This window comes from Aegilops tauschii, chromosome 5 (assembly GCF_002575655.3).
Source record: "Aegilops tauschii subsp. strangulata cultivar AL8/78 chromosome 5, Aet v6.0, whole genome shotgun sequence".
In the NCBI taxonomy this organism is placed as follows: Eukaryota; Viridiplantae; Streptophyta; class Magnoliopsida; order Poales; family Poaceae; genus Aegilops; species Aegilops tauschii.
Window position 1 is genome coordinate 369,442,380 of NC_053039.3, and position 72,089 is coordinate 369,514,468.

General features: G+C 45.5%; 4 protein-coding genes across 13 annotated transcripts; 3 read left to right on the forward strand and 1 right to left on the reverse strand.

The window, feature by feature from the left end:
* Nucleotides 1-22,131: 22,131 nt before the first annotated feature.
* Nucleotides 22,132-23,960, forward strand: LOC109778704 (probable carboxylesterase 2). The gene has a single exon (XM_020337265.4). It carries the CDS (start codon nt 22,533-22,535, stop codon nt 23,676-23,678), a length of 1,146 nt encoding a protein of 381 aa, XP_020192854.1. The 5' UTR covers nt 22,132-22,532; the 3' UTR covers nt 23,679-23,960.
* A 3,362-nt stretch (nt 23,961-27,322) lies between these two features.
* LOC109778703 (tuliposide A-converting enzyme 1, chloroplastic) lies at nt 27,323-28,751 on the reverse strand. Its single transcript, XM_020337264.4, has one exon. It carries the CDS (start codon nt 28,429-28,431, stop codon nt 27,457-27,459), a length of 975 nt encoding a protein of 324 aa, XP_020192853.1. The 5' UTR covers nt 28,432-28,751; the 3' UTR covers nt 27,323-27,456.
* A 2,126-nt stretch (nt 28,752-30,877) lies between these two features.
* LOC141020501 (2-hydroxyisoflavanone dehydratase-like) lies at nt 30,878-34,783 on the forward strand. Of its 10 annotated transcripts, none has more exons than XR_012184868.1 (4): nt 30,878-32,113; nt 32,745-33,099; nt 33,218-33,371; nt 34,390-34,783. XR_012184868.1 is itself a non-coding variant. In XM_045228951.2 (3 exons), the coding sequence occupies exons 1-2, from the start codon at nt 31,175-31,177 to the stop codon at nt 32,871-32,873; spliced, it is 1,068 nt and encodes a 355-aa protein (XP_045084886.1). In that variant the 5' UTR covers nt 30,878-31,174; the 3' UTR covers nt 32,874-32,875; nt 33,218-33,347. The 10 variants fall into 10 exon arrangements, 2 of the variants coding, with proteins under 2 accessions (XP_045084886.1, XP_020192852.1); XR_006664265.2 differs by lacking the exon at nt 34,390-34,783 and having other exon boundaries at nt 32,745-32,875; nt 33,019-33,099; XR_012184869.1 differs by having other exon boundaries at nt 30,880-32,183.
* Nucleotides 34,784-35,510: 727 nt separating this feature from the next.
* Nucleotides 35,511-38,278, forward strand: LOC109778701 (patatin-like protein 2). Its single transcript, XM_045228950.2, has 7 exons — nt 35,511-35,706; nt 36,315-36,496; nt 36,578-36,764; nt 37,054-37,221; nt 37,339-37,641; nt 37,733-37,914; nt 37,994-38,278. The coding sequence occupies exons 1-7, from the start codon at nt 35,569-35,571 to the stop codon at nt 38,049-38,051; spliced, it is 1,218 nt and encodes a 405-aa protein (XP_045084885.1). The 5' UTR covers nt 35,511-35,568; the 3' UTR covers nt 38,052-38,278.
* The last annotated feature ends 33,811 nt before the right edge of the window (nt 38,279-72,089 follow it).

The window sequence follows — 72,089 nt, forward strand, 5'->3', positions numbered from 1 at the left end:
CCGAGGGTGAACTACTCCCTCCTCGTCATGGAGAGCGCCGGGATGATGAAGATGGCCACCTGTGAGGGATCCCCCCTCTGGCAGGGTGCCGGAACGGGGTCCCGATTGGTTTTTGGTGGCTACAGAGGCTTGCGGCGGCGGAACTCCCGATCTATTATGTTCCCCGATGGTTTTAGGGTATATGGATATATATAGGCGAAAGAAGTCGGTAAGGGGAGCCACGAGGGGCCCACGAGGGTGGGGGCGCGCCCAAGGGGGCAGGCGCGCCTCCCTGCCTCGTGGCCACCTTGAAGCTTCCCTGACTTCAACTCCAAGTCTCCTGGATCACGTTCGTTCCAAAAATCACGCTCCCGAAGGTTTCATTCCGTTTGGACTCCGTTTGATATTCCTTTTCTGCGAAACACTGAAACAAGGGAAAAAAACAGAAACTGGCACTGGGCTCTGGGTTAATAGGTTAGTCCCAAAAATAATATAAAAGTGCATAGTAAAGCCCCTTAAACATCCAAGATGGATAATATAATAGCATGAATACTTCATAAATTATAGATACGTTGGAGACGTATCAAATGCCTCCTTTGAAAAGCCGGGGTCGCGAAGAGCGGCCCGCCGGCGCCGATGATTCATGGCGCTTTCCACTTCAGAGTTTGTGATGGATACATCATCCAATTGCTCTGCCGAAGGACAATCCAGCGTCACTCCCGTATCAGCCCTCGCCTTTAAAGCAGGGTCGAGAACCTGACTTGTGGAAGCACGGCCGGCAAGATCCCTGGACATAGTCCGGCGAATGTTTTTCCTGATAAGACACATCGGATAATGTCATAGTTTGATGTGACTGCCAGAGGGCATGATCAAAAACCATACCTCTTTGTTGAAGGCTCTGCCGTGTTGTCGTTCGCTTTCCTCTTTGAAGATTTGCTTGGTGCGGGCGCTGTTCTCTTAGGAGATGCCTCTGGCGCACGTTGAGGCATCGGACGCCTCCCCTTTGGAGCACAAAATAGTGCGGTGAGTGAGGCGTGGTGAGGAAGCTCTCTCGAAGAAAGTGTCTCTTGATCACTCACATGCGAGGCAGGGAGGAGACCGGGATAGTCAGTGGTGATGGCCACTTCCGTGCCATCATAGCTTGCCTGGTAGAACACCCCATCCTCGAGCTCCACGAATATGTCCGGATCCTCTTCGAATCCGGGGTCAAGGCCCCGGTTGTGATCATCGGGCTATGGGGCGGGGCTATGGATCCCCTTGGTAAACTTCCGCCATTCCTGTTACCAATGGATAAGTTAATGTCCATTAAAAATGACTCAGGGAGAGGATTGAGTGAAGAGGTGGGATTAGAACTCACCCAGCTAGGAGGATTGTACATGGAAAATCCAACTCGATGTTTAATACGAGTGAACTCCTCTTCCTCCCCTTTGTACAGTTCGGTCAATATTTTGGCCAAAGCGGCGGGGGTGTCCGGACCCTTCCGACCGCAGCGGGTAGCGTCATCTTCCCCATTGTAGTGCCACATGGGAAGCCCTCTGTATTGGAGCGGCTGAACCCCCCGCACTATGGAAGTCGCCATTACCTCGACTATTGATAGTCCGGACTGGGCGAGCGTCTTTATCTTGCCCATCAATTGACGGACTTCCGCGCTATCTTCCTCCTCAAGGCTCCGAGGGCGCCAGCTATGGCGTTTCTTCAATGGAGCGCTTGAAAATTCGGGAAGACCCATTCAGACTGGGTCGGGAAGGCGACGTCCTTAATATAGAACCACTCGGAAGGCCACTCTTCGAACGCCTTCTTTGGCGTGCCGGACATGTATCCGGTCCCGGCGATGCGCCATACCTTGGCTCCACCCACTTCGAATATTGATCCCTCTTGGTTACGAGGGACGAGGTAGAATAGTTTCCTCCATAATTCAAAATGGGCCTCACAGCCCAGGAATAGCTCACAAAGAGCAATGAAACCCGCAATGTGCAGGATGGAGGCAGGGGTGAAATTGTGCAGTTGGAGGCCATAATACTCCAGAAGTCCTCGGAGGAACGGGTGGATTGGAAATCCGGCACCTCTCAGTAAGTAGGGGACGAAGCACACTCGTTCCCCCCTGGATGGGTTGGGAAAATTCTCAGCCTGAGCCCCGCCGTTGAAGGAAGTCAATCCTGCTCGAACAGGGACTAGATCCGCGGGGGGAAGAAATCCATGTGTTTGCAGCTTCACCAGCTGACCGTTGGATACGGAACATCTCTCCCAATCGCCTTTTTCGGAGTCGTGGGGACGGGATAAGGAACTGGGAGCGCTAGCCATGTTGGAGTGGTTCCTCCTAGCAAGCTCTGAGGATTTTCCGCGTGGTGTGGAACGGATATGAGATCCAATCTCTTTAAATAGACGCTTTTCTTACATGCCCGGGGTGTTATGTGCAAAAAATACCCTGACCTCTCGTATTTGCTCGACACGTGGAAGCTGAAGCCATGGATGCATGGTGGCCGATGGGTACGACATTAAATGGAAGGCTGAATACAGCTCTTTGAAGTCATCAGAGGAGGAACCCGCCTTGCAATGCCGAAGACAATCTGCGCGCCGGACACATCGTCATTGAAAGCCTAGTTCGGGGGCTAATGAGGGAGTCCTGGATTAAGGGGTCCTCGGGCGTCCGCCTGTTGGACATGGGCCGGACTGATGGGCTGTGAAGATACAAGACCGAAGACTCTCACCCATGTCCGGATGGGACTCTCCTTGGCGTGGAAGGCAAGCTTGGCATTCGGATATGATGATTCCTTTCTCTGTAACCGACTTTGTACAACCCTAGTCCCCTCCGGTGTCAATATAAACCGGAGGGTTTAGTCCATAGGGATAATCATAATCATACAGGCTAGACTTCTAGGGTTTTAGCCATTACGATCACGTGGTAGATCAACTCCTGTAATACTCATATTCATCAAGATCAATCAAGCAGGAAGAAGGGTATTACCTCCATAGAGAGGGCCCGAACCTGGGTAAACATCGTGTCCCCTGTCTCCTGTTACCATAGACCTCAGACGCACAGTTCTGGACCCCCTACCCGAGATCCGCCGGTTTTGACACCGACAACTACCTCTTGAGCATGCGTTGGTTTTCCCTTGAAGAGGAAAGGGTGATGCAGCAAAGTAGCATAAGTATTTCCCTCAGTTTTTGAGAACCAAGGTATCAATCCAGTAGCAGATAATACGCAAGTCGCCTCCTACCTGCACAAACAATAAAGAACCTTGCAACCAACGAGATAAAGGGGTTGTCAATCCCTTCACGGTCACTCACAAAGGTGAGCTCTAATAAAGATAATAAGATAAATATTTTTGGTATTTTTGTTGTATAGATTGGAAAGTAAAGATTGCAAAATAGTAAAACGAGATGCGATGTAAATAAAAGAGATGCAATATGATAAGAAAAGACCTGGGGGCCATATGTTTCACTAGTGGCTTCTCTCAATATAGCATATATTACGGTGGGTGGACAAATTACTGCCGAGCAATTGATAGAAGAGCGCATAATTATGAGAATATCTAGGCAATGATCATGAATATAGGCATCACGTCCGTATCAAGTAGACCGAAACGATTCTGCATCTACTACTATTCCTCCACACATCGACCGCTATCCAGCATGCATCTAGAGTATTAATTTCATAAGAACAGAGTAATGCATTAAGCAAGATGACATGATGTAGAGGGATAAACTCAAACAATATGATATAAACCCCATCTTTTTATCCTCGATGGCAACAATACAATACATGCCTTGCTGCCCCTACTGTCACTCGGAAAGGACACCGCAAGATTGAACCCAAAGCTAAGCACTTCTCCCATTGCAAGAAAGATCAATCTAGTAGGCCAAACTAAACCGATAATTCGAAGAGACTTGAAAAGATATCAAATCATGCATATAAGAATTCAGAGAAGAACCAAATATTATTCATAGATAAACTTGATCATAAATCCACAATTCATCGGATCTCGGCAAACACACCGCAAAAGAGTATTACATCGAATAGATCTCCAAGAACATCGAGGAGAACTTTGTATTGAGAACCAAAAAGAGAGAAGAAGCCATCTAGCTAATAACTATGGACCCGAAGGTCTGTGGTAAACTACTCACACATCATCGGAGAGGCCATGGTGTTGATGTAGAAGCCCTCCATGATCGATCCCCCCCTCCGGCAGATCGCCGGAAAAGGCCCCAAGATGGGATCTCACGGGTACAGAAGGTTGCAGCAGTGGAAAAGTGGTTTCGTGGCTCCCCCTGATGTTTTTAGGGTATAAGAGTATATATAGGCGAAAGAAGTACGTCGGTGGAGCTCCGTGGGGCCCACAAGGGTGGGGGGCGCGCCTACCCCCCTGGGCGCACCCTCCTGCCTCGTGGCCGCCTCGCGAAGTTCCAGACTTCAACTCCAAGTATTCTGGATTCCTTTCGTTCCAAGAAAGATCATCGCGAAGGTTTCATTCCGTTTGGATTCCCTTTGGTATTCCTTTTCTGCAAAACACTGAAATAGGCAAAAAAAATTAGAAACTGGCACTGGGCCTTCAGTTAATAGGTTAGTCTCAAAAATAATATAAAAGAGCATATTAAAGCCCATTAAACATCCAAAACAGATAATATAATAGCATGGAACAATAAAAAATTATAGATACGTTGGAGACGTATTAAGCATCCCCAAGCTTAATTCCTGCTCGTCCTCGAGTAGGTAAATGATAAAAACAGAATTTTTGATGTGGAATGCTACCTAACATATTTTTCAATGTAATTTTCTTTATTGTGGCATGAATGTTCAGATCCGAAAGATTCAAGACAAAAGTTTAATATTGACATAATAATAATAATACTTCAAGCATACTAACCAAGCAATTATGTCTTCTCAAAATAACATAGCCAAAGAAAGCTCATCCCTACAAAATCATATAGTTTGGCCATGCTTCATTTCCGTCACACAAAATGCTCCAATCATGCACAACCCCGATGACAAGCCAAGCAATTGTTTCATACTTTAGTATTCTCAAACTTTTTCAACTTTCACGCAATATATGAGCGCGAGCCATGGACATAGCACTATAGGTGGAATAGAATGGTGGTTGTGGAGAAGACAAAAAAAGAGGAACATAGTTTCACATCAACTAGGCATATCAATGGGCTAGGGAGATGCCCATCAATAGATATCAATGTGAGTGAGTAGGGATTGCCATGCAACGGATGCACTAGAGCTATAAGTGTATGAAAGCTCAACATAGGAAACTAAGTGGGTGTGCATCCAACTTGCTTGCTCACGAAGACCTAGGGCAATTTGAGGAAGCCCATTATTGGAATATACAAGCCAAGTTCTATAATGAAAAATTCCCACTAGTATATGAAAGTAACAACATAAGAGACTCTCTATCATGAAGATCATGGTGCTACTTTGAATCACAAGTGTGGAAAAAGGATAGTAACATTGTCCCTTTTCTCTTTTTCTCTCATCATTTTTTTTGGGCCTTCTCCTTTTTTATGGTCTCTTTTTTTCTCTTTTTTTAATTTTTCGTCCGGAGTCTCATCCCGACTTGTGGGGGAATCATAGTCTCAATCATCCTTTCCTCACATGGGACAATGCTCTAATAATTAAGATCATCACAATTTTATTTACTTACAACTCAGGAATTACAACTCGATACTTAGAACAAAATATGACTCTATGTGAATGCCTCCGGCGGTGTACCGGGATGTGCAATGAATCAAGAGTGACATGTATGAAAAATTATGAATGGTGGCCATGCCACAAATATGATGTCAACTACATGATCATGCAAAGCAATATGACTATGATGAAGCGTGTCATAATAAACGGAACGGTGGAAAGTTGCATGGCAATATATCTCGGAATGGCTATGGAAATGCCATAATAGGTAGGTATGGTGGCTGTTTTGAGAAAGGTAAATGATGGGTTTATGGTATCGGCGAAAGTTGCGCGGCACAAGAGAGGCTAGCAATGGTGGAAGGGTGAGAGTGCATATATTCCATGGAGTCAACATTAGTCATAAAGAACTCACATACTTATTGCAAAAATCTACAAGTCATCAAAACCAAGCACTGCGTGCATGCTCCTAGGGGGATAGATTGGTAGGAAAAGACCATCGCTTGTCCCCAACCGCCACTCATAAGGAAGGCAATCAAAGAAACACCTCATGCTTCAAATTTGTCACACAACGGTTACCATACGTGCATGCTACGGGACTTGCAAACCTCAACACAAGTATTTCTCAATTTCAAAATTACTCAACTAGCACGACTCTAATATCACCATCTTCATATCTCAAAACAATTATCAAGTATCAAACTTCTCATAGTATTTAATGCACTCTATATGAATGTTTTTATTATACCCATCCTGAATGCCCATCATATTAAGACTAATTTTATAACCAAAGCAAATTACCATGCTGTTCTAAAAGACTCTCAAAATAATATAAGTGAAGCATGAGATATCAATAATTTCTATAAAATAAAACCACCACCGTGCTCTAAAAAGATATAAGTGAAGCACTAGAACAAAATTATCTAGCTCAAAAGATATAAGTGAAGCACATAGAGTATTCTAATAAATTCTGATTCATGTGTGTCTCTCCCAAAAGGTGTGTACAGAAAGGATGCTTTTGGTAAACCAAAAAGCAAAGACTCAAATCATACAAGACGCTCCAAGCAAAACACATATCATGTGGTGAATAAAAATATAGCCTCAAGTAAAGTTACTGATAGATGAAGACGAAAGAGGGGATGCCTTCCGGGGCATACCCAAGCTTAGGCTTTTGGTTGTCCTTGAATTTTACCCTGGGGTGCCTTGGGCATCCCCAAGCTTAGGCTCTTGCCACTCCTTATTCCAAAATCCATCAAATCTTTACCCAAAAACTTGAAAACTTCACAACACAAAACTTAACAGAAAATCTCATGAGCTCCGTTAGTATAAGAAAACAAACCACCACTTTAAGGTACTGTAATGAACACATTCTTTATTTATATTGGTATTAAACCTACTATATTCCAACTTCTCTATGGTTCATACCCCCCGATACTACCCATAGATTCATTAAAATAAGCAAACAACACACGAAAAACAGAATCTGTCAAAACAGAACAGTCTGTAGCAATCTAATTCATACGCATACTTCTGTAACTCCAAAAATTCTGAAATAAATTGGTGGACGTGAGGAATTCATCTATTAATCATCTTCAAAACGAATCAACCTAAAAGCACTCTCCAGTAAAAGATGGCATCTAATCTCGTGAGCGCAAAAGTTTATGTTTTTTACAGCAAGATTGCAAAGACTTCACCCATGTCTTCCGGAAGGTTCTACTTGGCACAAACACTAATTAAAACATAAAACCACATCTAAACAGAGTCTATATGAATTATTTATTACTAAACAGGAACAAAAAGCAAAAAACAAAAATAAAATTGGGTTGCCTCCCAACAAGCGCTATCGTTTAACGCCCCTAGCTAGGCATAAAGCAAGAATAGATCTAGGTATTGCCATCTTTGGTATGCAATCCATATGTGGCTCTCATAATAGATTCATAAGGTATTTAATTTTATTTCTAGGAAAGTGTTCCATGCCTTTCCTTAACGGAAATTGGAATCTAATATTTTCTTCTTTCATGTCAATAATTGCACCAATCGTTCTAAGGAAAGGTCTACCAAGAATAATAGGACATGTAGGATTGCAATCTATATCAAGAACGATGAAATCTACGGGCACATAGTTCCTACTTGAAACAATAAGAACATCATTAATCCTTCCCATAGGTTTCTTAATGGTGGAATCCGCAAGGTACAAATTTAAAGAACAATCATCAAATTCACGGAAACCTAACACGTCATACAAAGTTTTTGGAATCATGGAAACATTAGCAACCAAATCACACAAAGCATAGCATTCATAATCTTTAATCTTAATTTTAATAGTAGGTTCCCACTCATCATAAAGTTTTCTAGGGATAGAAACTTCTAGTTCAAGCTTTTCTTCATAAGATTGCATTAAAGCATCAACGATATGTTTAGTAAAAGCTTTATTTTGATTATAAGCATGAGGAGAATTTAACACGGATTGCAACAAAGAAATACAATCTATCAAAGAGCAATTATCATAATTAAATTCCTTGAAATCCAAAATAGTGGGTTCATTGCTATGTAAAGTTTTGACCTCTTCAATCCCACTTTTATTAATTTTAGCATCAAGATCTAAAAACTCCGAATCATTGGGACGCCTTTGAACTAAAGTTGACTCATCTCCAGTCCCATATTTATCAAGATTCATATTGGAAAACAAAGATTTAATAGGAGTCACACCAATCACTTTTAGATCTTCATCATTATTATCATGAAAACTAGAAGAACACGCTTTCACAAAGCAATCTTTTTTTCGACGCATCCCAGCGGTTCTTTCTTTGCACTCATCAATGGAAATTCTCATGGCTTTGAGAGACTCATTGATATCATGCTTAGGTGGAATAGATTGAAGTTTCAAAGAATCAACATTAAGAGAAATTCTATCCACGTTCGTATATAGCCAACTCATTAATCTTAAGCAATTTTTCTTCAACCAAAGCATTGAAATTCTTTTGCGAACTTATAAATTCTTTAACACTAGTCTCAAAATCAGAGGGCATCTTATTAAAATTTCCATAAGAGTTGTTGTAGGAATTACCATAATTATTAGAGGAATTATTAGGAAACGGCCTAGAATTAAAATTTCTCTATACGCGTTGTTACTAAAATTGTTCCTACCAACAAAATTCACATCCATAGATTCATTATTGTTCTCAATCAAAGTGGACGAAGGCATATCATTAGGATCAGAGGAAACACTCTTATTAGCAAACAATTTCATAAGTTCATCCATCTTTCCACTCAAAACATTAATCTTTTCAATCGCATGAACTTTTTTACTAGTGGATCTTTCGGTGTGCCATTGAGAATAATTAACCATAATATTATCTAGGAGTTTATTAGCTTCTCCTAAAGTGATTTCCATAAAAGTGCCTCCCGCGGCCGAATCTAAAAGATTTCTAGAAGCAAAATTCAATCCGGCATAATTGTTTTGTATAATCATCCATAAATTCAAACCATGTGTAGGGCAATTACGTATCATTAATTTCATCCTCTCCCAAGCTTGTGCAACATGCTCATGATCAAGTTGCTTAAAATTCATAATATCGTTTCTAAGAGAGATGATCTTAGTGGGAGGAAAATACTTAGAGATAAAAGCATCTTTGCACTTATTCCATGAATCAATACTATTTTTAGGCAAAGAAGAGAACCAAGTTTTAGCACGATCTCTAAGAGAAAACGGAAATAGCTTCAATTTAACAATATCATTATCCACATCTTTCTTCTTTTGCATATCACACAAATCAACAAAGTTGTTTAGATGGGTAGCAACATCTTCACTAGGAAGGCCAGAAAATTGATCTTTCATGACAAGATTCAACAAAGCTACATTAATTTCACAATATTCCGCATCGGTAGTAGGAGAAATCGGAGTGCTAATAAAATCATTGTCGTTGGTATTGGAAAAGTCACATAATTTAGTATTATCTTGAGCCATCATGACAAACAATCAATCCAACACACAAGCACACAAGAAGCAAGCGAAAAGAGGCGAACGAGAAAGAGGCGAAGAAAAGGCAAATGTTTTTGAAAATCGCTTTAGAAGTGGGGGAAAGGAAAACGAGAGGCGAATGGCAAATAATGTAATGCGAGGGAGAAGAGTTTATGATGGGTACTTGGTTTGTCTTGACTTGAGCGTAGATCTCCCCGGCAATGGCACCAGAAATCCTTCTCGCTACCCCTTGAGCATGCGTTGGTTTTCCCTTGAAGAGGAAAGGGTGATGCAGCAAAGTAGCGTAAGTATTTCCCTCAGTTTTTGAGATCCAAGGTATCAATCCAGTAGGAGATAACACGCAAGTCGCCTAGTACCTGCACAAACAATCAAGAACCTTGCAACCAACGCGATAAAGGGGTTGTCAATCCCTTCACGGTCACTCGCAAAAGTGAGATCTAATAAAGATAATAAGATAAATATTTTTGGTATTTTTGTTGTATAGATTGGAAAGTAAAGATTGCAAAATAGTAAAACGAGATGCGATATAAATAAAAGAGATGCAATATAATAAAAAAGAGACCCGGGGGCCATAGGTTTCACTAGTGGCTTCTCTCAAGATAGCATATATTACGGTGGGTGAACAAATTACTGCCGGGCAATTGATAGAAGAGCGCATAATTATGAGAATATCTAGGCAATGATCATAATATAGGCATCACGTCCGTGTCAAGTAGGCCAAAACGAGTCTACATCAACTACTCCACACATCGACCGCTATCCAGCATGCATCTAGTTCATAAGAACAGAGTAATGCATTAAGCAAGATGACATGATGTAGAGGGATAAACTCAAACAATATGATATCAACCCCATCTTTTTATCCTCGATGGCAACAATACAAAATACGTGCCTTGCTGCCCCTACTGTCACTGGGAAAGGACACCACAAGATTGAACCCAAAGCTAAGCACTTCTCCCATTGCAAGAAAGATCAATCTAGTAGGCCAAACTAAACCGATAATTCAAAGAGAGTTGCAAAGATATCAAATCATGCATATAAGAATTCAGAGAAGAACCAAATATTATTCATAGATAAACTTGATCATAAATCCACAATTCATCGGATCTCGGCAAACACACCGCAAAAGAGTATTACATCGAATAGATCTCCAAGAACATCGAGGAGAACTTTGTATTGAGAACCAAAGAGAGAGAAGAAGCCATCTAGCTAATAACTATGGACCCGAAGGTCTGTGGTAAACTACTCACACATCATCGGAGAGGCCATGGTGTTGATGTAGAAGCCCTCCATGACCCCTCCGGCAGATCGCCGGAAAAGGCCCCAAGATGGGATCTCACGGGTACAGAAGGTTGCGGCGGTGGAAAAGTGGTTTCGTGGCTCCCCCTGATGTTTTTAGGGTATAAGAGTATATATAGGTCAAAGAAGTACGTCGGTGGAGCTCCGTGGGGCCCAGAGGGTGGGGGCGTGCCTACCCCCTGGGCGCGCCCTCCTACCTCGTGGCCACCTCGTGGAGTTCCAGACTTCAACTCCAAGTCTTCTGGATTGCTTTCGTTCCAAGAAAGATCATCGCGAAGGTTTCATTCCATTTGGATTTCGTTTGGTATTCCTTTTCTGCAAAACACTGAAATAGGCAAAAAAGACAGAAACTGGCACTGGGCCTTCGGTTAATAGGTTAGTCCTAAAAATAATATAAAAGAGCATATTAAAGCCCATTAAACATCCAAAACAGATAATATGATAGCATGGAACAATAAAAAATTATAGATACGTTGGAGACGTATCAGCGGGCTATTTCAGTTTTTTTTCCTTTCTTGCAAAAAAATCATGACGCCCGGATGAAATGCGGCTGTCAATTGGGCGCACCGGCTAGATTTGCTCCGGCACGGCCGGACAACAACCCTTTATGTAACCCAAACGAACTAAATTCAGACAAAGCGAATGTTTGTTTTGGAGTTATGCGTTGGAGTTGTCCTTAGCAGCCATGGAAAATGCTCTTAATAAAGGAGATATCATTCTCAACTTCAGTTCTCAAACTCATAAGGCACAATTTCGTTTTAGGCAGTAGGCAACGCCTAGAGGAGATGGACGGTGAGTAAGAGCATCTCATAGTTGAGCAGAACTTGTCGGTTTTATTGATTTAGCCTTATCTAGCAGATTATCTAAAGCGTATAATACCTAAATATACAACTTTTCACCCACCTCGCTTTGCCCACCCGATTGTCGCTTTCATCGACCCCCACCCCCAATCCCCCCTCCCCCCGCGGAGGAATCAATTGGCGTGGCCATCGTGCAGCACCGCCAGCCTCTTCTTCACCTTCCTGTCCGTTGAGGCTGCCGGAATCATCATTTCTGCCGCCGACCAGCCTGTCGTCGCTAAGCTTTGCAAGGTTGCCACCGAAGGCAGTTTTCCTCCCTGGGTCGGACAGGCCGACCTCAAAGATGTTGTAGCAAGCTCCAGCTCTTGCCAGAGCCGGCTGATGCCGCCGGAACCAGAGAAGTAGACTGCCTATGTCGTCGCTGCTGCCGACCTATTTCCCTGCCTCCTTCCCACGGATCGTGTGGGCAGCCACCTATGTAGTTTCGATGGTCTCCTCCGTCGCCTTAGTGCCCAAGACAGAGCTCCATCGCCAGCTGTCGTTGAGGGAGTCTTGGACTAAGGGGTCCTCGGGCGTCCGGCCTGTTAGCCATGGGCCGGACTGATGGGTTGTGAAGATACGAAGACCAAAGACTCCACCCTTGTCCGGTTGGGACTCTCCTTGGCGTGGAAGGCAAGCTTGGGGACCAAATATGAAGATTCCTTTCTCTGTAACCGACCTTGTGTAACCCTAGATCCCTTAGGTGTCTATATAAACCGGAGGGCTTAGTCCGGATCAGAATACTCATTACCATAGTCATACAAGCTAGACTTCTAGGGTTTAGCCATTATGATCTCGTGGTAGATCAACTCTTGTAATACTCATATTCATCAAGACCAATCAAGCAGGAAGTAGGGTATTACCTCCATAGAGAGGGCCTGAACCTGGGTAAACATTGTGTCCCCCGTCTCCTGTTACCATCGATCCTAGACGCACAGTTTGGGACCCCCTACCCGAGATCCGCCGGTTTTGACAAGGACATTGGTGCTTTCATTGAGAGTTCCACTGTGCCGTCGTGAAGAGGTTTGATGGCTCCTTCGATCATCTACAACGGTGCTGTCCAAAGGGAAGTCTTCCTCCCCGGACAGATCTTCGTATTCGGCGGCTTCGCACTGCGGGCCAACTCGCTTGGCCATCTGGAGCAGGTCGAAAGCTACGCCCCTGGCCATCAGGTCAGATTCGGGAGCTTGAATTATGTCGCGGACATCCGCGGAGACTTGATCTTCGACGGATTCGAGACCGCGGCAGCCGCTCCCTGTCACCTCGATGAACATGACTTAAATCTGTCATCGGACCACATCCAGGAGATAGCTCCTGTAACTACTCTGGCCTTAGATCCGGAGCAAATCGCGGCATCCGAGGGCAGGAAGCTCAACCCCGCCATCGAGGCCGCAGATTCCGCGGCGTTGGAGCCGCACACAGACTTAGCCTGATGTGATGTTTGTGTCACCGGAATTCCGGACTCGTTTACGGCTATAGGTTCGAAACCATGTGCGTCCGCGGACGCCGAGCTTGATCGGTTATCGATCTTTGAATTCAGCACCGCATACATCTTCCGACACTCGCCTTTTGGCGATGTGCTAGACTCATTAAAGAATATGTCCTTGGCGGGAGACCCACAGCCGAATTATGTCCGGTTCGAACTGGAGGCTGATGATGGAGAATTTCGCTTCCCACCCACCACCCACTTCATAGCCACTGTCGATGACTTAACCGACACTCGATTATGACTCCGAAGACATCGACGGTATGGACGACGATGCCAGAGAAGAGGAGGCCCAAGCCACGCCATTCACCAGACGATGGACGTCCACTTCCTCATATGACGTATACATGGTGGATATGCCAAAAGATAATTGCGGTGATGACAAGGAAAAACCAGTGGAGGGTGACCCCCCCTAAGACAAAACCAAAGCGCCGGCGTCAGCGGCGCCGCTCTAAACCACGCTGCAGCAAGGACAGCAACACCGGCACAGGAGATGACAACACTCCGGACGGTGCCGAAGACGTAGAAGACCACGACGAACAAACTGCCGAACAGGACAATCAGGAGGATTGGCAAGTCATCCCTGATGAACAGGCCATAAATGAAGACTCGGAGGACGGTAGTTATCATCCGCTCTCCGAGGAGGCGGTGAGCCTCGGCAACGAGGACTTTATCGTGCCTGAGGAACCCCTCGAGCAGGAGCGCTTTAAGCGCCAGCTAATAGCCACTGCAAGAAGCCTGAAAAAGAAGCAGCAGCTTCAAGCTGATCAAGATCTACTCAATGATAAATGGACTGATGTCCAGGCAGCCGAAGAATATGGCCTTAAGCGCCCAGCCAAAAGTTACCCGTAGCGTAAATTGCTACCTCAGTTTGATGATGAGGCGATGGAGCCCATACCATCATCGTGCAATGCGGCTGACCGACCACCACGGGGTCAGGACAAAGCGGCAACTCAAGCCGAACACCAGCCTGCTCCACCTCACCATAAGGGTAGAGATAAAACAGCTTGGGGACAAACCTACGACCTACGGCAAAAACTGGACAATAATGCAGGACATACTAGATCGATCTATGGATCGCGAGGGCGTGCCTCGACACGCAACGACGGCTATCTATTCGGACGTGACAAACCTAGTCACGCCCGGGCCGAAAACCGCAGACGGACTCCATCGGAGCTACGTCGCGACGCGGCCCGATATAGAGGCGCCGCACACCCTCTTTGCTTCACTGACGAAGTAATGGATCACGAATTTCCAGAAGGGTTTAAACCCGTAAATATCGACTCATACGATGGAACAACTGATCCCGCTGTATGATCGAGGATTTTATTCTCCACATCCATATGGCCCGCGGAGATGACCTCCACACCATCAAATACCTCCCACTAAAACTCAAAGGGCCAACTCGGCACTGGTTAAACAGTCTGCCTGAAAATTCCATTGGCAGCTGGGAGGACTTGGAAGAAGCCTTCCTTGACAACTTCCAAGGCACATATGTCTGGCCACCAGATGCCGATGACTTAAGTCACATAGTTCAACAGCCTGGGGAGTCAGCCAGGAAATTCTGGACTAGGTTCCTAACTAAAAAGAACCAGATAGTCGATTGTCCGGATGTGCCCTAGCGGCCTTTAAACATAGCATCCGTGACGAATGGCTCGCCCGCCACCTCGGCCAGGAAAAGCCGAAATCTATGGCAGCCCTCACGAAACTCATGACTCGCTTTTGTGCGGGTGAGGATAGCTGGCTGGCCCATAGTAAAAATACGGCCAGCGATGCAAGCCCCTCCGAGGCCAAAAACAGAAACGGCAAGCTCCGACGCAGTAGAAACAAACGCCAAAGCAATGGCGACAATATCGATGACACGGCTGCCAACGCCGGATTCAGCGGCTCCAAGTCCGGTCAGCGGAAGAAGCCGTATAAAAGAAACAATCAGGGACCATCCAGCTTGGACCGCATACTTGACCGTCCGTACCAAATCCATGGCACCCCAGACAAACCAGCCAACCACACCAACAGAGGTTGCTGGGTTTTTAAACAAGCCGGCAAGTTAAATGCCGAGAACAAGGAAAAGGGATCGCAGAGCAAGGACGATGACGAGGAGCCCCTGCAGCCAAAAACGGGGGGACAGAAGAAATCCCCCCCCCCCCCAAGTTAAAACGGTGAACATGATATACGCCACCCATATCCCCAAGAAGGAGCGCAAGCGTGCACTCAGGGACGTCTACACGATGGAACCAGTCGCCCCAAAGTTCAACCCATGGTCCTCCTGTCCGATCACCTTCGATCGCAGGGATCACCCGACCAGTATCCGTCATGGAGGTTCAGCCGCACTGGTCCTCGACCCAATTATTGATGGATTCCATCTCACGCAAGTCCTCATGGATGGTGGCAGCAGCCTGAACCTGCTCTATCAGGATACAGTGCGCAAAATGGGTATCGATCCCTCAAGGGTCAAGCCCACAAAAACCACCTTTAAAGGTGTCATTCCAGGTGTAGAGGCCTGTTGCACGGGCTCAATCACACTGGAAGTGGTCTTCAGATCCCCGGATAATTTCCAAAGCGAAGAGTTAATCTTCGATATTGTCCCTTTCCGCAGTGGTTATCATGCACTGCTTGGACGAACCGCATTCGCTAAATTCAACGCGGTGCCGCACTACGCCTACCTCAAGCTCAAGATGCCGGGACCACGCGGTGTAATAACGGTCAACAGAAATACGGATCCCTCCCTCCGTACCGAGGAACACACCGCGGCCCTTGCAGTAGAAGTACAAAGTAGCCTTTTTAGGCAGAACCTCAATTCGGCAGTAAAGCCCCCAGACACCGTCAAGCGAGTCCGAACTACTCTGCGGCAGGACGGTCCAGCTCGTCAAGAGCTTGACTAGCAATCCGGCCTCCGTCCTAGTCCCGATCAAGCGGTGACATTTGTGCCCCGCGTACATAACTACGCACTCAGAATACCATGGGCACGGACGGAGGCAGAGCTAGACCATGATCCATAATGCGGCTCAACCACCCCTGGATCCGCACACCTTCACTTTTTCTTTTTCATTTCAGGTTTTTCTCTTCTCGAGGCTTTTTCTGATAACCTGATATCGGACCGATCACGGGACGGATACACCAAGGAGGCAAGGAGCTTTGACGTACAAGGGAATCCCCAGGTGGTCTCTGCTAACGATCGCTATACCTATTTTACATACCCGCACGCAGCTCGCTCTTGGTCATGGCATGTTAAATAGCCTGTTGCTTATCACACTATTTGTATCAATACGCCTTGACGAATTTACCAAATTATAATGGAAACAGTTTGCGGCCCAAAATTTGAAGGCCCCGGCTTATTACCTTTGCTCTCTTCCTGTTTTCCTTTGTTTTCTGTTGATAATCTTATCACATAGCGCCCGTACACTTTGGTACGTTTCATATTTGCCAGGGGCTTCATAGCACCCCGCACTACGGCAACAAAGTCCGAACACTTATACAGTATAGTTCGGCACCCCGAATTTAGCATTATATGCATTGGCTCCGAATCATGTCTTTGGTCAATAGTTGGGTTGCCCGGCTCCTGTGCTTACTACCTTACGTTCTGCTATATCGGCTAGGGTAGTAAAGGGAGAACTATTGCGATTGTGTCCCGGTTCATCCGGATGAGCACCTCGGTAGAGAAAGCCGAAAACTGACTGTCATGATGTGGCGAGAGCCGGTCAGCTGTTCGGAGGTTTCAAATCGATAGAGGTTTTTTCCGCATTATGCGAAGGGTCGGTACTTACCCGATCAGGTGTTTACAACACCCTAGTTTGGATGCTAGGGGCTGCACCTACATTTTTATTGTCAAACTCCTATGGCTAAGTGAGGGTGATAAAGCGTTATAGTCCGATTGCCTTGTTCGTTGCACTAAACACCTCCTTCAAGGACCAAACAATTGGATCAAGAGTGTTTAGATTTCATCCCGAACACCCCCGTACTACCTACGTGGGGGCTGAAGCCGATGACTGGCCAACCCTCAGATTTAATAAACGGCCGCACAGGAGGTAAAAATTTAACACAAAACATTATATTACACAAATTGTCTTTGTTTCATAATACAGGGTGAGACAAATATGAATGTATTCATTCAAAGATCACATCCTTCGCACATTGCTCCGCCACAAGACGGGATCCCTCCAAGACACTATCAAAATATAGCTCGGGTCGTCGGTGCTCCTTGCCCTCAGGCGGCCCCTCGGTCATCAGCTTCTTGGCATCCATCTTCGCCCAGTGCATCTTGGCACGGGAAAGGCCATCCGCGCACCTTCAATGCAGACCGACCGCTTTATGACTTCAAGCCATGGGCAGGCACTCACAAGCCGCTTCACGAGTCCGAAGTAGCTGCCGGGCATGGGCTCGGCAGGCCATAGCCGGACTATTAGGTCCTTCATGGCTAGTTCGGCCGCCTTGTGCAGCTCGACCAGCTGTTTCAGCTGGTCGCTAAAGGGCACCGGATGTTCTGGTCTAAGGTATTGAGACCAGAACAGCTTCTCCGTAGAGCTCCCTTCTTCGGCTCGATAGAACTCTGCAACATCTGATATGCTGCGTGGCAGATCCGTAAACGCCCCTCGGGAGCTCCAAATTCGGGTAAGTAAAACATTTCCTTTGCAGATTTGCTTCGCATAATGAAAGCCTTACCCGCCGCGATCTTCTTGGCCGCCTGGATTTCCTAGAGGGCGCTCTGGGCTTCGGCTCGGGCATCTTGTGTGCTCTGGCGGGCCTTGGCAAGTTCGGACTATTGAATCATTCATCCTTCCTAAATATACAAGCAGGTTACTGCATACCTTGGCTGTCCTCCAGCTGCTTCTTCACGAGGCCGAGCTCTTCCTCGGCCCGCTTCAGGTTCTGCTTCAGTCCGGAGACCTCCGCAGTATGAGCGGCAGTAGCCAGCAGCGACGCCTGCTTATTCACATAGACATCTTATGTTAGACTCTTGCGAAAATTATTTTGATCCTCTGTTCGGCTTTTTCTCTCCGAACACCGAACAGAGCATCAGGGGCTACTGTCTACACTGTGATATTCTTTTTACAATTACATTACTTACCTCAAAGCCTGTTGGAAGGCTAGTGCAGGCTTCGGTCAGTCCGCTTCTGGCGGACTGGACCTTCTCAATCACCATACCCATAAGGATACGGTGTTCATCCACAATGGAAGCGCCTCGTAGCGCTTCCAGCAGATTATCCGGTGCCTCTGGTTGGATAGAGGTCACCGGCGGAGCAGGCATCCCTCCTCCTTTCGGGGAAGGCTGCTCGCCTAACTCTGGAACCGTATGGGTCTCCGAAAAGGTATTCGGCTAGGGGCCGAATTGTATATGGCCCCCATCGCCAGTCCCCATGGGGGCTTTCTCCCCCATGTGTCCGGCGGCCGAGGAATCATCCTCTGGCGCCACCCTGACGGCCTCCTGAACCTCTCCCTGGCCTGGGAAGGTCCTTTGGGACACCACCTCGTCGTCACCCTTGGCCGGAGGAGAGTGAGCGGCCTGCGGAGACTCGCTGGCCATCGCCTTTGAATCTAGCGAACCTCCTGATGAGGATCGCAGGGGGCTGTCGTGGGCCGAACTGTAATAGCATAATTCAACATATTAGTACCATGAAGCGGAGACATGGACGTGCACGAGTTTTTTGGTACTTACGATGCGGCCCGGGGCTTGGTCCGGGGGGGTCGCTCCGGACTGCTGTCGACGTCCCACACGGAGTTATCCGGGAGGGCGCGCTTCCCCCTCTTGGGCGCCTCCGCCTCCAGATTTGTGGAGGCCGTCCTCCTTTTCCTCCCCTCATCAGGGGGAGATTTGTTCTCCTCCCCCTCGTCGTCATCTTCGGTGGCGGAGGAGTGAGACTCATCTTCGGACGTCATGTCCGAAGCACCTTTTCCGCGAGGGCCACTCTTGGCCCCCTTGGCCTTCTTCTCCGACACCTCATAAGGCGCCGGAAACAACATCTTCGTTAGAAGTGGGGTTTCTTGGTCTTCGGGTAGCGGAGCCGGACAGTTAATCCGCCCCACTGTCTCTATCCAGGCCTAAAAAAATTGATAGAAAGGCTTAGACTCCTTCCTCAAAATATGCCATTAAAGGGTATACCTTGTAAACATGAAAGAACTTACCGAATTAGCTTGGCGTTTTAAGCTAAGCCCGCGATCCTCGGTCGTGGGCGGTGGTGTCTCGCCAGCCTTGAAGAGCACTTTCCAGATGTCTTCGTGCGTCGTGCCGAAGAGCTCTAGTAGCGTCTGGTGCTTGGCCGGATCGAACTCCCACAAATAGCAAGTCCGACGTTGGCATGGAAGGACCCGGCGAATGAGCATAACCTGGATCACGTTGACGAGCTTGATTTTCTTGGTTATCATGCTCTGGGCGCACGTCTGGAGCCCAGTCAGCTCGTCCGAAGAACCCCAGGTGATGCCCTTCTCTGGCCAGGAGGTGAGCCGCATCGGAACTCCGGATCGGAATTCGGGGGCCGCCGCCCAGTTGGTGTCGCGCGGCTCGGTGATGTAGAACCACCCCGACTGCCACCCCTTCACCGTCTCCACAAAGGAGCCTTCGGGCCAGGTGACATTGGGCATCTTGCCCACCATGGCGCCTCCGCACTCTGCTTGTTGGCCGCTCACCACCTTCGGCTTCACATTAAAGGTCTTCAGCCATAGGCCGAAGTGAGGTGGGATGCGGAGAAAGGCCTCGCTCACGACAATAAATGCCGAGATGTTGAGGATAGAGTTGGGGGCTAGATCATGGAAGTCCAGCCCGTAGTAAAACATCAGTCCGCGGACAAACGGGTGGAGAGGGAATCCCAGCCCGCGGACGAAATGTGTGAGAAACACAACCCTCTCATGGGGCTCTGGGGTAGGGACGATCTGTCCCATGGCCGGGAGTCGATGAACGATCTCCTTGGCCAGGTATCCGGCCTCCCGGAGCTCCTTGATGTCCTTCTTCTTGACGGAGGAGGCCATCCACTTGCCTCTAGCTCCGGATCCGGACATGGTTGAACGCTTGCTTGAGGCGGAAAAGTTGAGAGCTTGGGCGCTGGAGCTCAAGGATGGGAGGGCAGAGAGAGAGAGAAGGCGTGGGTGAAGGAAGGGAACCCTTATCCCCTTATAAAGGCAGTAAATATCAAGCGCCTTCCCACTCGCCTTAAAACTCGCCTATTCATAAGGGTTGTGCAAACGGCACGGTTGGGTTACCCACGCCCGTATTGATGAGAATCCCGCAATAAGGGGACACGATCTCTGCTTTGACAAGACGTGCCAATGGGAACCGCATCTCGAAACGCGGAACGGCAGACGAAAACGGTTCGAAATAATGACGGGTGGATGTGATGTCACATTACGAAAAAGTTGTCAGCGGATTAGACTCGTGGAATATTATACTCTCTGCGGCTGTGTGTGGTGCTTGTGTTACAGGTCCGGATACATTCTTCGCGTCCGAAGACTATCTTGGAGTATTCGGGAAAGGGAACCCGCCTTGCAATGCCGAAGACAATCTGCGCGCCGGACACCTCGTCATTGAAGCCTGGTCAGGGGCTACTGAGGGAGTCCTGGACTAAGGGGTCCTCGGGCGTCCGGCCTGTTAGCCATGGGCCGGACTGATGGGTTGTGAAGATACGAAGACCAAAGACTCCACCCGTGTCCGGATGGGACTCTCCTGGGCGTGGAAGGCAAGCATGGCTACCAAATATGAAGATTCCTTTCTCTGTAACCGACCTTCTGTAACCCTAGATCCCTCCGGTGTCTATATAAACCGGAGGGCTTAGTCCGGATCAGAATACTCATTACCATAGTCATACTAGCTAGACTTCTAGGGTTTAGCCATTACGATCTCGTGGTACATCAACTCTTGTAATATTCATATTCATCAAGACCAATCAAGCAGGAAGTAGGGTATTACCTCCATAGAGAGGGCCCGAACCTGGGTAAACATTGTGTCCCCCGTCTCCTGTTACCATCGATCCTAGACGCACAGTTCGGGACCCCCTACCCGAGATCCGTCGATTTTGACACCGACAGTCGTCGCTTCGGCCGTCGCACACATTGGGTGTTTGTCAAATTGCATCCATGTGTTTCTTCAATGTTTCATCAAAAACATCTCAAATAAACCATTTAATTTTCTCATGCCTAGATGAAGCGGTTGTCGGCGATGATCTTCGACGATTCGTCGTCGTCGGATGAGGAAGAATACAATGATTTGAGTTGGTGGATATCATGGTTGCTATGGAGGAGGTTTGGAGGCCGCGAGGTGGTTCTCTATTAGGTCAAAGCCGTGGAAAAACATGGTTCTTGATTTGCACTAAGAAGGAATGCGACGGGAGTAGCAAGTGTAAGTCCGTTGTTGAAGATAACAGCAGCCGTGTGAGTCGCTTGCTTATGGATGCCCGCCTGATAGCACATGAAAGAATCATGAACCAGTAAGCTCATAGTCGACTTCGAGAATATCTTATTGAGTATCACTGGAGCCTCCGTGGCATTTGATTATTGTGCATGCATAATGTTTATTTGAATTCTTAATTTATTTGGACTGATGTTGTGTTTCAATTTCAGTTGTTATGTTCGAGAACATTAAATTTCTTATGTATTCCAATTGTGTTGTTTAAGTTCGTAATAAATATCTTTCACCAAAGAAAAGTTCTCAATTAATACTTCCTCCGTCTAGAATTACCTGTCGCTATGCATCTATAGGAGGGAGTATGTGTGTAAGCTTGAAAACGTGTTTAGGATTTGACAAAATAAAAAAATGCAGGGAGGATCTGCTAGCTGTGGGACAGTGATTTTCGTTTAAAAAATAGGAAAATGAAATAGGGAACAAATTTAACACTTTAGTACTACAGGAAATCTGCTGTAGTTGCTCTCAAACACGCCGGCGTCCACGAAGAAGAAACAGACTCCGCTGGAACTGAGCACGACCCGCAGGACATGCTAGTCCGTCGGTTTGGTGAGGCCGGTGAAAGGGATGTAATTAGTCGTACGCAAAGCAATTTCGCTCGCGTAAATCATTGTCAATCCTCTACCTTAAACTCGTGATATTTTCCCATTCGGGCAGCGAGCATCCAGACTCCACCGGTATACAGAACCAACGCCGGAGAAAGGTCAGCTCAGTCCTCACGTTCCTACTTCCCGAGTCCCGAAACATCATCAGTTCATCACCACATCCACTCCCGTCATCTATTCTCAAACTTCGCAATCCCGTGCTCTATCCTATCCAAAGCACCACATTGTTTATTCATTCAGCTTCGTCGACCAAGTCCCAAATCCCACTTCTTTTTCTCCTCCTCTCCGTCAGGATAGTTACGGGCGCAGCGGTCGCGACTCGCGAGGATGGTGTCCAAGATCAAGCGCCTCCCGACGCTGGCCAAGGTGGCCCTGCTGCTCCTCGTCCTGCTCCTCCTCCTCGCCGCCATCCTGCTGCTCATCTTCCTCGTCCCGCGCCGCCGCACGGCGCCGCTGCCGCCCCCCGCGGCGCCCCCGGGCCCGGCGGACAACTGCTCCTCCGACCGCGCCGTGGCGTTCGACTTCTCCCCGTTCCTCGTCCAGTACAGGGGCGGCTGCGTCCACCGGATGGACGGCACCGCGCGCGTCCCCGCCGGCGTCGACGCGGCCACCGGGGTGACGTCCAAGGACGTCGTCATCAACCACGTGACCGGCCTCGGGGCCAGGATGTACCTGCCGCCGAAGCTGGCAGCCGGTGGCAAGAAGGAGAAGGAGAAGGAGAAGGACCTGCCGGTCGTGGTGTTCTTCCACGGCGGCGCGTTCGTTATCATGACGCCGTTCGAGCCCAAGTACCACGACTACCTGAACGCGCTGGTGGCCAGGGCGCGCGTGGTGGCGGTGTCCGTGGACTACCGCCTGGCGCCGGAGCACCCGCTGCCGGCCGCCTACGACGACTCGTGGGCGGCGCTCAACTGGGCCGCCAGGAACGCGGACGCCGGGCCGGAGCCGTGGCTGCGGGACCGCGGGAACCTCTCCCGCCTCTTCCTCGCGGGCGACAGCGCGGGCGCCAACATCGCGCACAACATGGCGATGCGCGCCGGGAGCGGGAGCGGGCTGGAGGGCGGCGCGGCCATCCTGGGCGTGCTGCTCCTGGACCCCTACTTCTGGGGGAAGCGGCCCGTGGGCGCGGAGACGAGGGACCCGGCGACGCGGCGGCGGTACGAGGAGACGTGGTCGTTCGTGTGCGGTGGGCGGTACGGCATCGACGACCCGCTGATCAACCCGCTGGCGGCGCCGGCGTCGGCGCTGCGGAGGCTGGCGTGCGCCCGCGTGGCGGTGACCACGTCGGGGCTGGACAACTTCGAGGCCCGCGGGGAGGCGTACGCCGCGGCGCTCAACGGCAGCGGGTGGCGCGGCGAGGTGGTGCGGTACGAGACCGCCGGCGAGCGGCACGTCTACTTCCTGGACCAGCCCGCCAGCCCCAAGTCCGCCAGGGAGCTGGCGTTCGCGGCCGCGTACCTGAGCCGGGAGTAGGACACGGACGCATTGGTGTTGGTGGGGTGGGATGGGTCGGTTGGAATTGGATCGTCGTGCAGTGAGTGCAGCGGTGCACGTGAGATCGCGAGGATTGGTTGATGATCGCCGTACATGATTGATTAGCTACTCCGATTAACTATCACTGTAGTGGTACATACTGTTGCTTTTTGTTTGCTTGCGCTTCGATTATTGTTGGGTTCATGGCGAGTCTGGTAAAGTGTGCGTGGATACGGAAACTCCGTTGATCTTTGGTGAAAGATGTAAGTCGGAAGGTGCGTGGCATCGATGCTTTCCCCGATCCGGCTGTTGCCAGGCGCATTGGTCGACCTCGAAAAGTACCCGAATCGGCCATTTCAGCGGTTGGAGATCTAGTATGATCGGACGAGGTGAGGTGGCGTGAAACCTCGTGGTACGCACGTTGTTCACTTGTCTCTCTAGCCGAAACCTCCTGTGGTTTTCTTTTTTTTTTTGCGGGTGAAACCTCCTGTGGTTGACACAAGCCAGTGGGCGTCAAGATGGTTGGACAACTGAATCAGGTCATCCACGGTTCAAATGTTTATACAGTTGCAAGCTTCTACTCGCGTGTTCCAATAAGAAGAGATTTCGAAATTGACTGTAATACAACCTGCCGTTCCTCCTGTAGTACGTACAGTACATTTGTTGTAGCGCAGTTTTACCAAGTCGTGTGTAGGTACATCTAGGCAGGCTAGGTGTTGCTTGCCTGATTTATAGCTTTGTGCACTGACGTGTCCGTTTTTGCCTAACATGTTTGCGCCGGGCCGACTGTAGTAATGCCACGCCATATTCGTTCCTTCACGGGAAGGAGAAGCCCAGTTTATCAAGTAGGCGTAAAGCTTCTGTGACGAGCAGAGTACAAACCTACAAAGTCGACCGCAGGAAAGTACACCTGCTGCCATACAGCACGCACCGGACGAATCCACAACGCCACGTGGTACCAAGCTGTTTTCCAAGGGTGACGATGCGTCGACACCTGGAGACTTGTTATTCCATCCTCTCCAACAGAACGCTACCTCAAGTCATCTATGGCCATCACACCGTTCTAAGCAACTTTTTCACATCCGTATCTTTCAATGGCAGATGTATGCCCGCAGCGCACGGCTCTAATTTGACTACTAGCAGTTTGTGGCGGGGCAATGATTGGTTGCACAACTTTGAGCTGAGCTGCTTTATTCGTCTACGAAAAATAAAGCTTATCCGAGATTCCCCGTCGCGGGCATCTCTAAGGCCTTCCCTGCTCCGGCGTCAGATCATTTTTGACACTGGCATCAGTGTCAAAAATGATTTTCTATTGGATGTATAGTGTAAAAAATGATCATATATATTATGCAAGGAGGGAGTACATGCAAAAACTATGTACTGCACTAGTTCGGTTGTTTGTATGCTGCAGTGCAGTCTGTCTGAGAAGAAACACATGCACAACTGTTTGTTACAAGCATGTTCTCCTAGCATGGGATGGTTGTCTGGTTAGGTGCGCATGGATGCTTGATCTCACATTTCGTCCACGTCATCTTATCTCACGCCACCACATTTCAAGAACATCGTCTATGACAGTTGAAATAAAAAATGTACATCATGAGAGTTGTGTGGAACAAAAAGATGAAGCTAGTGGTCAAAGATAATCTCAAACGGCCGATCATGTGCAACAAATTTGGCAAAATTCATTTTAAAAACTCCAAGCATGAACATGAAATTAAAGATTTATATAGTCAACAGAACTACGAATCGATCGCCTGGATGGAATCACAAAGTCGACGCGCATCTTTTTCTTGTGGAGCCTATTTTGAATCAAAGCACCGTTATGTAGATTTAAAGGGGATTAAGGAAGGTGAGTAGAACAAGTGCAAACCAACATGCATACATGAACCAACTCGCACCACCAAACCCACCCACATGCGCTCGCTTGCATTGCTCGAGCCTGACTGAGTGAGTGGAAACGGTTGATTTGAGCGTTTCAGGGGGTGTTTGGTTCAGAAGTCCTAGGACTTTTTCTAGTCCCAGGGACTAATTAAAAAAGACTCTCTAATAGAGTCTTTTTCTAGTCCCTGTAGAAAAAGTCCCTCCCGTTTGGTTCCTAGGGACTTTTTAGGGACTTTTTCTAATCTCTGGGACTAAAAAGTCCCTGAACCAAACACCCCCTCACTCATCCATGTCCAGCACTATTTTAATTAACTCCATGCCATGCAGGCCCAACATTAAACAGATGCATCCAAACAGGCCAAAATTGCATCCCCATAGTCTGGCTGAGATAAATGTCACAATCAAACATGTCCTGACAATTTGTGTAAAAAAACGTACAACTCTGAAGATGGAATGGTGGCAAGTGGTTGCGGCGGCCTCATACCCGGCAGGCGTCCTCATCGAGGAGCACGCTGGACTGGTGGGTGCCCATACCCGGCAGGCGTCCTGGTTGGGACATCAGGTCTTAGATTTAGGTCTGGCTGCGATGTCTGTCTGATATTAGGCCCAGGCTATCAGCGCCCCTTCATCAATTGGATAGGTGTAGCGACAGTTGTTGCTTAGACGGTGGCTTTAGTCTTATTATTATATGACTTTATAAGGTCTTGTGAGAATAATTAATAAAGTGGCACAAAAATTTCTCGAAGAGGAATTCTAGGATTCCATTCTTTTATCGCATGCATCGCCCAGATGCAGAGGCTGGGAGTCCTCCTCCTTTACTAAAAAAACATAATTTAGGGGTGCCCGGTCATGACAAGTTAGGCATTGAACCTCCCCACTTTAGCTTCTTATTTGCTATCATGTCTGCACATAAAAACAATCATCTTTTCAAGTTCTTCATCCGTCTGAGGATGAGTTTTTGAAAAACTACTCAACATGAGAGTTCATTTGGAATGCAAGCAACGACATACAATATGAGCACACACAATCTCCACAGGGAGTTTTTTTGGGACAAACAAAAAATTTGGGTGAATAAATTTGTCAAGGTACGAAATGTAGCCAATGCGCATATGAGCGGCAGCGGCGGTTCGTGGGCGGCTTGACCGAGCTGTGGGGGCTGGTGCGGAAGCGGCAGGCGGCTCGTCGGAGGCTGCGTCGGGGCAGTGCGGGGCGATACACTAGCTGACAGTAGGTCTTCGCGGGGATGCTGTAAGGCAACAGACCAAGCACGGACCTTGCCTCAGTTGCACAAGGACATTGTTTTTTACATTGTTACCATGTTAAAGGCATTGCTCGGATATGCTCAGACTTGTTCTTCATGATGAAAACCTAGAATCTAGTCTTTGATAGTCAGATCCGCTGAAAGGCGTCACTTTCTTTCTGAAGGCGTTGTTGTTGAAGAACTTTTTCGTTCTTATAAGGTCAATATATGATTGGTGTGAACAAGGTTGTTGATGTAGTTTGTGGATCATTGTTGATCCCTTGAGGTCTTTTTCCCTTTTCCTCGCTTTAGGCATAGTTTTGGTCATATACGATTTTGTTATTTGCCGGCGTGTTTTATTCATGTGTGTTTGTTGATGTTGGCTGTGTATATTCTAACAATGTAGAGGCCGGCTGTGTGCTTGTTATGTTTGTACTGCTATATGTTTGATGCTTCATTTTTTTTTAGTCAATAAAATCCAAGAGGACAAGTAACAGGCAATGCTGTATATCATCAAATCCAATTCGGCACAACGGGCACGAACCTAGCCGTGACCGATCAATCTTCTTCCCCAAATGCATCAACAACAAAAATACAGAAGTTCAGACGCAGGTGCAACATGCGGTCTGAAAATGCCCGTGTCCGCGAGATATTGTTCTACAGATTCAGGAACCTGGCAATGGCGTCATCCTGCCTGACGGCATCGTCGCAGGTGAAGTTGCCGAGATGGAAGCAGTGGCCCTGCCCGGCCACCTCAAGCAGGTCCACCTGCCCCGCCCACCCGCTCGCCTTGAGCCCATCGCAGTACGCGCGGCCGCGGTCGCGGACCACGTCCGTCTCCGCGAGGCACATGAGCACGCGCCGGCACGCCAACCCGCGCATCGTCGGCGCGCCGGCGGCCAGCGGGTTGATCCACGGGTCGTCGACGCCCGTGGTCTGGGGGCACACCACGCGCCACATCTTCACCACGTTCTCGGCCATCACGGGGTCGCTGTCCTCGGAGGGCACCTTGCCGTGGCCCAAGAAGTAGGGGTGGACCAGCACGATGCCGCTGCTGATGGTCGCGCCGTGGGGCAGGCCCTCGGGGCCGGCGCGCATCGCCAGGTGGTGCGCGATGTTGGCGCCCGCGCTCTCGCCGCCGAGCGACAGGCGGGAGAAGTCGCCGTGGTCGGTGAGCCAGGGCTCCTCGCCGGCGCCGCCGGGGGCGTGGGACGCCACCCAGCGCAGCGCCCGCCACGAGTCATCGTAGGCGGCGGGGAGAGGGTGCTCGGGCGCGAGGCGGTAGTCGACGGAGACGACGATGGCCCGGGCGCGCGCGGCGAGGGAGGTGAGGTACGCGTGGAAGACGGCGTTGAAGGCGGTGTGGAGGACGAAACCGCCGCCGTGGAAGTAGACGAGGACGGGTAGCTTCTTTTCGTCGCCGCCCTCCGTGGCGAGGGGCGGGAGGTAGAGGCGGACGGCCACGTCGGGGGAGATTGTGCGGTCTTTCGAGGCGACGCCGGTGCCGGCGTCGGTACAGGCCGGGACGGGGTCGGACCCGAAGTAGCGCTCCACGCGGCCGCTCTTGAATACTCGGATGCAGTGTTCGATCTCCAGGGCGACCTCGTCGTCGCTGGCGCCGGAGCCGGCCATGGGTCGACGGGAGCTCTGTGTCCGCGGTGCCGCCGGTGGATTGTTTGTTGAAGCCCAAGTTGTTGGCGGACAAGTGGTTCTGCAACTTGACTTCCCATGTCTCAAAAAAACAAAAACAAAAACTTGACTTCCTATGGTTGGGCTTGGGCCACGTTAGTGTAGTAGTTGGATCCGAACAACCTTTTCTCGCCTTCTTGAATTTTTGTGGAGTTGATTTTGACTTTAGGGCTCCTTTGGCTCATAGTGAAAGTGAAGTTTCTTCTCTATGATGCTACTATTCATGTGTTTGGTTCAAAGGAAATTTTTCTTCATTTTCCTTTGAACCTACTTTCAAAGGAAAAGCAAAGGGATTCTAACATCCATTTTGAGCTCTTTTTAAATTCTTATACACGAAGAACAAGACTAAGAACCTTAATGGCATATTTTTTCATGTGGTTTGACTTTAATTTGATCATGTTTATTTGGATTCATGTGTTTTTTCAATTCCTGTGAACCAAGGCCAACTTGACATAATTCATGTGTTTACGATTCGTCTGTTTTGCACGTGCATTCATATCATATTTCAATGTTTTTCTATTCCTCAAATTTTTGAATTTTGCATACCAAATGAGCCCTTAAAGGGCTAAGACATTCGAAGGCAAATCTAGTAGGTGAATATTGGAGGAAAATGAACGACTATGATTCATAAGTGATCAATCCTTTTGTTTGCGTTAGTTGTGGCTAAACATGGATGCCATGGGACAAAATAAACCCATGTTTGCTATTTCTCAGGTATCTGAAAAATTAGCTCGGGTCACTCGATTCTGGGATGAGGCCGAAGACGGGCCTGCGTGAGGAGTGGCCCAGGCAAGGCCAAGCCAGGACCAGGCCGGAGACAGGGACGACGCAGCGGGCTGCGATGTCCCGGTCGGAGGCGAGGAAGCAGGTTGACCGGTGCGGGTCAGAGGGAGGGGGGCTGTGCCTAGGTCGTCGCCATTGAACGTCCATAAAATGCATCACTGAAGTATGTTGATAAAGTTTGAGCATAGAAAACAGACCGCCCCCTCATGTGCCTCAAGAGACAAGGAGAGAGAATAGCAAGTCTACGCCCGCAAAAAAAGAATAACAAATCTAGAAATGCAAGATCCTATAGCCCCCACTCTCTCTAATGGAGGGCATCCCACTGCGAAAGGACCAAACCTCGGCTTGGCAAAATATCTTCTAACATACATCATGCATGAATTACCCACATTTGCCTTGAGAGTTCAAGGTCCGCGTAGAAATGAAAAAAGAGGGATATGTCCATGTGGGGCGGCTTGGCCGCTCCACCAAACGGATTAAAACGAAGTACGTTTTACAAATTCAAATTTGTGCGCCTTGCCATCTTTAAAAATGTGTTTGATCTTTTGGATGTTGTTCTAGAAATTAGTTCCTTTGTGGGATAAGCTTGAAAAAAGTCTGTGGTGTTCATGTACTGTGCATGAATTATATTCATATAGGCTCTAGAGTTCTCGTTTATTTTGAGATTTTTCCTAATCCATTTTGCTCCGAAACTAATGCCCACGATATTGGAGGTGAGGATCCCAAGTCCCCTCTGTTCAACAAGTGGAATACAAAATTATCTAATTGAACATGTCTAATAGAATTAATATGCCCATCACATGCGTTGGAATGCTAGAAAACACACCATACACATGAGTTGGTGAGCACTAGCATTGTCCTCCAAGGAACAATGTTCCCCCTTCAGAAACTCCACTCTTGTCGTGACTTTGGCGCAAAGTGGTTTCAACCAAATATATCACCTTGCACATAGTTGGGAGTAGCTAATTACGAGAATGAGTTTGTCTATAGGTCCCTATACACATTGCTACCATGCACCATCACCGCCCAGCAAGTGTAGATATGTTGATTGCTGAACCATGTGAAAGGTTTAGAACACCTCGTGTGCATCTTGTTATCTTTCGAGAAAGTATTTATATGTTTATACGATCTAAATAAAGCGCAGATGGTTAGATTTGTTGTGGTAGAACCAACCTATTAGAGTTCAAGTTCTAGACTTGGCACTACGATCATATTTTTTAAAATTTATTTCAGACCTTTGGCGTTGTACGTTCAGTGGGAGGTGACATTTCTATCGAAAGTCTGTGGTGAATTTATCTACCTCAACATGATGTGCCAGCTCAGTCTTTCGAAATTGCTCATATGATAGAGTGTGCGTGCGTTCATATGGGTGAATATATATGCATATGTACGAGCGTCTGTGTAAAAACAAATATGTGATTTCGTAAGAATGGGTAGTTACATGACATATGAAATATTGTGCTTTTCCGTTTTACTCCCTCCGTCCAAAAATACTTGGATAAAAAGGGTTCTAGAACTAAAATACGTTTAGATACATCTTCTTTTATTTATTTTGATGCAAGTATTTCCAGACGGAGGGAGTACATTTGAAGTTGTAGCCGGTGATTTTACATTTTTCCTAAAGGCCATTTTCCATTGGAACCATCGAATTCTTCTACATTATGATTTGCATCCCTCGCAGCCTCACTGATGCCCGGGCGCCGCCGCGGCTGGAGCACCCGCCGCCGCTCTGCCGGTCACCAGCTCATCGCCCCACGGTCAGATAATAGAGTAGATCTTTCCAGATCCAAGGCCTGAACCAGGCAGACACAACGAAAGGACTCCAGCAGTTCACTGATCTCTCCTCTACTCCGTGGACATCCGAATTCCTTCCTTCACCCCGTCCCCCCGATCTCCCCACGCCATGTCCGACACGGGCGCCGGCGGCGACGAGGTCATCCACGACGCCCCCGGCTTCATTCGCGTCTACAAGAGCGGCCGCGTCGAGCGCTTCCTGCGGATCGACTTCGCCCCGCCCTGTACCGACGCCGCCACCGGCGTCTCCTCGAAGGACCTCACCATCCTCCCGGGAGCCGGCGTGTCGGCGAGAATCTACCTCCCGCCTGCCCCCGCCGGCGGCCAACAGGGCAAGCTCCCCGTCCTCGTATTCTTCCATGGTGGTGCCTTCTGCCTCGGCTCGGCGTTCGACGCCGCCGCGTACGGCCACGCCAACCAGCTCGCCGCGCGGGCAGGCGCGATCGTCGTGTCGGTGGAGTACCGCCTCGCGCCGGAGCACCCCGTCCCCGCGCTCTACGGGGACGCCTGGGCGGCGCTCCAGTGGGTGGCCGCGCACGAGGGCGGCCAGGGCGCGGAGCCCTGGCTGACCAACCACGCGGACTTCGGGCGCGTCCACGTGGGCGGCGAGAGCGCCGGCGCCAACATCGCGCACCACGCCGCAATGCGTGCCGGTGCCGAGGAGCTGGGCCACGGCGTGAAGGTGAGCTCGCTCGTGCTGATCCATCCCTACTTCTTGGGGGGCGACAGCTCTGAGTCGGACGAGATGGGCATGGCGTTGCTCGACGAGCTGGTGCGGCTTTGGCCGGTGGTCTGCCCGGGGACCAGTGGGTGCGACGACCCGTGGATCAACCCGATGGCGGAGGGAGCGCCCAGCCTGGCCGGGCTGGGGTGCAAGCGCGCTCTGGTATGCGTTGGGGGCAAGGACGCCATGAGGGGAAGGGGAAGGCTGTACCGTGAGAAATTGATTGGGGGTGGGTGGCAAGGTGAGGTGGAAATCTGGGAGGCGGATGGGCAGGGTCACGGCTTCCATCTCTTCCGGCCGACATGCGCCCAGGCGGAAGCACAGGTCCGCGTCATCGCTGAGTTTTTGGGCCACCGATGAGATCTTCCATTCTGCACTCATTCACATGACCAAGGCAATGTTCTTGAATTGGCTATTGTTGTACACTAGGAAGTTTTGAGTTTTGCTTAAGACATGTTTGTAGCTGTTCTTCAGTATATGTTCAGTTTACTATCATCTGGAGTTCAAATCAAACCAGCTAGTTTGCCATTCTGTTCAATTATAAATTTGTACTCCCTCCGTCCGAAATGCTTGTCGGAGAAATGGATAAAAGTGGATGCATCTAGAACTAAAATATGTGTAGAAACATCTATTTCTCCGACAAGTATTTCGGGACGGAGGGAGTACTTTGAAAGGGTTTAGGCTGCTAAGATATGATTATGAAGTTCTCAAATTGCAGTAGGAGGAGCTTGGCTTTCTCAAGAATAAAAAGGGAATTACTTGTTCGAGCCTGAATCATCATCTTGGAAAAAGCCTTTTCCTATTTATATTTGTGGCTAAAAATGTCTGGTTGGGATGCTGCATAATATATGTTTTTCCATTTCGGCTAGCAGTTCAGGCTTTAATCAAAAGATAATCATTAAGCTTTCTCTGCTGGACATTCCTTCTGATGTTATTTCATTGCATGACATGGCAGACTAAGAGATGTAAGGCTTCTCTTAAAAGTGCAATCCTATTGAGCAACTGTGAAAATGTCGCTGATACAGTGGTGCTGGTCAAGCAGGCCATGACCACTATGACGATCCATCAGTCATACAACCAATAGATGTAAGGCATACTGCAGCACTTCTTGAGTACCTTCATGTTCGATCGTACTCGCAAGAGATGCCCAGCAAATGGCTATAAATGTCATTGTTCAAGGCATGGATAATGTCTTGGATAACCTTTTCCTACATTTCCTGCCGCATCAGGGCGTTGCACAGTGATTCCTTTACTTCTTGCATCATTGCTGTGTCATTGACCAACTGCAGTTTCCTCTGTCAACTGCAAAGGTAATACTGCTTTAGTAAGCTATTTGCGGTATGCAGGAAATATTATACTGTATTGCATAACCAGTACATTGAAAGAAATTGAAGACTAATATAACAGCGACTTAGTTTATCTTTGCAGGTTTACACATATTGATATTGCATTAATATGTTTTCACGAGTCGAGCAAGGTTTTTATGAAAAGAACCTGCATGACAAGAGGGGTCTTCAGTGTCAATGGTGCCAGCAGCCAGACAACAGACTGAACTGAAATGTAGTCAGCACTAGCATGCCAGGTAACTGCTGCATACCTTCTTGTGAATTATGTGAGGATGTATAATTTTCTTGGGATACATATATTGGCCTTACTTTGAAGCAATCACCTGGCTAATTTACAAAACTAACTACTTGCTGCTGATTGTAAGGATGCATAATTTTCTAGGGACACATATCAACCTACTTCGAAGTAGTCACTTGCCTCAGTACAGAACTAACTACTTAGTACTGACATGATGACTTCTCCTTATGTGGCTTTGAAGTGCCATTATTTATTTATTTTGAAACGAATAGGCAAAAGCCTCACATACTTATATTAAAAGAAGAGTTACAATATGTACAAGGGTCTCTGGCTACAAAAGCAAGATTTGATAATCCTTAATGGCATCGGTAATGAAAAATTGTACTGCTAGTAGCAACTGGCTGGAACTAGTTCTACAGCTCACTTTTCTGTACATCGCATGATCCAAACTCAGCAAGATGGGTGATATCATCAATATTTTCTGGGAGCCTCCACTCTTCCAGTGTTCTGAAAAATCCATGTGATGTCTTTCTCTTGATTGGTACTTCTCGACATCTCCAACATCCTCAGGCCCAAAGAAAGAAAATGAATCATCAGTGGCATCTTGGAGGCCATGCATACTCATTTCCAGCTTCTGAGCATGCTGAAGAGTTTCTGCCATGCTACCTCCATGACAGACCACTTGATTATCTAAATATGTAAATCATTTCTCATCTTCCAGAGAACCCACAACAATGCTAAGGATATTCACGTTAACTATTACTGGCATGCCATGCATTATATCTGTTTATCTTGATTTATGCAGTGAGTTTCCATGGCTCTATCTGACTACAGTTCCGTCCATATAAGCTAGCAGTATCAGTTGTTTTAATATTTAGTCTTCACCTCCCATGTAGGAAAAGCTATGCAGTAACTTCACATTGTTTTATCTGACTGCAATTGCATGGTTGCGCCCATATAAGTTTGCACAATGAATTGTTTTAACTTTTGTTCTCCATCTTCCATGTATGAATCAGAGAAAGCGTGACTGGAAACTAGGTTATTCGGTGATGAAGCGAAGTAAGTTAGGTTTATTTGAATTTGGTAGATAATTTGTTGTTTTGATTTTTTTTTCTGCAAGGGACAAAGAATAGTATGTATCTGATGCAAAATAGATTGTTCTTGAATTAACTACTCTGGATTTGTGATAAATATTTTCCATCGTTACCATTCCTACGTTTTCTTCCTCTGGGAATCAAACGAATATTCTAATATTTATTTGTTCACGGGATCTTAAATCTAATTGTTTTTCACAATATGATATTTTAAATTATCACATGATATCTTACTTGACTGGCTACATCACCTTTCCTTACACATTTTACCTAGCCAAAGCTGAACGTTACACCATTTCTCAAAAATAAAATAAAATAATTGAAGACTTACATAAGTTCGTCGGATCTAGACAACAATCTTATGTACTTAACTAGGATATCATTTGGGTACAACGTGGATGAGAATACGTAATCAATGATGCAACAACCGTCCAGCTAAAAGTAAACTGGCACAAATTGAATGCCACCATGTTTTTTCCCCATTGCTGCATACTGCCTAAAATTCAAATGCTTCAGCAGTGCAGGTTCCTCGATATCATCCTCAAAGGGCATGCCTAAGACATCCCATTTAAGTCAATCAACTCGTACTAGTACACAAATTGTTCATCATATTATTTAGATTGCGTGCATCGCAAGTATGGCCATATTGTGACAGAGCACAAAGCTAAGATTTATTAGCTCCATGCAAGTTTAGGCCAACTTTCTAACAGGACCAACACTTGGGTCATGGAAATTCTCTTTTCCTGGCAGCGCCTTCAGGGCACTAGAATTGCCCCTAGTCCAAGGGCAACTGAGAAAGAGACATTTGTCCTTCTTGCATTCGAACCTCATATTTTCAACAGAAAATAAAGCGTGCACTTTTGCAACTTTAATTCTACACATCTTCTCATGAATGAAGATTATTAAGATCGTATTATCGCACGTTTAAGTTATTCGTAATGACTATTCCTGAATGTTATAGACCTACACTACCTGCATTACCACGAAAGTTCTCATCCAAAGTCTATTAATACGTGTGCTCTACATTAACTTGAGGACTCAAAATTGCCGTCCTTGGAGAACTACAATTCTGTGCAACCTACCCTTGAAGAGTGCAGAGATATGGAGACTGGAAAACATATCTTGTGCAGACAACCACCAACTTATGGCAACCTCATCACAATTCTCTCGATCGATGGCGGAGGGATTCGAGGAATCATTCCAGCTGTTGCTCTTGCCTTTCTAGAATCAGAGTTGCAGGTAAACCTGTAGTTATGTAGCACGATTGATTTTCATATCTTGTGATATTGGCAATTTGACAAGGCAACACTTACCTGGTGAGAAATATAATAGATTAGAACTCCATGTTCCATATGTCGCATCAGATGAAATAAGCTTGCAATTTGGTTTTTTGGTTTGTTTAAAGTTCAAACTCTCAGGGTTTAACTCAATTCACTAACCATATCTTATTAACTTTAACTGTAAAGTTACTTCCATAAGCCAAGTAAATCTTAAAGTTTGCATTAGTGTCGCAATTAGGGTGCTGTCTTGTTGTTGTCTGCTCCCTACTCTTTTATTGTTATTTATGCACATGTAGATGTTGAGCAGTTGCAGTCGTGCAGAAGATTCAAATTCTTGGAAAATTGGATTTATATTTTGTATTACATCAGTTCAATATTCTGCTAATGCTAGTTCTGTATTTCTGGTTCTTTTATCTCTACTGGACTGGTGGACTGAATATACTTGATGTGTAACAATGATTTTGTTTCCATCTGCCCCAGCATATGCTCCTTTCTTTAGAAACGCATTAATTTTCAATTGACGCTCTTGATTGCATCCCACTGAAACTGTTATGTTAACTTCTAAAGAAACTTGATGGAGAGGAAGCCCGGTTAGCAGACTACTTTGATGTCATTGCTGGGACCAGCACAGGGGGACTTGTGACTGCGATGCTCACTGCACCAAATAAGAAGAGAAGACCACTTTTTGCGGCGAAGGATATTCAAGCATTTTATATGAACCATGCTCCCAGGATTTTCCCACAGCTCAGGTGAACGATAAATTATGGTTTTTGACTTCTTGTTGATTTGATTGTGAACTTGTCCAGTAACACATATTGTCTGTTTTTTAGGGGTGTATTTGGTAGGATAATGAGGATACTTCGCTCATTGTCAGGACCTTATTATGATGGTAAGTACCTTCATGAAGTTGTGAGAAAGAAGTTAGGAAGTGCCAGGCTGCATCAGACGTTAACAAATGTGGTAATACCAACTTTCGACATCAAGCGGCTGCAACCAACCATTTTTTCGTCGTATGAGGTTTCCCTCTTTCCCTCTCTCAAATCTTTCAGGAGTCCTAATTTGAGCACCTGTAAAATATGGTACATGTTTCTTTGTATTGGATGCTAGTTATAGTAAGCGAGAACCAATTCATTTTAATGGCACAAGAAACACATGCTACTAAAATGTGTATTTCTTTGTTTTCTCTGTAAATTTACTTCAAAGGGAGAACATATATATGAGGCAGTAGTGAGAGGTCGAGAACTTCCATTAATCCTCCATGATGGAGATTTTGCACAAAAATGAACTTTCTATTATCATGTGACAGGTTAAGAAGAAGAAGAAGAACACAATGAATGCTTTGTTATCAGATATTTGCATCAGCACGTCCGCTGCTCCAACTTATTTGCCTGCGCATTACTTCAAGACTGAAGATTCTCATGGAAACATCAAGGAGTTTAATCTTATTGATGGGGGAGTAGCTGCCAATAATCCGGTACTATAGCTGCCTGTAGTTTTGCATAACATACAGCATGCAGCATGTGCTTGATTTGACTGAAGAAAAATCTTGAAATTTTGAAATAGACCTAATATCTGTCTTTGTTGTGTTTAGGCCTTAGTTGCCATTGGAGAAGTAAGCAAGCAGATATTCAAGCAAGATCCAGATTTCTTCCCAATAAAACCTATGGACTATGGCCGGTTTTTGGTCATTTCACTTGGCACAGGCTCATCAAAATTTGAAGAGAAGTACGATGCACAAAAGGCTAAATCATGGGGAGTGTTGGATTGGTTACTTAGCAGTGGATCTACACCATTAGTAGACATTTTCACACGGGCAAGTGCAGATATGGTGGATATTCACATTGCTTCTGTTTTCAAAGCCTTACATTCGGAGCAGAACTATCTGAGAATTCAAGTAAGTAAATGCAGGCACCTTATTTGTACTGTACAAAGTAACCAATAAATCAGCTTCCTTTTACTCAGAGAATACCATTTCTACATGACAGGATGATAAACTACGGGGGACACTCTCTTCAGTTGATGTTGCCACCAAGGATAACTTGGAGAAACTTGTCAATGTTGGAGAGATGCTGCTAAAGAAACCTGTCTCACGGGCAAATTTGGAGACTGGCCAGATGGTGCCTGCTTGTAGTGACACAGAGGAGACCAATGAGGAAGCACTCAAGAGGTGAGCTTGCGACCACCTATCAGGTTACTGTAATTGCAGTATGCATCTACTTATGAGCTAATAAGCACCTTATTTCCAGATTTGCAAAGCTGTTGTCTGATGAAAAGCAAATTCGCCAAGCAAGATCACCAAAATGAAGTCCGATCTCTTTTGTGTCAATGCTCTGCCAGAGATTTTATTTTCTCTGCATGACATACACCAGTCACCAATTAGTTGATATGTTTGTTGAAGTTGCACTGTAATGTAGTTAAATAAATGTGTAGTGAGGCATACTGACTGCTATAGCTTGATAATGTCAGGCGCCGATGGCTTTATTGATATGTAAATACAAATGTTCTTTTAAATAAAACTAAGCATTTAATTAGTGTTCTGTTGTGTTATCGATTCCACTGGTTTTATGTCAGCCGATGAGTTCTGAAGGATTTCAGACCGACCATGCGGCGGGACATTCGGAATAAAGAGATAGCCGCCGGGCTGCATGGCACAAGTACCTGGTACGATTTCGCTTCGCTTTGTACGTAGAAGTAGTTAAACCTATCTCTGCTTTGGGTAATGAGTATCAAGCAAGTGAGATGCCTTTTGAAGAAGAACGCTTTACCCTTTGGTACTTCTTGAGATACTGCTGTTGGGAATTGTCAAAGAGACATCTAATTCTTATAGGGTTTGCAGCATGGACAGACTGGATAAATAAATAGCAAAGCGCTTCACTAACTCAAAGCAGTTCATTTTTATTGGAGCACACGCTTTCCAGGGCAACAGGCTCTTCTGTGATTGAGTACCTTTTAGCTTAGTTTGAAAGTTCAAACTCATCACTACTTTCTTGCAATGCGCTTTTTTTTTGTTTGTGAAATGCTGTAGTGGCACTATTCTGTGATCCTGGTATACTACTATACTCTGCCAAGTTGGATTTGTTAACATTGCAGCATCCAAGGGGCAACATCGTGGGCTGCAGGATGGCTGGAACTGAATATTTTGATATGGATACTACGGGTGGGTAGCCTTTCAAAGCGGGGCTAAGCATGTGCTCTCGACCACTCAATCCCTAGATTGGTGATCTGTAACCATCACCCATCAAATTTTGAGCACCAAAAGATCTGATCAACGACCAACAATTCGCAGTGTGAAGTAGGTATAACTGTCAACTTTTGGAAACACAAATTTTCCATCAACACATAAATATAGCTATAGTTTTAAAGCTGATACAATTGGGGATTTCGGAATCCAAGTGGATGGTAGCAAAATATGTTCAATTAACTAGAAATCTTGGAGCTCTTCTAGCCAGTCATGGGGGTTCCTTGGTTGGTGGTGCCACAATGCTACATTAGATCGACCATAGGTTTTTTGGGGGAAAAGGCAAATCTGGCAAGCATTTCTTCAAACCCGTAGACTTTTCATGTTAGCGGCCTGCACCGCTTGAGTGCTCTAAACCGTTGATCTGAGCCATTGCCCGTACACCGTACATGAAATATATTTCTTCTCTAGTCATAGGCTACATATGAAGTTTATGATCAAAAGGTGACCCCTCCTTGTTCCGGGGAGCCAGCTAATGTGCTTGGCTGGTCGAAAGCTGTGTCTCTCGATCGATGCGTGTCCAAGCAACGAAGATTCCCAGATTATGCCATGCAAACGATGCTGCCCTTTTCCGAGATCCTCGCAGTAAGTGTTTCTCAACTCTTAAGTGGGTTACTTTTCCTTTCTGATGATGTTAGTTACTTTTCCCTCCATGAGAATGCAAAAACAAATTGAGTTTAACAGACTGCATCCTCTGCATCTGTCCATGCATCAGTTCAGTACTCTTCCTTTTTCTGCACTAATCTCCCATAGTCAAATGTGCACGTTTACAAGATGAACATTTAGTTTCTTGACTGTGGCAGAGGCATGTGAAAAAATTGGACTCTGGTGAAAATGACATGCATGGTGTTTGGTGCACCATGGCAATGGTGTACTTCATGGTTGCTTCTTCATGTGGCCTTTTGGGTTTTGAGGAGCCCTCAGATTGCACGGAGCTGGGCTGGCTACCTTTCTAGTAGTTTGTATACTCCTTGGATCTTTAAGATAGGTCTTGCCTATTACTTAAAATATTGCACGCCATATGAGAACAGAGCGCCGCTCTGTTGGTAAGCTCTGCGGGTGCGCACGCTGCCCACCCAGGTTCCTCCGATCCAGCGGTTGCTCAGGTTGCATCTTCTACTACAAAAATATGCCGCCATGGGGCATGGGCTAGTGTCCTGGCTGGTATCGTTCTTTTTCGAAAATATACATTGCAATGCCATAGCACTTCCTCTCCTATAAATTGACGCTGGGCGCGAAGCTCTCAAATCAAGCTAATAAGCCCAAGCAAGAGGAGCAGCAGCATACCAGTGTCTAGTGCCGCAAAACCCTGTCTGTGCCTCCAAAAGACCACCTTAGTTGTTGGTTCTTCAGTTACATGGCGGGTTCCAAGCATGTCTCGTCGTGCACCTGCATTCTGATCATGTTGGTCGTGTCGAGCCACCTGGCGTCGTGCCCGTGCGAGGCGAGGAGGCTGATGGCGGCGTCGGCGAAGATCAACGGCGATGAGGCATGCATGTCAGCTGGGTGCCGTGCCGTGCAAGGTACTGCTAGTGGTACTGCGGAGGCGACGTGGAAGATGGCGACCACCGACAGCCGTGGAACCGCGCCTGGGCACAGCCCGGGGATCGGCAACAAGCTGCACGCTGCAGGGACGGTCACCGTTAAGCGAAACTAAGCGCAACATGCTGGATGGGTACAGAGTTCTTGTTTATATGAATGAACTTTCTCTTGATTTGTATTCCTCGTTCATTGTATTCCATTTCATGTGTGATGTGTATATAGTTTTAGAAAGCAAAGAAAAACGTGTGACGTGTATTTCCTTTTCACTGGAATAAAGTTTGTGCATTGCCTTCTCTTCTTCGGAGTGCTACTGTGTTATTGTCTCTGACAACATAAGGGTGTGGTTGGCAACATTCTAAGACATGCTGAGTGTCGACATATTGAGTACATGCATCTGTTGTTGTTTGGTAGTGATGTATGTGCTGGAACATGCTGAGCTAAGACTTTGTTTGGTAGGGAGCGGGTTAGTTGCCAAAGGAATCACCGGAGTAGGTTGCCATCGAGGAGAAGGGTGGAGTGCGGCTGGGTGTCTCTCATGGCTGGTAGGGAGCTTGAGAGCGAGAGGAGAAATGGAGAGGAGAGGTAACCCTAGTAGGCCTCTTTGGGGCGTGGGGATCCTTCAAGCGAAGCATGCCGAGGAGCGAATGAGTGTTGGGGCGTTCTCTCCTCGTGCAGACTAGGAGGGGTATTTGGGCCGGGTTCGTGCAGGCCGAGGAGGGCCCATGCAGGCTAAAGAAACGAATGATTGATTTGTGGTCGTGTTTTGCATGCGCGAGGGCCTCCATTCCTTCCTCTGGTGATTTCTTCTTTGCCTCGGCGGGACCCCTGGTAGTCGGTCATGGTTGACTTCACCTTCAGTGCTCGTGAGCGCCCTCCTGCTCCCCTCTGATTTGTGTTGTCCACCTTCTTGCCTTCCTTCTATGGCGCGGGCGGTGGGTGGACTGGCGGCGGTGTGGTCTTGTTGCTCGCTGGCGCGCAAGTGGTGTTGGCACTGCGCCGTTGGTGGTTTTGTCCCGGGGATGCTTGAGCTCCAATTACCATTATGGTGGTGGTCGTCGTAGTAGTCGTGTTTGGGTTGGTGGCTGGCTGTTCTTGAGGTTCTCGCAGTGGATGTTTCTTGTTTCTCATGCCTTGTGCTATTCATTTGCTCTAGTCTAGGTTGTCTTGAATTCTCATGTTGTTTTCGGTCGCGCGCGCGTCTAGACAATATAAGGGCGGCGAATTGCTTGGGTAGCGTCATTTTATGTTGATGTAGTTGTACTCATTGTTATCGCATGCATGCAACTCTTCCGCATGATTTTTATTGCAGATGAACTCGAGAAAGAATTGTCAGATACATAGAAAAAACCCTACGAATCGACATCAAGAAGGCATAAAGCTGCGCCGTCCGTGCGATCAACATAGAGAGAAGCCATGATTCTCTCATGCATGGCTGTCAACAAAAGAAGCGATGCTATATTCTCCCATGCATGTGGGTACCCTTTTCTCTCATGCAGATGGTACCTGCAGCAATTAACTACCCCAACCTTCCGAAAGAAGCTAATCTAGTCGAGCTCCGTATAGCTGTGCTGCGGTGAGGAATCTCTCGACGCTTTGCTGCACGGGATCCTCCCGGCTAGATCTACTAACCAGCAAGAAGTACTAGCTAGTACTAGTAGTATATCTTTCTCCAGGCTAGCTAATGGCAAGCTGGATTCGGGGACCGGGCATTTGACAGCAACCGGAGGGGCGCTGTGGATCCACCGTGAGCGGTATATTCCCACTGTCGTCGCCGCCTTTGACCTCCCTGCCACCACAGGCTTCGCCGAATCACTGGCCAGTGTCGATCGCTGTCCTGCGTCCGTTCGTGGTCTGACCGCTGGCCAGTGTTCGAAGGGTGAGTGAGCTTTTCTTTTTATAGCGAGTTCCTCGCTCTCAGCCGCCGGTGTCATACCCTCTCATGTTATTCTTTCGACATGTCGTACTCTCTCATGTTACCTCACAAGAAAGTACGCGCTGGCACTAGTGGGAGTATAGAACCATGTAACATGCCGGGCACCTACCGGAGAGAGGCCTGTGGGGTGCATGCGGCCCTAGCTCGCGGGGCCGCGAGTTGCCCTGCAAGCTAGGAGAGCGTGGATCTCACAGAGTTCCCTTCATTTGCAAATAAGTGACTTAGTTCGAATCACTTACTCCCTTCGTCCGGAAATACTTGTCTTAGAAATGGTTATATCTAGACTTATTATAGATACATACATTTTACCCATTTTTAGGACAAGTATTTTCGGACGGAGGGGGTATTTCTGAATGGAGGTAGTACTAAAACCTCTGCTCTTGATTTTATGGGTTTTTTTTCTTCACTGAAGGTGGAACAGCAAGGAGCATATTTTTTTTTCCTTTGGCAGGCTTATCTGTTGGGAAATCATCCTTTCGGGAGGGCAAAATCGTCATCACTAACACTCCGATAATCATTGCGATTTCATCTCCATCACCATCTTCACCAACATCGTCATCCATCTCCAACCCTAGCCTCCAGTCTATGAACTATACCTTGGATCCTTCATTGAAATTACTTTCTGGTGTTGATTACTTCTTCCAGTTGCCGCTTAAAGGTTTGTTGATGAAATATTCGTATGTTCAAATTGTTATTCATATTATCATCTCCACTGATCATGATCTGTATGATGGCTTGTGAGTAGTCCGTTACGTTCCTGATGACATGGGATAAGCCTTGTTACTAGTAATCATGTGAAGTTGAATAAAGTTCAATGTCTTGATATTATGTTCTGGTGAAATTCTCTAGTGGTGGTGTGCGAACGTTGAACCCACATCACTTCACCGTAAGGGCGCACTGTGTGATTAGTTTATATATGATGGATGGTTTGAGTGACATATATTACCAAACCCTAATTTTATGACCTATTACATAATAGGTTGTTTCGAACCCATAAGTTATGTTAATTACTCTTGTGCATTTGACTAACTGTGGATGCTTGCATAGAGGGTATAATCATAAGTATGTTGTCGAGGGGCCTCTGAACAATGACAACATTAGCCGAGGTGCTGGGGACCTAATACGTCCATTTTGCATCATGTTTTACTATTGTTATTTATAATGTTTTTATGCATAACAATGATTTATGGAGTAATTCTAATGCCTTTTCTCTCATAACATGCAAGGTTTACACAAAAAGAGAGAATACCGGCAACTGGAATTCTGGGCCTGAAAAAGCTACGTCAGAGATACCTATTCTGCACACTCCAAATGAGCTGAAATTTTACGGAAAATTATTTTAGAATATATAATAAATATGGAGCAAATAACTACGAGAGGGGGCTGCCTGGTGCCCACAAGACACCAGGGCGTGCCAGGACCCCCAGGCGCGCCCTGGTGGGTGGTGGGCAGCCCAGCCCATCTCCGGTGCCCATCTTCTGGTACATAAGGTCTTTTAACCTAGAAAAATAATAAGGAGAGGACTTTCGGGACGGGGCGCCACCGTCTCGAGGCGAAACTTGGGCAGGAGCACTTTTTCCCTCCCGCGGAGCGATTCCGCCGGGGGAACTTCCCTCTCAAAGGGGGAAATCGAAGCCATCGTCATCACCAACAACCCTCTCATCTTTGGGAGGCCAATCTCCATCAACATCTTCAATAGCACCATCTCATCTCAAACCCTAGTTCATCTCTTGCGTTCAATCTTTGTACCGGAACCTCAGATTGGTACCTGTGGGTGACTAGTAGTGTTGATTACATCTTGTAGCTCATTACTATTTGGTTTATTTGGTGGAAGATTATATGTTTAGATCCATTATGCTATTTAATACTCCTCTGATCTTGAGCATGAATATCATTTGTAGTAGTTACTTTTGTTCTTGAGGTCACGGGAGAAGTCATGTTGCAAGTAATCATGTGAATTTAATATGTGTTCGATATTTTGATGATATGTATGTTGTGATTTCCTTAGTGGTGTTATGTGAACGTCGACTACATGACACTTCACCATCTTTGGGCCTAAGGGAATGCATTGTGGAGTAGCTATTAGATGATGGGTTACTAGAGTGACAGAAGCCTAAACCCTAGTTTATGCTCTATTTCGTAAGGGACTGATTTGGATCCATATGTTTAACGCTATGGTTAGATTTTATTTTTAATACTTTTCTCGTAGTTGCGGATGCTTGCGAGGGGATTAATCATAAGTGGGAGGCTTGTTCAAGTAAGAACAACACCCAAGCACCGGTCCACCCACATATCAAATTATCAAAGTAGCGAACGCAAATCAAACTAACACGATGAAAGTGACTAGATAAAATTCCCGTGTACTCTCAAGAACGCTTTGCTTATTATAAGAGACCGTTTTGGCCTGTCCTTGGCTACAAAAAGGATTGGGCTACCTTGCAGCACTTCATTTACCGTTATTGTTACTTGTCCATTACAAAATATCTTGCTATCAAACTACCTGTTACCGACAATTTCAGTCCTTGCCAAAATTACCTTGCTGAAAACTACTTGCCATTTTTTTTCTGCTCCTCGTTGGGTTTGACACTTACTTATCGAAAGGACTATGATTGATCCCCTATACTTGTGGGTCATCAGGACCGCCGACGGCCGTGGTTTAGCCTTGGTGATAACAAGATCGGTGGGCAGTCCTGACTGTGAAGCCAGATCAGCCGTAGTGGATGGAGGCGATGGAAGGTTTGGACCTTCTGTTTGTCATACCGGGGAATTTACTTCCCTGGCATTTTTTTGGTCTCGGCCTCAACCTCCGGAGGCCCTTGCTTTAGGTGCAGGCGGATTTGAAATGGTACCGTGCAGCGGCATCAAGTCATCAGCGGGCTGGTTGACTTCTCCAGCGTTATCCTCCTCAGGTGCAAGCGGGTTTGAAATGGTACCGTGCAGCAGCATCAAGTCATCGGCGGGCTGATTGGCTTCTCTAGTGTCATCCTCCTCCGTAGCCACAACGATGGAGGTGAAGTCCGGAGGAGGTGGAGGAGCCTGAGCGACTAGCTTGGCTATCAAGGCTCCCATGTCTGTATGGTGGGTGGTGTCGAGAGACACGATGGATGTTCCTATAGGGGTGCCAGGCAGGTCCGTGCCAAGATCGCGCGGCGGCCTGCAGTACAAGACGCGTTGAAAATGAATAAGGATTAAAGGCAGTTATAGTTGGCAGTTCGGCTGTGAAAATACTTATAGGTAGACGCCGGCTTGACGTGGAAGTTTCGACCTGTGCACCTTCTGGCACTTCTCCCGCCCAATGTCATTCGGTGGGTCCTGTTCGACGGCACTAGAACCCGAGGCTTTGTCATCTCGGTTGCAATGACCAGCTCAAAGGCGTTGGGATCAGCCTCCTCGGTCTCACTGCTAGACTCCTCCATGACTTCCTTGTGGTCGGAATCAAGGTCGACCTCGTGGTCACACATACAGAACGCCAATTCAAAGCCCTTTCGTTGATCCCCACAACAAAATACACCGGGTTGCAAGGCTCTTGCTGTTGGGGAACGCAGTAATTTCAAAAAAATTCCACGCACACGCAAGATCTATCATGGTGATGCATAGCAACAAGAGGGGAGAGTGTAGTCCACGTACCCTCGTAGACCATAAGCGGAAGCGTTATGACAACGCGGTTGATGTAGACGTACGTCTTCATGACCCGACCGATCCTAGTACCGAAAGTACGGCACCTCCACGATCTGCACACATTCGGCTCGGTGACGTCCCACAAACTCTCGATCCAACTGAGTGTCGAGGGAGAGCTTCGTCAGCACGACGGCGTGATGACGGTGATGATGAAGCTACCGGCACAGGGCTTCGCCTAAGCACTGCAACGATATGATCGAGGTGGATTATGGTGGAGGGGGGCACCGCACACGGCTAAGAGATCAATGATCAACTTGTGTGTCTATGGGGTGCCCCCTCCCCCGTATATAAAGGAGTGGAGGAGGGGGGAGGGCCGGCCCTCTATGGCGCGCCCTGGAGGAGTCCTACTCCCACCGGGAGTAGGATTCCCCCCTTCCCTAGTTGGACTAGGAGAGAAGGAAGGGGGATAGAGGGAGGAAGGAAAGGGGGGCGCCGCCCCCCCTTCCTAGTCCAGTTCGGACCAGAGGGGGAGGGGCGCGCGGCCTGCCCTGTCTGCCCCTCTCTCTCCACTAAAGCCCATTAGGGCCCATATACTCCCCGGGGGGTTCCGGTAACCCCCCGGGTACTTCGGTATATGCCCGAACTCACTCGGAACCATTCTGATGTCCAAACATAGTCATCCAATATATCGATCTTTATGTCTCGACAATTTCGAGACTCCTCGTCATGTCCGTGATCATATCCGGGACTCCGAACTACCTTCGGTAAATCAAAACACATAAACTCATAATACTGATCGTCACCGAACGTTAAGCGTGCGGACCCTACGGGTTCGAGAACTATGTAGACATGACTGAGACTCATCTCTGGTCAATAACCAATGGCGGAACCTGGATGCTCATATTGGTTCCTACATATTCTACAAAGATCTTTTATCGGTCAAACCGCATAACAACATACGTTGTTCCCTTTGTCATCGGTATGTTACTTGCCCGAGATTCGATCGTCGGTATCTCAATACCTAGTTCAATCTCGTTATCGGCAAGTCTCTTTACTCGTTCCGTAATGCATCATCCCGTAACTAACTCATTAGTTACAATGCTTGCAAGGCTTATAGTGATGTGCTTTACCGAGAGGGCCCAGAGATACCTCTCCGACAATCGGAGTGACAAATCCTAATCTTGATCTATGCCAACTCAACAAACACCATCGTAGACACCTGTAGAGCATCTTTATAGTCACCCAGTTATGTTGTGACATTTGATAGCACACTAAGTGTTCCTCCGGTATTCGGGAGTTGCATAATCTCATAGTCATAGGAACATGTATAAGTTATGAAGAAAGCAATAGCAACAAACTAAACGATCATCGTGCTAAGCTAACGGATGGGTCAAGTCAATCACATCATTCTCTAATGATGTGATCCCGTTCATCAAATGACAACTCTTTGTCCATGGCTAGGAAACTTAACCATCTTTGATTAACGAGCTAGTCAAGTAGAGGCATACTAGTGACACTCTGTTTGTTTATATATATATATTCACACATGTACTAAGTTTCCGGTTAATACAAATCTAGCATGAATAAGAAACATTTATCATGATATAAGGAAACATAAATAACAACTTTATTATTACCTCTAGGGCATATTTCCTTCAGTCTCCCACTTGCACTAGAGTTAATAATCTAGATTACATTGTAATGATTCTAACACCCATGGAGTCTTGGTGCTGATCATGTTTTGCTCGTGAGAGAGGCTTAGTCAACGAGTCTGCAACATTCAGATCCGTATGTACTTTGCAAATCTCGATGTCTCCCTTCTTGACTTGGCCGCGGATGGAATTGAAGCGTCTCTTGATGTGCTTGGTTCTCTTGTGAAATCTGGATTCCTTTGCCAAGGCAATTGCACTAGTATTGTCACAAAAGATTTTCATTGGACCCGATGCACTAGGTATGACACCTAGATCGGATATGAACTCCTTCATCTAGACTCCTTCATTTGCTGCTTCCGAAGCAGCTATGTACTCCGCTTCACACGTAGATCCCGCCACGACGCTTTGGTTGGAACTGCACCAATTGACAGCTCCACCATTCAATAAAAATACGTATCTGGTCTGTGACTTAGAGTCATCCGAATCAGTGTCAAAGCTTGCATCGACGTAACCGTTTATGACGAGCTCTTTGTCACCTCCATAAATGAGAAACATATCCTTAGTCCTTTCAGGTATTTTAGGATGTTCTTGACCACTGTCCAGTGATCCACTCCTGGATTACTTTGGTACCTCCCTGCTAAACTAATAGCAAGGCACACATCAGGTCTGGTACACAGCATTGCATATATGATAGAACCTATGGCTGAAGCATAGGGAATGACTTTCAGTTTCTCTCTATCTTCTGCAGTGGTCGGGCATTGAGTCTGACTCAACTTCACACCTTGTAACACAGGCAAGAACCCTTTCTTTGCTTGATCCATTTTGAACTTCTTCAAAACTTTGTCAAGGTATGTGCTTTGTGAAAGTCCAATTAAGCGTCTTGATCTATCTCTATAGATCTTGATGCCTAATATATAAGCAGCTTCATCGAGGTATTTCATTGAAAAATTCTTATTCAAGTATCCTTTTATGCTATTCAGAAATTCAGTATCATTTCCGATCAACAATATGTCATCCACATATAATATCAGAAATGCTACAGAGCTCCCACTCACTTTCTTGTAAATACAGGCTTCTCCAAAAGTCTGTATAAACCATATGCTTTGATCACACTATCAAAGCGTATATTCCAACTCCGAGAGGCTTGCACCAGTCCATAAATGGATCGCTGGAGCTTGCACACTTTGTAAGCACCTTTTGGATCGACAAAACCTTCTGGTTGCATCATATACAACTCTTCTTTAAGATATCCATTAAGGAATGCAGTTTTGACATCCATTTGCCAAATTTCATAATCATAAAATGCGGCAATTGCTAACATGATTCGGACAGACTTAAGCATCGCTACGGGTGAGAAGGTCTCATCGTAGTCAACTCCTTGAACTTGTCGAAAACTTTTCGCAACAAGTCGAGCTTTGTAGACAGTAACATTACCGCCAACATCAGTCTTCTTCTTGAAGATCCATTTATTCTCTATGGCTTGCCGATCATCGGGCAAGTCAACCAAAGTCCACACTTTGTTCTCATACATGGATCCCATCTCAGATTTCATGGCCTCAAGCCATTTTGCGGAATCTGGGCTCATCATCGCTTCCTCATAGTTCGTAGGTTCATCATGTTCAAGTAACATGACTTCCAGAATAGGATTACCGTACCACTTTGGTGCAGATCTTACTCTGCTTGACCTACGAGTTTCGGTAGTAACTTTATCAGAAGTTTCATGATCATCATCATTAGCTTCCTCACTTACTGGTGTAGAAATCACTGGAACTGATTTCTATGATGAACTACTTTCCAATAAGGGAGTAGGTACAATTACCTCGTCAAGTTCTACTTCCTCCCACTCACTTCTTTCGAGAGAAACTCCTTCTCTAGAAAGGATCCATTCTTAGCAACAAATATCTTGCCTTCGGATCTGTGATAGAAGGTGTACCCAACAGTCTCCTTTGGGTATCCTATGAAGACACATTTCTCCGATTTGGGTTCGAGCTTATCAGGTTGAAGCTTTTTCACATAAGCATCGCAGCCCCAAACTTTAAGAAACGACAACTTGGGTTCTTGCCAAACCACAGTTCATAAGGTGTCGTCTCAATGGATTTAGATGGTGCCCTATTTAACGTGAATGCAGCCGTCTCTAAAGCATAACCCCAAAAGATAGCGGTAAATCAGTGAGAGACATCATAGATCGCACCATATCTAGTAAAGTACGATTACGACGTTCGGACACACCATTTCACTGTGGTGTTCCAGGTGGCGTGAGTTGCGAAACTATTCCGCATTGTTTCAAATGAAGACCAAACTCGTAACTCAAATATTCTCCTCCACGATCAGATCGTAGGAACTTTATTTTCTTGATACGATGATTTTCCAATTCACTCTGAAATTCTTTGAACTTTTCAAATGTTTCAGACTTATGTTTCATCAAGTAGACATACCCATATCTGCTCAAATCATTTGTGAAGGTAAGAAAATAACGATACCCGCCGCGAGTATCAACACTCATCAGACCGCATACATCAGTATGTATTATTTCCAATAAGTCCGTTGCTCGCTCCATTGTTCCGGAGAACGGAGTCTTAGTCATCTTGCCCATGAGGCATGGTTCGCAAGCATCAAGTGATTCATAGCCGTCAGAATGGAGTTTCTTCATGCGCTTTACACCAATATGACCTAAACGGCAGTGCCACAAATAAGTTGCACTATCATTATTAAACTTATATCTTTTGGCTTCAATACTATGAACATGTGTATCACTACTATCAAGATTTAGTAAAAATAGACCACTCATTAAGGGTGCATGACCATAAAAGATAATATTCATATAAATAGAACAACCATTATTCTCTGATTTAATGGAATAACCGTCTCGCATCAAACAAGATCCAGATATAATGTTCATGCTTAACGCTGGCACCAAATAACAATTATTCAGGTCTAAAACTAACCCCGAAGGTAGATGTAGAGGTAGCATGCCGACGACGATCACATTGACTTTGGAACCATTTCCCACGCACATCGTCACCTCGTCCTTAGCCAATCTTCACTTAATCCATAGCCCTTGTTTCGAGTTGCAAATATTAGCAACAGAACCAGTATCAAATACCTAGGCGCTACTGCAAGCATTAGTAAGGTACACATCAATAACATGTATATCACATATACCTTTCACTTTGCCATCCTTCTTCTCCGCCAAATACTTGGGGCAGTTCCGCTTCCAGTGACCAGTCCCTTTGCAGTAGAAGCACTTAGTCTTAGGCTTAGGTCTAGACTTGGGCTTCTTCAGTTGAGCAACAACTTGCTTTCCGTTCTTCTTGAAGTTCCCCTTCTTTCCTTTACCCTTTTTCTTGAAACTGGTGGTCTTGTTGACCATCAACACTTGATGCTCCTTCTTGATTTCTACCTCCGCAGCTTTCAGCATTGCGAAGAGCTCGGGAATCGTCTTATCCATCCCTTGCATATTATAGTTCATCACGAAGCTCTTGTAGCTTGGTGGCAGTGATTGAAGAACTCTGTCAATGACACTATCAACTGGAAGATTAACTCCCAGCTGAGTCAAGTGATTGTGGTACCCAGACATTCTGAGTATGTGCTCACTGACAGAACTATTCTCCTCCATTTAGCAGCTGTAGAACTTATTGGAGACTTCACTAGCACACATGCCCGTGCGTTGCAACGGGAGATTTTTTTCTCCACATATACTCAACTCAATTTGAGCGTGGCTGGTCAGTTCAAAATTATTCATTCCTTTAATAAATTTAGCAGGTTAATTATTAATTCCTTTGAATAATAATGCTCACCTTTTATTTTGTGATGCTTGGATAGATGGTGAACTTTAGAAACTCGCATAGTAAACATTAGTCACCACGAACCAGGGTTGGTCGGGTCGAAGAACTCGGTAGCGAAGCGCCTTCGTGTCAGTGCATGTGACACTTAGATTCTATATTTTATTTGCACATGCTTGTTAGTTAGGGAAACATAAAAAAGTGAGGTGTTAATATCGGTAATTTTGCAGATTAATTTATTTTAAAAATGTACCTATCAATATATTAGTATCGAAACATGCACCGTTTGTTTTTATCTTTGATGAGAAATACTACCAAAGGAAAAAAAGGAGACATTGAGTGCATAGTGATTATAAGGGAGATTTTTGTGCAGATGCTCAATTGTCCCTACATGCACATTATTAACATGCCTTTATACAAACACTGAATACTCAAAGATATAACATGCAGGCTTTACGATTGATTACCTTCAGTAAATATATATGGTCCAGTCTATTCCCATGATTGGGATGCCTTTATACTCAAGCATGCCCTAGCGCCAACAATCCAGCTCTAGCGCCCTCCTATTTTTCATTTGTGTCGTTCATTTGCCTCGCGCAGCGTACAACCCTCCTCTAGGTAAATCATACCTAAACTGATCAAAGCTAGCATTTTTCGAAAGACAAATAAATACACAAAAAGGAGCATCTGGATGTTGTGCATTGCTCCCAGTGCCACCAACAACATGCAAAGTGCTAGAGCACGCACGACATCCAGGCAGCCAGCCTTCTTCCTCCCTTTGGCCTTCCTAAATTTCAGCATCATGATTCGATTCTGCTCCCCTCCTCACATTTTCCTTCCTTATAATATTTACTCTATCACAACCTTCTTCCTCCCTTTAGCAATTCAATTATGCTTCCTTCCTACGACAACTTCTTTCCTTTCTTATTGATTCATGAGATAACTCCTTGATACCTAGAAAATTAAAAGACGTATATAAGTTAATATGATTGCATGTAAGCGAGCGACATGGGACTAATAGATGAATCAAGCTTTCCTTAGAAATAGATAACATAACGTGAAGTAGCTCAGTTGGTCACGACGTTAGTTGTATGGTATGAGGTCGTGAGTTCGAATCAGAAAACCGGCAATTATTTTTCCCTCCATGGACTGCACTAGGCCGTTCTTCGTTGGGCCATATCGTACCTTCATTGGCCCACATCGTAGGATGATCGTGGAAGACGGGCTAAAAGCCACACTGGACGACCGCAACACACGCATGTAGTTTTAGTTTTCAAACGGACAAACAATGAGGCACACACATTATTTTAGTACCACCTCGGATATACATACAATTTTAGCGGCTGGACGATGGACGAAAAACGGACGAAATTACGGTGGTAAGAAGCAATAGCCTCTTTATTAGTAGGTATAGATATCTCTCAATCCGGGCATTTGCTTGAAATATTAACTTCAACTCCTAGAACATCTCATATGCTCCATGACGTTCAAAACGTCGTTGAAGTCCCGGTTCTAAGCCGTAAAGCATGGCACACTGAACTATCGAGTAGTCATCAGCTTTGCTCTGCCAGGTGTTCACAACATCTGGCGTTGCTCCTGCAGCGGGTTTGGCACCTAGCGGTGCTTCCAGGACGTAATTCTTCTATGCAGCAATGAGGATAATCCTCAAGTTACAGACCCAGTCCGTGTAGTTGCTACCATCATCTTTCAACTTAGCTTTCTCTAGGAACGCATTAAAATTCAACGGAACAACAGCATGGGCCATCTATCTACAACAACATAGACATGCACTACTGCAGGATGGTCCAAACGCGACACTACGATCAGAGAACCTTCGAGAAACTGTGTGCGATGCCATAATCGCAAATGGTGGTGTAAAAAACCCGTCAAAAAAGGTGCAAAATGTTTGCGATGACAGATGCATCAAACATGGTTTAGAATTTAGTTGCGTGTGCGATGCAGGGCAAACGGTTCAGCTCAATTAACTGTTTGGGATGAGGAGGCACAAAAGAAACAGGCAGCCAGATGAAGGCATGTGCGATATAAAGAATACGGTTCACTGGGATGAACTGTGTGTGATTAGGCAACACAATGGAAACGGTTCAACTGAACAAGATGTGTGTGATACGCGGCAAACAGGTCCGTAATCTGAAATGTGTGCGAAAAGCAATAATAACACAAACGATTGCTGCTAATAAGCCGTGTGAATTGCTGTCTACAGTAGAATAACATGTATATATATATATAACTAAAACAAACATCCAATTACATAAGTGACTATACAGATCATTCGCACACACCTTAATAAACAATTGCATGCATTCTAAAGTAGGAGAAACGATCGTCTAGTCATCTACTTCTTGTGACGCTCCCGCCACTGCTATGTGGCTCGATCCCTCGTCTGGGTCAGGAAGAAGACAGTTCCTCATGTCAACGATCCGCCTGTACATCTCGTAGCTTGTGTACGCGTCCATGGCCGCGTACTTGACATGTTAATCCAGTCTCTTATGCCACACACTGTGCCAGGCGTTCTTGTCCTTATTGCTCTCTTGCTTCATCTTCGCGTAGTAGGGGTCGATGATGGCTGAGGCGAGGTCAACCAGGGAGTTCAGTTTGCTTTTGTCGGTGCCCCAGACCTTGTAGTGGTGCTGGATGTTGACAAGATTCGGGCATTTCAAGTCCGAAACCTTGAGCGCTTTTAGATCGTTGGTGGTGTCCACCATAGAGAAACTGTAGTTGGAGCTCTTGATAAACCTGGAGAAACGCTCGCAAGGCCTTGTGGCAAGGTGGAAGTGGTAGACGAGGACATCATGTCGCACGAACAACTGGGCGAGGGCAACCTTCTGATCGTGCCCGGCACGACCGATGGTGTACTCGAGGTCGAAGCCGACCACTCGGTACTTGTCCTCGGCAAGGAAATGCTCCATAGTTTGGATGGAGCTCTCCACCGAGACCAGATCGTTCATGTACACCACCGAGAGGGCCTTCCCCATCACGTGGGTGTCCACTACGTGATGCGTTGTGAACTGCCCGCCGTTGTCATCGTCGGCCGCTGGGAGCGCCATTGGAGCCATGGGGAGCGCCATTGGAACCACTGGATGTCCTCTCTGTATCTGTCCTCGTGGGTGTGCTTATTGTGTCATGTGAGACGAGAGATGAAGGTAAATGGCCGCAGGAATAAAAGGGGGCCGGGCGGCGTGGATTCTCGGCGCGTCCGCATGGCAGTTTTTGCAGCGGGTAACTGCATCGTCGCGCCGCGCCCGGTGCAACCGCTTGCACACGAACGTGCGTGATCGTGCGCCGGCCCAAAACACTGGCAACACGCGTGGAGGGACGAGGGCAGAGCACCCGGAGGGACGCGAGAGCAGAGCGCGTGTGGCAGGACGCGAGCAGAGCACGCCGCGGCCGCCTGAACCGCAAGCAACCACACGCATGGAGCAGTTGAACACGCAGGAAATGGTCGCCTACAAGCCGGCCGACAGTTGCGTCGCTGCGTAGAGAGCGGCCGTGTGGTACCACCTCCGTCTAGTCTATAGTCTCCTTTATATTTCGTGCCATACTTTGCCCTCAAATTTAACCAACAAAATGTTAATGCATGTTTAAAAAATTATATAATTGGAAACTATGTTCAATACAAATCCAACTATATAATCTTTGGCGACATGCATTCGTATTTTATTAGTTAAATCATACTTATAAACCAGGACGGTGGTATAGTAGGTAATTAAATCACAAATATTTTTTTATTAACCGTATGTGTACGTGGCCTTTCGTCCTCCTCTCGCACGTCTTGTCACCCCGCTGCCGCAGATGGCTTACAGCGCAAGCTTGCGCAGCGCGTGGGGGCGTTCTTTTTGCCAAACGGTGGCGCTAATGAATCATCGGTGAGCCCGTTCCCGCGCAAGCTTCCCGCCCGACTCGGTGAAATCCCCCAAAATCCCAATGCTTACCGGCCTGCTATAAAAACCCTCACGACCGGCGTGTCCTGCATCGCATTTTCCCCTCCATCCCTGTAGCTTATATCGTGTGCTTCTCCCACATTCGCCAATGGCACCGGTCTGTCGTCGTCGCTCAGCCACTCCGCCATCATCAGAGGACAACTCCAGCTGGGAGGCTACACCGCGGCGGCGGCGCAGTCCCCGGTGTAGTATAGTGCGTGTGGCGTCCCTGTTGGGTGTGCGCGGAACACCCACCACACGCTCCGCCGCCGGTGCCCGTCGGCAGCTGTTGCCGGTCGCTGTTGCCGCCACACCACCGTCGAAAGCCAGGGCCATCGCCCGCTCCGCCGCCGCGGCCCGAAGGCGGGAGATGGCCGTCGTGGCCGCCACCCCACTGCCGGCCACTGTGGCCATCACCCGCTCCGCCACCGCGGCCCGAAGGCCGGAGGTGGTGGTCATGGCCGCCACCCCGTCGTCGGCCGCCGTGGCCGCTAGACCATCGACCACCGGGGTCATCACCCACTCCGCCACCGCCGCCTGAAGGCGGGAGGCGGAGGTGGATGCCCGCACGTGCGACAACGACCTTGCGCGCTAACCGAGTTCCTGTGGGAGGAGGAGGAGCGCCTCGTCGAGCACGCAAAGAGCCTTACCGCCGTAGTGGCAGCGGCACACGCCGCCTCAGAGGCGAGGAATCAGGAGATCTACGAGGAGAACCACCGATTCGAGAGGGGTCGTCTGGAGCGGCAGAGGGCGTTCGAGGCGAGCGTCGCTGAAGCCGCATTAGCGGCAGACACCGCATTGCGGTTTCCCAGCTCGTCGGTAGGCTCCTCCTCCTCCGCCTCTTACTGAGCGCGCTCAGCAGAGGAGAGGCAGCCGGAAGTAGTACAAAGCCCCTCCGCAGTAGTAGTAGTATTTAGGGGCTATTTTGTTCAATTCATCTGACTATAGATGTGGTGGAACTGTAGAACGTACTTAAAATTAGCTAGTATATATAGTTGAACTAGCTATTTTAATACGTGGTTGGCAAAAATTGGGGAAACGTTTGGTCGGTTCAGCTGTCGAGTTGAACTGCTTGTATAAATTAAGAACGACTGCTTAATCTATGAATGAAATCTATGCTTAATTACTGAATTTTAGTTGCAAAAATTAGATACTACTAGTGATTTTTAGCTTCATATTTTGACAAATCACAGTGTTACAATGATTGACAAATCTTACCAAATTGTTTGTACGTGGTTCCACACGGGTCATCCAAAACAACCGTTTGTGTTGAAGGGATGCACAAATCCTGCGCTGCTCTCACTTTGCATACGGGTGTTCTATCTAAAACGTTTGCGATCAAGAGCTACAGAAATCCTGCTCGGCACATTTTCTATTGGCTTCCTGGGGAAGCTGTTGATACGTCTCCAACGTATCTATAATTTTTGATTGTTCCATGCTATATTATATTCTGTTTTGGATGTTTAATGGGCTTTATTATACACTTTTATATTATTTTTGGGACTAACCTATTAACCGGAGGCCCAACCCAAATTGCTGTTTTTTTGCCTATTTCAGTGTTTCGAAGGAAAAGAATATCAAACGGAGTCCAAATGGAATGAAACCTTCGGGAACATGATTTTCGAAACAAACGTGATCCAGAGGACTTGGAGTCTACGTAAAGCAACCAACGAGGAAGGCACGAGGCAGGGGGCGCGCCCTCCACCCTCGTGGGCCCCTCGTTGCTCCACCGACGTACTTCTTCCTCATATATATACTCATATACCCTGGAAACACCAGATACGGAGCCGAAACCCTATTTCCACCGCCGCAACCTTCTGTACCCGTGAGATCCCATCTTGGGGCCTTTTCCGGCGCTCCGCCGGAGGGGGCATTGATCACGGAGGGCTTCTACATCAACACCATAGCCTCTCCGATGATGTGTGAGTAGTTTACCTCAGACCTTCGGCTCCATAGTTATTAGCTAGATGTCTTCTTCTCTCTCTTTGGATCTCAATACAAAGTTCTCCTTGATCTTCTTGGAGATCTATTCAATGTAATCTTCTTTTGCGGTGTGTTTGTCAAGATCTGATGAATTGTGGGTTTATGATCAAGATTATCTATGAACAATATTTGAATCTCCTTTGAATTCTTTTATGTATGATTGGTTATCTTTGCAAGTCTCTTCAAATTATCAGTTTGGTTTGGCCTACTAGATTGATCTTTCTTGCAATAGGAGAAGTGCTTAGATTTGGGTTCAATCTTGCGGTGTCCTTTCCCAGTGACAGTAGGGGCAGCAAGGCACGTATTGTATTGTTGCCATCGAGGATAAAAAGATGGGGTTTATATCATGTTGCATGAGTTTATCCCTCTACATCATGTCATCTTACTTAAAGCATTACTATGTTCTTATGAACTTAATACTCTAGATGCATGCTGGATAGCGGTCGATGTGTGGAGTAATAGTAGTAGATGCAGAATCGTTTCGGTCTACTTGTCACGGACGTGATGCCTATATACATGATCATACCTAGATATTCTCATAACTATGCTCAATACTATCAATTGCTCGACAGTAATTCGTTTACCCATGTAATACTTATGCTATCTTGAGAGAAGCCACTAGTGAAACCTATGGCCCCCGGGTCTATTTTCCATCATATTAATCTCCCGACAACAAGCTATTTCTGGCGCCGTTTATTTTACTTTGCATTTTATTTACTCTTTATCATAAAAATACCAAAAATATTATCTTATCATATCTATCAGATCTCACTCTCGTAAGTAAACGTGAAGGGATTAACAACCCCTTTATTGCGTTGGTTGCGAGGTTCTTATTTGTTTGTGTAGGTGCGTGGGACTCGCGCGTGGTCTCCTACTGGGTTGATACCTTGGTTCTCAAAAACTGAGGGAAATACTTACGCTACTTTACTGCATCACCCTTTCCTCTTCAAGGGAAAACCAACGCAGTGCTCAAGAGGTAGTAGCTGTCGGTTTGCATACGGGTGTTCTAACTAAAATGTTTGCGATGACTGTTTTATATTTAAAAAGAGAATTAAACTGCGGCTTGGGCGCCATTAATGGAAAAAATGCGAGCAAGGCGGGCAGCCATGGAAGTCAAAGAGCTCGCTTCCCAGTGAGCCTGCGCAGCGTACAGCTCGCACGCTTCCCGGTGAGCCTGCGCACTCAAGGACAGCTTGCACGCCTCTCGGTCAGCCTGCACACCAGACGGCACTCGCACGCCTCTGGTTCAGTCAAGGTCAAGCACCTATCCGCACGACACCTCCTACAACCATTAAAACCAAGACACGTGGCGTCACGTGAATGGTTAACAGAATTTTGGATTTACTAGAATTTAAAAACCAGGAATCTCAATGTTTTGCCGGCAATCAACGGTGCCCTGGTGTTTGAAATTCATTCCCATTTCTTGCATGGGACCTAAGCATGCACCCAAGGACACATATTTGTTTTTTCAACCAATTTATATGCACTGGAACATGTGCATGTAGTTCAAATTTGAATTATTCACCTAAAATGCATTGAAAACTCAGTTAATGCATAAAAATGTCCAAACGAACCCCGAAAAATCACAAAAAATCACACAACACTCCTGTTGTTCTATGTTGACACGAGAAAAAAATTTAAAGCAATAAGAGGCAATGGATATCGTTTCATCCCCAAAGGTGGGACGTTCCCTACCGAAAACCATCATGCTTGTTGTGAGAAGCTCCAGTTTGTGAGAAGCATATACCCAAACCTGCCCCAAATGGGACAAAATTTGTACCACGGCATGTTGACGCCGCTCCATGATAGCATGCCAAGTTTCATGAATTTCAGACGAGTTTTGGATTTACTAGAATTTAAAAACCAGGCATCTCAATGTTTTGCCGGCAATCAGCGGTGCCCCGGTGTTTGAAATTCATTCCCATTTCTTGCATGGGACCTAAGCATGCACCCAAGGACACATATTCAATTTTTCAACCAATTTATATGCACTTGAGCATGTGCATGTAGTTCAAATTTGAATTATGCACATAAAAGCATTGAAAACTCGGTTAATGCATAAAAATGTCCAAACGAACCCCGAAAAATCACAAAAGTTCACACAACACTCCTGTTGTTCTATGTTGACACGAGAAAAAAAATTTGAAAGCAATAAGAGGAAATGGATATCGTTTCATCCACAAAGGTGGGACGTTCCCTACCGAAAACCATCATGCTTGTTGTGAGAAGCTCCGGTTTGTGAGAAGCATATACCCAAACCTGCCCCAAATGGGACAAAATTTGTACCACAGCATGTTGATGCCGCTCCATGATAGCATGCCAAGTTTCATGAATTTCAGACGAGTTTTGGATTTACTTGAATTTAAAACCAGACATCTCAATGTTTTGCCGGCAATCAACGGTGCCCCGGTGTTTGAAATTCATTCCCATTTCTTGCATGGGATCTAAGCATGTACCCAAGGACACAGATTTGATTTTAACCAATTTATATGCAATAGAGCATGTGCATGTAGTTCAAATTTGAATTATGCACATAAAATGCATTGAAAACTCAGTTAATGCATAAAAATGTCCAAACGAACCCCGAAAAATAAAAAAAATCGCACAACACTCCTGTTGTTCTATGTTGACACGAGAAAAAAATTGAAAGCAATAAGAGGCAATGGATATCGGTTCGTCCCCAAAGGTGGGACATTCCCTACCGAAAACCGTCATGCTTTTTGTGAGAAGCTATGGTTTGTGAGAAGCATATACCCAAACCTGCCCCAATTGGGACAAAATTTGTACCACGGCATGTTGATGCCGCTCCATGATAGCATGCCAAGTTTCATGAATTTCAGACGAGTTTTGGATTTACTACAATTTAAAAACCAGGCATCTCAATGTTTTGCCGGCAATCAACGGTGCCCCGGTGTTTGAAATTCATTCCCATTTCTTGCATGGGACCTAAGCATGTACCCAAGGACACATATTTGATTTTTCAACCAATTTATATGCACTGGAGCATGTGCATGTAGTTCAAATTTGAATTATGCACATAAAATGCATTGAAAACTCATTTAATGCATAAAAATGTCCAAAAAAACCCCGAAAAATCACAAAAAATCACACAACACTCCCTTTGTTCTATGCTGACACAAGAAAAAAAAATTGAAAGCAATAAGAGGCAATGGATATCGTTTCGTCCCCAAAGGTTGGACGTTCCCTACCGAAAACCATCATGCTTGTTGTGAGAAGCTCCGGTTTGTGAGAAGCAGATAGCCAAACCTGCCCCAAATGGGATAAAATTTGTTCCACGGCATGTTGATGCCGCTCCATGATAGCATGCCGAGTTTCATGAATTTCAGACGAGTTTTGGATTTACTAGAATTTAATAACCAGGCATCTCAATGTTTTGCCGGCAATCAACGGTGCCCCAGTGTTTGAAATTCTTTCCCATTTCTTGCATGGGACCTAAGCATGCACGCAAGAACTCATATTTGATTTTTTAACCAATTTATATGCACTGAAGCATGTGCATGTTATTCAAATTTGAATTATGCACATAAAAGCATTGAAAACTCAGTTAATGCATAAAAATGTCCAAACGAACCCCGAAAAATCACAAAAATTCACACAACACTCCTGTTGTTCTATGTTGACACGAGAAAAAAAATTGAAAGCAATAAGAGGAAATGGATATCGTTTCGTCCAGAAAGGTGGGACGTTCCCTACCGAAAACCATCATGCTGGTTGTGAGAAGCTCCGGTTTGTGAGAAGCATATACCCAAACCTGCCCCAAATGGGAAAAAAAATTGTACCACGGCATGTTGATGCCGCTCCATGATAGCATGCCAAGTTTCATGAATTTCGGACGAGTTTTGGATTTACTTGAATTTAAAACCAGGAATCTCAATGTTTTGCCGACAATCAACGGTGCCCCGGTGTTTGATATTCATTCCCATTTCTTGCATGGGAACTGAGCATGCACCCAAGGACTCAGATTTGATTTTAACCAATTTATATGGATTGGAGCATGTGCATGTAGTTCAAATTCGAATTATGGACGTAAAATGCATTGAAAACTCAGTTATTGCATAAAAATGTCCAAACGAACCCCGAAAAATCACAAAAAATCACACAACACTCCTGTTGTTCTATGTTGACAGGAGAAAAAAATTGAAAGCAATAAGAGGCAATGGATATCGTTTTCGTCCCCAAAGGTGGGACGTTCCCTACCAAAAACCGTCATGCTTGTTGTGAGAAGCTCTGGTTTGTGAGAAGCATATACCCAAACCTGCCCCAAATGGGACAAAATTTGTTCCACGGCATGTTGATGCCGCTCCATGATAGCACGCCAAGTTTCATGAATTTTAGATGAGTTTTGGATTTACTAGAATTTTAAAACCACGCATCTCAATGTTTTGCCGGCAATCAACGGTGCCCCGGAGTTTGAAATTCATTCCCATTTCTTGCATGGGACCTAAGCATGCACCCAAGGACACATATTAGATTTTTCAACCAATTTATATGCACTGGAGCATGTGCATTTAGTTCAAATTTGAATTATTCACCTAAAATGCATTGAAAACTCAGATAATGCATAAAAATGTCTAAACGAACCCAAAAAAAAATCACACAACACTCCTGTTGTTCTATGTTGACACAAGAAAAAAAATTGAAAGCAATAAGAGGCAATGGATATCGTTTTGTCCCGAAAGGTAGGACGTTCCCTACCGAAAACCATCATGCTTGTTGTGAGAAGCTCCGGTTTGTGAGAAGCATATACCCAAAGCTGCCCCAAATGGGACAAAATTTGTACCACGGCATGTTGATGCCGCTCCATGATAGCATGCCAAGTTTCATGAATTTCAGACGAGTTTTGGATTTACTAGAATTTAAAAACTAGGCATCTCAATGTTTTGCCGGCAATCAACGGTGCCCCGGTGTTTGAAATTCATTCCCATTTCTTGCATGGGACCTAAGCATGTACCCAAGGACACAGATTTGAGTTTTCAACCAATTTATATGCACTGGAGCATGTGCATGTAGTTCAAATTTGAATTATGCACATAAAATGCATTGAGAACTCAGTTAATGCATAAAAATGTCCAAACGAACCCCGAAAAATCACAAAAATTCACACAACACTCGTGTTGTTCTATGTTGACACGAGAATTTTTTTTTGAAAGCAATAAGAGGCAATGGATATCGTTTTGTCCCCAAAGGTGGGATGTTCCCGACCGAAAACCATCATGCTTGTTGTGAGAAGCTCCGGTTTGTGAGAAGCATATACCCAAACCTTCCCCAAATGGGACAAAATTTATACCACGGCATGTTGATGCCGCTCCAAGATAGCATGCCAAGTTTCATGAATTTTAGACGAGTTTTGGATTTACTATAATTTAAAAACTAGGCATCTCAATGTTTTGCCGGCAATCAACGGTGCCCCGGTGTTTGAATTCATTCCCATTTCTTGCATGGGACCTAAGCATGAACCCAAGGATACATATTTGACTTTTCAACCAATTTATATGCACTTGAGCATGTGCATGTAGTTCAAATTTGAATTGTTCACCTAAAATGCATTGAAACTCAGTTAATGCATAGAAATGTCCAAACGAACCCCGATAAATCACAAAAAATCACACAACACTCCTGTTGATCTATGTTGACACGAGAAAAAATTTGAAAGCAATAAGAGGCAATGGATATCGTTTCGTCCCAAAGGTGGGATGTTCCATACCGAAAACCATCATGCTTGTTGTGAGAAGCTCCGGTTTGTGAGAAGCATATACCCAAAGCTGCCCCAAATGGGACAAATTTTTTACCACGGCATGTTGATGCCGCTCCATGATAGCATGCCAAGTTTCATGAATTTCAGACGAGTTTTGGATTTACTAGAATTTAAAAACTAGGCATCTCAATGTTTTGCCGGCAATCAACGGTGCCCCGGTGTTTGAAATTCATTCCCATTTCTTGCATGGGACCTAAGCATGTACCCAGGGACACAAATTTGATTTTTCGACCAATTTATATGCACTGGAGCATGTGCATGTAGTTCAAATTTGAATTATGCACATAAAATGCATTGAAAACTCAGTTAATGCATAAAAATGTCCAAACGAACCCCGAAAAGTCACAAAAATTCACACAACACTCGTGTTGTTCTATGTTGACACGAGAAAAAAAAATTGAAAGCAATAAGAGGCAATGGATATCGTTTTGTCCCCAAAGGTGTGATGTTCCCGACCGAAAACCATCATGCTTGTTGTGAGAAGCTCCGGTTTGTGAGAAGCGTATACCCAAACCTGCCCCAAATGGGACAAAATTTATACCACGGCATGTTGATGCTGCTCCAAGATAGCATGCCAAGTTTCATGAATTTTAGACGAGTTTTGGATTTACTATAATTTAAAAACTAGGCATCTCAATGTTTTGCCGGCAATCAACGGTGCCCCGGTGATTGAAATTCATTCCCATTTCTTGCATGGGACTTAAGCATGAACCCAAGGATACATATTTGACTTTTCAACCAATTTATATGCACTTGAGCATGTGCATGTAGTTCAAATTTGAATTGTTCACCTAAAATGCATTGAAAAGTCAGTTAATGCATAGAAATGTCCAAACGAACCCCGATAAATCACAAAAAATCACACAGCACTCCTGTTGATCTATGTTGACACGAGAAAAAAATTTGAAAGCAATAAGAGGCAATGGATATCGTTTCGTCCCAAAGGTGGGATGTTCCCTACCGAAAACCATCATGCTTGTTGTGAGAAGCTCCGGTTTGTGAGAAGCATATACCCAAAGCTGCCCCAAATGGGACAAATTTTTTACCACGGCATGTTGATGCCGCTCCATGATAGCATGCCAAGTTTCATGAATTTCAGATGAGTTTTGGATTTACTATAATTAAAAAACCAGGCATCTCAATCTTTTGCCAGCAATCAACGGTGCCCCAGTGTTTGAAATTCATTCCCATTTCTTGCATGGTACCTAAGCTTGAACACAAGGACACAAATTATATTTTCAACCAATTTTTATGCACTGGAGCATGTGCATGTAGTTCAAATTTGAATTATTCACCTAAAATGCATTGAAAACTCAGTTAATGCATAAAAATGTCCAAACGAACCCTGAAAAATCACACAACACTCCTGTTGTTCTATGTTGAGACGAGAAATTTTTTTGAAAGGAATAAGAGGCAATGGATATTGTTTCGTCCCCAAAGGTGGGACGTTCCCTACCGATAACCATCATGCTTGTTGTGAGAAGCTCCGGTTTGTGAGAAGCATATACCCAAACCTGCCCCAAATGGGACAAAATTTGTACCACGGCATGTTGATGCCGCTCCATGATAGCATGCCAAGTTTCATGAATTTCAGACGAGTTTTGGATTTACTTGAATTTAAAACTAGGAATCTCAATGTTTTGCCGGCAATCAACGGTGCCCCGGTGTTTGAAATTCATTCCCATTTCTTGCATGGGAACTGAGGATGCACCCAAGGACTCAGATTTGACTTTAACCAATTTATATGGACTGGAGCATGAGCATGTAGTTCAAATTTGAATTATGCACGTAAAATGTATTGAAAACTCAGTTAATGCATAAAAATGTTCAAACGAACCCCGAAAAATCACAAAAAATCACACAACACTCCTGTTGTTCTATGTTGACACGAGAAAAAAATTGAAAGCAATAAGAGGCAATGGATATCGTTTTTGTCCCCAAAGGTGGGACGTTCCCTACCGAAAACCGTCATGCTTGTTGTGAGAAGCTCCGGTTTGTGAGAAGCACATACCCAAACCTGCCCCAAATGGGACAAAATTTGTTCCACGGCATGTTGATGCCGCTCCATGATAGCATGCCAAGTTTCATGAATTTCAGACGAGTTTTGGATTTACTAGAATTTAAAAATCAGGCATCTCAATGTTTTGCCGGCAATCAACGGTTCCCCGGTGTTTGAAATTTATTTCCATTTCTTGCGTGGGACCTAAGCATGCACCCAAGGACACAGATTTGTTTTTTCAACCAATTTATATGCACTGGAGCATGTGCATGTAGTTTAAATTTGAATTATGCACATAAAATGCATCGAAAACTCAGTTAATGCATATAAATGTCCAAATGAACCCCGAAAAATCACAAAAAATCACATAACACTCCTGTTGTTCTATGTTGACACGGGAAAAAAATTTGAAAGCAATAAGAGGAAATGGATATCGTTTCGTCCCCGAAGGTGGGACGTTCCCTACCGAAAACCATCATGCTTGTTGTGAGAAGCTCCGGTTTGTGAGAAGCATATACCCAAACCTGCCCCAAATGAGACAAAACTTGTACCACGGCATGTTGATGCCGCTCCATGATAGCACGCCAAGTTTCATGAATTTCAGACGAGTTTTGGATTTACTAGAATTTTAAAACCAGGCATCTCAATGTTTTGCCGGCAATCAACGGTGCCCCGGAGTTTGAAATTCATTCCCATTTCTTGCATGGGACCTAAGCATGCACCCAAGGACACATATTTGATTTTTCAACCAATTTATATGCACTGGAGCATGTGAATGTAGTTCAAATTTGAATTATTCACCTAAAATGCATTGAAAATTCAGTTAATGCATAAAAATGATTAAACGAACCCCGAAAAATAAAAAAAATCACGCAACACTCCTGTTGTTCTATGTTGAGACGAGAAAAAAATTGAAAGCAATAAGAGGCAATGGATATCGTTTCGTCCCTAAAGGTAGGACGTTCCCTACCGAAAACCATCATGCTTGTTGTGAGAAGCTCCGGTTTGTGAGAAGCATATACCCAAACCTACCCCAAATGGGACAAAATTTGTACGACGGCATGTTGATGCCGCTCCATGATAGCATGCCAAGTTTCATGGATTCCAGACGAGTTTTGGATTTACTAGAATTTAAAAACTAGGCATCTCAATGTTTTGCCGGCAATCAACGGTGCCCCGGTGTTTGAAATTCATTCCCATTTCTTGCATGGGACCTAAGCATGTACCCAAGGACACATAATTGATTTTTCAACCAATTTATATGCACTTGAGCATGTGCATGTAGTTCAAATTTGAATTATGCACATAAAATGCATTGAAAACTCATTTAATGCATAAAAATGTCCAAACGAACCCCGAAAAATCACAAAAATTCGCACAACACTCGTGTTGTTCTATGTTGACACGAGAAAAAAAATTGAAAGCAATAAGAGGCAATGGATATCGTTTCGTCCCCAAAGGTGGGATGTTCCCGACCGAAAACCATCATGCTTGTTGTGAGAAGCTCCGGTTTGTGAAAAGCATATACCCAAACCTGCCCCAAATGGGACAAAATTTATACCACGACATGTTGATGCCGCGGCAAGATAGCATTCCAAGTTTCATGAATTTTAGACGTGTTTTGGATTTACTATAAATGAAAAACTAGGCATCTCAATGTTTTGCCGGCAATCAACGGTGCCCCGGTGTTTCAAATTCATTCCCATTTCTTGCATGGGACCTAAGCATGAACCCAAGGATACATATTTGACTTTTCAACCAATTTAGATGCACTTGAGCATGTGCATGTATTTCAAATTTGAATGGTTCACCTAGAATGCATTGAAAACTCAGTTAATGCATAAAAATGTCCAAACGAACCCCGATAAATCACAGAAAATCACACAGCACTCCTGTTGATCTATGTTGACATGAGAAAAAAATTTGAAAGTAATAAGAGGCAATGGATATCATTTCGTCCCAAAGGTGGGATGTTCCCTACCGAAAACCATCATGCTTGTTGTGAGAAGCTCCGGTTTGTGAGAAGCATATACCCAAACCTGCCCCAAATGGGACAAATTTTTTACCACGGCATGTTGATGCCGCTCCATGATAGCATGCCAAGTTTCATGAATTTCAGACGAGTTTTGTATTTACTAGAATTTAAAAACCAGGCATCTCAATGTTTTGCCGGCAATGAACGGTGCCCCGGTGTTTGAAACTTATTCCCATTTCTTGCATGGGACCTAAGCATGCACCCAAGGACACAGATATTATTTTTCAACCAATTTATATGCACTACAGCATGTGCATGTAGTTCAAATTTGAATTATTCACCCAAAATGCATTGAAAACTTAGTTAATGCATAAAAATGTCGAAATGAACCCCGAAAAATCACAAAAAATCACACAACACTCCTGTTGTTCTATGTTGACACGAGAAAAAATTTTGCAAGCAATAAGAGACAATGGATATTGTTTCGTCCCCAAAGGTGGGATGTTCCCTACCGAAGACCATCATGCTTGTTGTGAGAAGCTCCGGTTTGTGAGAAGCACATACCCAAACCTGCCCCAAATGGGACAAAATTTGTACCATAGCATGTTGATGCCGCTCCATGATCGCATACCAAGTTTCATGAATTTCAGACGAATTTTGGATTTACTAGATTTTAAAAACCAGGCATCTCAATGTTTTGGGGGCAATCAACGGTGCCCCGGTGTTTGAAATTTATTCTCATTTCTTGCATGGGACCTAAGCATGCACCCGAGGACACAGATTTGATTTTTCAACCAATTTGTATGCACTGGAGCATGTGCATGTAGTTCAAATTTGAATTATAGAGATAAAATGCATTGAAAACTCAGTTAATGCATAAAAATGATCAAACGAACCCCGAAAAATCACAAAAATTCACACAACACTCCTGTTGTTCTATGTTGACACAAGAATTTTTTTTTGAAAGGAATAAGAGGCAATGGACATCATTTCGCCCCCAAAGGTGGGACGTTCGCTACCAAAAACCATCATGCTTGTTGTGAGAAGCTCCGGTTTGTGAGAAGCATATACCCAAACCTGCCCCAAATGGGACAACATTTATACCACGGCATGTTGATGCCGCTCCATGATAGCATGCCTAGTTTCATGAATTTCAGAAGAGTTTGGGATTTACTAGAATTTAAAAACAAAGCATCTCAATGTTTTGCCGCCAATCAACGGTGCCCCGGTGTTTGAAATTCATTCCCATTTCTTGCATGGTACCTAAGCTTGAACACAAGGACACAAATTTGATTTTTCAACCAATTGATATGCACTAGAGCATGTGCATGTAGTTCAAATTTGAATTGTTCACCTAAAATGCCTTGAAAACTCAGTTAATGCATAAAAATGTCCAAACGAACCCCGAAAAATCACAAAAAATCACACAACACTCTTGTTGTTCTATGTTGACACGAGAAAAAATTTGAAAGCAATAAGAGGCAATGGATATCGTTTCGTCCCAAAGGTGGGACGTTCCCTACCGAAAACCGTCATGCTTGTTGTGAGAAGCTCCCGTTTGTGAGAAGCATATACCCAAACCTGCCCGAAATGGGACAAAATTTGTACCACGACATGTTGATGCCGCTCCATGATAGCATGCCAAGTTTCATGAATTTCAGACGAGTTTTGGATTTACTTGAATTTAAAACCAGGAATCTCAATGTTTTGCCGGCAATCGACGGTGCCCCGGTGTTTGAAATTCATTCCCATTTCTTGCATGGGACCTAGGCATGCACCCTTGGACACAGATTTGATTTTTCGACCAACTATTATGCACTGGAGCATGTGCATGTAGTTCAAATTTGAATTATGCAGAGAAAATGCATTGAAAACTCAGTTAATGCATAAAAATGTCCAAACGAACCCCGAAAAATCACAAAAATTTACACAACACTCCTGTTGTTCTATATTGACACGAGAAAAAAATTGAAAGCAATAAGAGGCAATGGACATCGTTTCGTCCCCAAAGGTGGGACGTTCGCTACCGAAAACCGTTATGCTTGTTGTGAGAAGCTCCGGTTTGTGAGAAGCATATACCCAAACCCGCCCCAAATGGGACAAAATTCATACCACGGCATGTTGATGCCGCTCCATGATAGCATGCCAAGTTTCATGAATTTCATACGAGTTTTGGATTTACTAGAATTTAAAAACCAGGCATCTCAATGTTTTGCCGGAAATCTACGCTGCCCCGGTGTTTGAAAGTCATTCCCATTTCTTGCATGGTACCTTAGCATGAACCCAAGGACACATATTTGATTTTTCAACCAATTTATATGCACTGGAGCATGTGCATGTAGTTCAAATTTGAATTGTTCACCAAAAATGCATTGAAAACTCAGTTAATGCATAAAAATGTCCAAACGAACCCCGAAAAATCACAAAAATCACACAAAACTCCTGTTGTTCTATGTTGACACGTGAAAAAAATTTGAAAGCAATAAGAGGAAATGGATATCGTTTCGTCCGAAAGGTGGGCCGTTCCCTACTGAAAACCATCATGCTTGTTGTGAGAAGCTCCGGTTTTTGAGAAGCATATACCCAGACCTGCCCCAAATGGGACAAAATTTGTACCACGACATATTGATGCCGCTCCATGATAGCATGCCAAGTTTCATGAATTTCAGACGAGTTATGTATTTACTAGAATTTAAAAACCAGACATCTCAATGTTTTGCCGGCAATGAACGGTGCCCCGGTGTTTGAAACTCATTCCCATTTCTTGCATGGGACCTAAGCATGCACCCAAGGACACAGATTTGATTTTTCAGCCAATTTATATGCACTGGAGCATGTGCATGTAGTTCAAATTTGAATTATTCACCTAAAATGCATTGAAAACTCAGTTAATGCATAAAAATGTCGAAACGAACCCCGAAAAATCACAAAAAATCACACAACACTCCTCTTGTTCTATGTTGACACGAGAATTTTTTTTGAAAGCAATAAGAGGCAACGGATATTGTTTCGTCCCCAAAGGTGGGACGTTCCCTACCGAAAACCATCATGCTTGTTGTAAGAAGCTCCGGTTTGTGAGAAGCATATACCCAAACCTGCCCCAAATGGGACAAAATTTGTACCACGGCATGTTGATGCCGCTCCATGATAGCATGCCAAGTTTCATGAATTTCAGACGAGTTTTGGATTTACTAGAATTTAAAAACCAGGCATCTCAATGTTTTGCCGGCAATCAACGGTGCCCTGGTGTTTGAAATTCATTCTCATTTCTTGCATGGGACCTAAGCATGCACCCAAGGACACAGATTTGATTTTTCAATCAATTTATATGCACTGGAGCATGTGCATGTATTTCAAATTTGAATTATAGAGATAAAATGCATTGAAAACTCAGTTAATGCATAAAAATGTCCAAACGAACTCCGAAAAATCACAAAAAATCACACAACACTCTTGTTGTTCTATGTTGACACGAGAAAAAAAATTGAAAGCAATAAGAGGCAATAGATATCGTTTCGTCCCAAAGGTGGGACGTTCCCTACCGAAAACCGTCATGCTTGTTGTGAGAAGCTCCCGTTTGTGAGAAGCATATACCGAAACCTGCCCGAAATGGGACAAAATTTGTACCACGGCATGTTGATGCCGCTCCATGATAGCATGCCAAGTTTCATGAATTTCAGACGAGTTTTGGATTTACTAGAATTTAAAAACCAGGCATCACAATCTTTTGCCGGCAATCAACGGTGCCCCGGTGTTTGAAATTCATTCCCATTTCTTGCATGGGACCTAAGCATGCACCCTTGGACACAGATTTAATTTTTCGACCAATTTTTATGCACTGGAGCATGTGCATGCAGTTCAAACTTGAATTATTCACCTAAAATTCATTGAAAACTCAGTTAATGCCTAAAAATGTCCAAACGAACCCCGAAAAATCACAAAAAATCACTCAACACTCCTGTTGTTCTATGTTGACACGAGAAAAAAAGTTGAAAGCAATAAGAGGCAATGGATATTGTTTCAACCCCAAAGGTGGGATGTTCCCTACCGAAAACCATCATGCTTGTTGTGAGAAGCTCCGGTTTGTGAGAAGCATATACCCAAAACTGCCCCAAATGGGATAAAATTTCTACCAGGACATGTTGATGCCGCTCCATGATAGCATGCCAAGTTTCATGAATTTCAGACGAGTTTTGGATTTACTAGAATTTAAAACCAGGCATCTCAAGGTTTCGCCAGCTATCGATGGTGCCCCGGAGTTTGAAATTCATTCCCATTTCTTGCATGGGACCTAAGCATGCACCCAAGGACACATATTTGATTTTTCAACCAATTTATATGCACTTGAGCATGTGCATGTAGTTCAAATTTGAATTATGCACATAAAATGCATTGAAAACTCAGTTAATGCATATAAATGTCCAAACGAACCCTGAAAAATCACAAAATACTCCGTTGTTCTATGTTGCCACGAGAAAAAAATTTGAAGTCAATAAGAGGAAATGGATACCGTTTCGTCCCCAAAGGTGGGATGTTCCCTACCGAAAACCATCATGCTTGTTGTGAGAAGCTCCGGTTTGTGCGAAGCATATACCCAAACCCGCCCCATATTGGACAAAATTTGTACCACGGCATGTTGATGCCGCTCCATGACAACATGCCAAGTTTCATGAATTTCAGACGAGTTTTGGATTTACTCGAATTTAAAAACCAGGCATCTCAATGTCTTGTCGGCAATCAACGGTGCTCCGGTGTTTGAAATTCATTCCCCTTTCTTGCATGGGACCTAAGCATGCACCCAAGGACACAGATTTGATTTTCAACCAATTTATATGCACTGGAGCATGTGCATTAGTTCATATTTGAATTGTTCACCTAAAATGCATTGAAAACTCAGTTAATGCAT

Excerpts from the sequence above, each read along its gene's own strand:
- LOC109778704 (XM_020337265.4), top strand. The coding sequence starts at position 22,533 with ATGGTGTCCAAGATCAAGCGCCTCCCGACGCTGGCCAAGGTGGCCCTG.
- LOC141020501 (XM_045228951.2), top strand. The coding sequence starts at position 31,175 with ATGTCCGACACGGGCGCCGGCGGCGACGAGGTCATCCACGACGCCCCC. Across the intron at positions 32,114-32,744 it reads GCGCCCAGGCGGAAGCACAG|ACTAAGAGATGTAAGGCTTC; the intron begins GTCCGCGTCATC and ends ATGACATGGCAG.
- LOC109778701 (XM_045228950.2), top strand. The coding sequence starts at position 35,569 with ATGGAGACTGGAAAACATATCTTGTGCAGACAACCACCAACTTATGGC. Across the intron at positions 37,222-37,338 it reads GAGTAGCTGCCAATAATCCG|GCCTTAGTTGCCATTGGAGA; the intron begins GTACTATAGCTG and ends TGTTGTGTTTAG. Across the intron at positions 37,915-37,993 it reads AATGAGGAAGCACTCAAGAG|ATTTGCAAAGCTGTTGTCTG; the intron begins GTGAGCTTGCGA and ends CCTTATTTCCAG.
- LOC109778703 (XM_020337264.4), bottom strand. The coding sequence starts at position 28,431 with ATGGCCGGCTCCGGCGCCAGCGACGACGAGGTCGCCCTGGAGATCGAA.